The sequence below is a fragment of the Cnephaeus nilssonii genome (assembly GCF_951640355.1).
Source record: "Cnephaeus nilssonii genome assembly, chromosome: 11".
Classification (NCBI taxonomy): domain Eukaryota; kingdom Metazoa; phylum Chordata; class Mammalia; order Chiroptera; family Vespertilionidae; genus Cnephaeus; species Cnephaeus nilssonii.
The window spans coordinates 50,887,502-50,959,590 of NC_137082.1; positions in this window are offsets into that span (position 1 = coordinate 50,887,502).

Consider the following 72,089-nt stretch of genomic DNA (forward strand, 5'->3'; position numbering starts at 1 on the left):
CTTTCCAACCCCTCTAGTCCTGTATTCATATTGTTATTTATAATGTAATAACAATACTTACTACTGTGTCTGCCATGGTTCTAAGTACTTTATATGATTTAATGCTTACCAGAGCTATATTTGGAAAGTATTAATACTATCTCCCCTTACTGATTAGGAAAATGAATCATAAAATATTTCATTTAAATTGCCCACATAGCTAATAAATACAGAGTTGGGATCTGAACCCAGGCCACCTGGCTCCATCGCCCATATCCTTCATCACTGTTGACACCCAGACAAATAAACGTTCCCACTTTCTTTGTCATCATCACTGATCAACACATGGTTCAATCCATCCTGATAACACCCACTAGAGTGCCTTCAAATTTATGACCTGAATATCCTGTTAAATAAATGTGTGAAGGCAAAGTTATTTCAAACAATATTATTTAAAATTGTTAAAACTAACTTGTTAGTCAAGCACTACCTGTAAAGTATTTTATTAACCTTTATAGCAGTTTGTGCATCTGGAAGTGACAAGCATCACTAACACCATTTTGCATACTGTCAAACTAAAGAACAGGGAACTTGAGCTATTGTCTACATTTTCAGAGACCATGCGTTGAAGAGGATTAGGACACAAATCTTCTAAAAGACATTTCCATGATTAGCTTGAAAGCCCTGGCTGCCTTCTATGCTTACCAAACATATTTCTATTGCCTTAAGACTTTAGCATCTAGCATAGACTTTATTGATCTGTCTTTTCTCATTTTATTCTGCAATCATTTGCTCTTTCACTACATTTTTTTAGTTCTTTGGCTTCATTTCCTTCTTAGTTTCAGAGCTTTATAAAATTCCTGCTTTAGCAAAATCCTTCTTTCAACCTCTCCTAACTTCCCAACAAGACTTTACTTTCCCTATTATACTCTTGTTTATTTGAAGGATACCACCATTGAAGACCTTCTTCCACTGTTTTTGTCCCACTATACATTTTATTTCTCAAAAGTTTTAAAGATGTACAGACTTTATTTTCATTTTTGTTGTCACTATATTATGTAATTATCCTACTTTATCTCAAGTGGGAAAAATGCCAGCAATGCTGAACTTCCTGAGTAAGTAGTACTTGAAGTTTCATTTTTCACATTCCTCACTCCATTTTCTCCCCTCACACGTACTTTAGGTAGAAGTGGAGCAAACCATCAATTTTCCCAAAATTTTATCCCAAAACCCAAGAAATGTTTTCACTGAATGGTATGAAAACACACATCAGATTATAACTATTTGTGCCTGATGTCTAAATGTAACTAATGGTACCTTTACTAGTATTTTATATAGAAAATTATTTTCATAAATTTTTTCAAGTTTATCTGTATACTCTGAACTGTTTTTAACCTATAGATAAAATTATTCTTTGTGAGGATTTTTATGTCCAGCATTAATACAGACAAGATATCCTGAAGACATTTCTAGTAACAACTACTAGTAAATTGCTAAAGTGTGTGAGTGTATGTGTGTGTGTGTGTGTGTGTGTGTGTGTGTGTGTGTGCGCATGAGCACATGCATGTATATATCTGGCTGGGGGAAAAGTAAGATGATTCTAAGAATACACTGCCTTGCAAAAAGACTTTAAGCACAACTCCACAGACCTGCAAGAGCACAGAAGATTATGTCTGTTGTAAACACCTATGCTGATCTGTGGTCTTTTTTTTTTTTTTCAGTGAGGGGAAGAGCAAAGCCTAGGTGGGGAGTTGCAACAGAGACCTGGGCTTGAAGTTATGAAGGCTGTAAAAAGAGGATCCAAAACAACAACAAACAAGCAAGCAAACAGATAAGCCTCAAATGTCTCCAAGATAGATAGTACAACTGACTATCTCAAATGTGACTCTAGGTGTGTGGGGTGGAGGGGGTCCTCTCGTGAACCCCACCCTTGTTTTCAAGTACATTTTTCATGTGAGTTAACATTATCCACATATATAAAAGCAAGCAAGCAAACCAACCTTCAGTGTCATTGGGTAAGTCTGGGGAAATAGGCATGGTCCTGGTTAGGTAGTGACTTGGCAGGTGATGGTAAAGACCAATTAAATCTGGGAAGGTGTGTAAGCAGGAGTGTAACATAATTGATTTCAGTTTGGGAGAATTGTTCTGGCCACTGTATGAAGAATAGGTGAGAATGGGACACATGTGACAGCTTTGAAAACATCAATGAGGTTCTTTGTAACAAGATTTGGAATAGTTCAATAGCAGAGGAAGGGTGACAGTTCTAATTAGGGTGGTAAAAACAATAAGGGAGAGACACATAAGCAAAAATATTTAGAGGCAAAAGTAATATTAGTTGCTCACAAATGAAATTCACAGATACTAAAGCAGAAAAAAAAAACACAGCTTATGTCCGACATTTCCAGGGAGACCAGGTAGACGAAGATTAAAATCATCAAAATCACCCAAAAGTTTCTGAAATACATCTGTATATTCACTCCTTGCTAATCCCAACAATGAGACATAACTGAAAAATGATACCAACCCTGGAATTCAGAAGAATATGATCTTCATAAATCATGGGAAATTTCCAGTGACAGTAAAAATGCTGAACTGAAAGCTCATAACTTAGAATGTCTGCCAGTGAGGGGTGACTGATCAAACCGTGCAGCAGCATCCATGACCGATGGTGCACAAGCTGATTCAAGGTCGGGCTCTGCCAAGACCTTCACCCCACAAGAGCAGTGAGTGCGGGGCAGAGACACATGAGGTTGCAGTCACCGCTGTCACCAGTCCTCAGCAGTGGAGTGGGGCAGCCCCCTGGAAGGAAGCAACTAGTATAAGGCAGTATTTAAACTCTCTCCATTTGTTTCTTAGGAAAAACGATACACTGATAAAATAGAAAGGGCTCTCAGCATGTAGTAGAAAAGAAATTGACTGTAGAGTCATATGACTGGGGCTTAGATGAAATGTCTTTGTCTGACTAGTTACCCAGCCTCTTTGAACCTCAGTTTACTCCTCTGCCAGCTAGGTTAGTTGTTGTGAGGAATAGGCATTATAATTACAAAGATCATCAATAATTGTGTGCATTGGGGAAAAGCAAGCTAGAGCTGGAATAGTATTAGATTCTCTATTAATCTCACCATATGTTGTTGATCATTGCTCTGTTGAAACTCTCCCAGTCTCTGCCTGCCATGAATACACAGCTTTTAGAATCAATTCACCAATTCTTAGGAGTTTTCCATGCTCCATGGGTACAAACTTCTCTTCAGGAGGCATGCTGGGTCTTCACAAATGCTTTACATTAATATATAGACACTGGTGTTGGGGAGAAGGCATAAAAGTTACCTTAAGAAGTTTTAAATAACTAGATGCTTCCTTGAAGCTTCTGTAATAATATATTTCTGATCATTTAACATATGCGGAGTACATTTTAAGTATTTTATATAACTTATATTTTATCTTTTTAGATCCTAGCAGGAACCTTATGAGACAGTTGTTATACCATTCTCATTTTACAGATGACAAAGAGAAGCAAGCAATGGATCTGAGGTTATAGAATCAGGATGGAGTCTGGTTGCTATTTCCAACATTTGTTCTCATCACACACCTTGTGTTAAATGAATACAAAGTCCATAGGAGATGAGCAGAGGCCAAGTTCATGCTCCACAGAATACTTGTAGCACATGGATATAACATATGGCAAATCTGTGAAATTATATTTTTCATTGATAATTCCCCATTGCCACCCATTTATCTTGCTTTGAGCTCCTAAATCATTCTGTGCCCATTACCTTATGAGAGGACTGTGTTAAGAACGAAAGGGGGAAACATGTCTTTTGGATCATGTGCTGTGTCTGTGTGTGTGTGTGTGTGGGGGGGAATCTCAAATAGTATCACACACCACATCCTATGTTTTCTTGCCAAGGATTTCTGCAGAGCCTAGCATGGCAGAGGTACTGCTGCTATTAAAAAAAAGAAGAAGAAGAAATTTCTATTAACTGATATAGAACAATTTCTAAAATATATTAGGGAAAGAAACAAAATTCAAAATAGTACCTACATTATATTATCTTTTGTCTAAGAAAAAAGAGGGAGTAAAAAGATACAAATGTGCCTTGAGAGGAGGGGGGGTGGGTTCAGATTTTGCTAAACTCATTTTTTTAATATATCAGGGAATTGATATCTTAGGAGTCTGGTATAAAGAAAAATGAGTCTGCTCACCTCCCAGTCAGTGGTTTGAATTCAGCTCAGCTGACTATGAGCTCTAAGTATGAAATATGTGTTGTTTAGGTTGGCTCCAGAATAAAAATGGAACGGCTGCCCTGTTCACAGCTGAGAGTCATTCATATTCCCCAAATCAGCAGCCCTCTCTCCATGACAAGTGAGACTAAACACAGTAGGATGCAGTAAGGTCCCTCCATGGAGCACCTCACCCAAGAAATGTGTAATTACTTGTATACTTCAAATATCTCCAAGAGTACTTTTATTCAAAACTAGAGGCCCGGTGCATGAAATTTGTACACTGGCAGGGTCCCTAGGCCTGGCTGGTGATCAGGGCCAATCTGTGGGGCAACTGGCCAGGCAATCAGGGGGCCCCTGCTGGCAACCACCTTGGCTGGCCTGGGGCCTGTGGGCTGGGGACAGCTCCTGTATTGAGTGTCTGCCCCTGGTGGTCAGTTTGCATCATAGCGATCGGTCGTTCTGCCAGTCATTCCGCCGTTCGGTCGATTTGCATATTAGGCTTTATTATATAGGATAGGAATTTGGGCCATGTAGAAATAGTGGGATGTATGAGTCCATGTCTAAATAAGATGACAGAATTTGGGTCAAATGTTATTTAGGCTAAGTAGGAGGCTTTCTTTGGGAATGAAGAACATACTCTAAAATCCAATGTGCATTAAGTGAATATGTATATTTCACTTAATTCCTATAATTATATTCTTCTGTGGCACCATAATGCCTTCCATCAACATAGATGCTCCTAAATCTTTTCTACAGAATGGTTGAGTGACTAGATGAAGAGTTTATGAGCTAAAAAAAGAAATATAATCCATAGTATGTCCATGTCTAGTTGCCAAATGGATTAGTTTCCTATGGCTGCTGTAACAAATTACCACAATCCTAGGAACTTAAAACAATACAAATTCATTATCTTATATTTTTGGAGATCAGAAGTCCAACATGGGTATGGATGGACTAAAACAAAGATGTCAGCAGGACTGTGTTCTTTTTGCAGGCTCTAGGGGACAGCCAGTTCCTTTGCCCTTTCCAGCTTTCAGAGGCTACATTTATTCCTTTGTCTGTGCCCCCTTCATCCATTTGCAAAAGCAGGGACAATCAGCTTAATTCTGCTCACATTGCCTTCTCTCTGCTTCTCTCTCCCAATTCCTGTTGAGAACTCTTGTGTTACATGAGACCCCCTGGATAATCTCCCTAGATTAAGATCAGCTGATGATCAGTATTAGTCCCCCTTTACCTAAGGTAGACTATCACATTCACAGGTTCCCAGAATTAAGATGTGGACATCTGTGGGGGGCCATTATTTGGAAAGTCACAAAGTGGTACTATCAGGAAGCAGAATAGAATCAAGTAGTGGTTTTGCCCACATCATGAAGTGACAGCTGGAAGAAGCTTGGAATGTATATCCAGGTGAGTTATTATAATGTCTAATTGTGGAATTTCAGCAGAGTAAGGAGGATAATGGGTACATGACAATCTTGAGATACTCTGAAAGGAGGAGTCAAAGATATTGGAATTCAAGTTATAGAGGAATGAGCAGAGAAGATATGATGCCAGATGTGAGATGTTTGAAATTGAGATGAAGGAGGGGTGGGTTACAGGTAGTGGTTAGGACAAGACTCAGGTGTGAATATGGGACTGAGCAATGGGCAGGAGAGGAACAATCATTGCAGGAGAGCAGATTGGATAAATTAGAAATATCAGCTGTGTGGATAATGAAATAAAAGATATATAGCACCATTCAAATAGAATTCCCTAAGGAAGGAATGTGTCCAGCAAATAAAGGAAGCTTAATTTAAAAAGGAAATTGACAATTGGCATATTTTGGGCACATAAGAGGCTTTTAGTAAATGTCTGTGGAATAAATCTGGTGCCACTGATTTGTGTATGCAGAGCTACACTGAATGGAAGGGCTGCACACCACCTGACCTTTCTTACTTTATGAGACAAGGTCACATCATGTCCCATATCTGACTGGTATGAGTTTGTGTCTCACTGGCTGCCATTCCAAAATACCTACACATGCTGGAACCTTCTACACTAGCCCTAATGCACGCTGGCCATATATTTATCCTAAATATTTCTGAGAGGCAGGATCTGGTACTTCTAGCTCTCAGGCACCAATACTTCCCAATGCACTTGATTCTTAGGCAAATGAACACCTGTGATGATTCAGGTGGCATAGTGCAATGAAGGCATTAAGATTCCTCAAAGAGTATACAAATTACTGCTCAAAAAGGAACTAGGAAAATATTTTAAACCACGAATTTATGCAATTATCTCCATCCTATTTAAAATTCATTTGCTTAACTTTTTCAATTAAAAACAAAGTCTTAATTGAAAGACTATAGCAGAAGATCAATAAATCATTTTTGCTATTACATTGTATTTTGTAAAGAGTGTAATATTTAACATAGATTTACAACAGAACTTTCACAGATTTATTTTGATGATTAAAAACAATGAACTATTTAAAGAACTTAGAACAGTGCTTCACAGAGTAACTATTCAATAGGTACTAAGCAAGAAGTAAATTGTACAGGTAACCTTCTAAACACATGTAAGTTTTGAAATACACAAATGTTTGTCTTTTTTTTTCTTTAATGTATAATAAGTGGAATCTGCAAGCTGTTTCTTAATTCTTTTTATTTCATTCAGTTGCAAAAAACCTGAAGCATCAAAAGCAGTGGTCAATTTCAGAACCATGAGGCAATAAAAGAAATACTCTGTCTTCACATCTGAAGTAAAAAAAAAAAACAGGCCAAAACCAAAGATGTGGAGGAGAGCTGAATTATTGATGTTAAAATGAGAGCTTGAGAAAATTGTCATTTAAGTGGACTGGGTCCTCTGTCTAGTTTAAGAAACCTTCAATGAATGGAAAGTGATCTGCAAAAAATTCTCTCTAGTGAGATTATCCCAATCAGACACCTTAATGAGACAGTTGCAGGAGCTGCAGAAACTACCTTTTCTGCTGGCTGTGAAGCAGGGAGGTCAAGAAAGATGTCTGAAAGGAATTGTAAGTTGTAAATTAGGCTAAAACCCCTTATCGGGTTTTGGTTTGTTTGTTTGTTGTTGTTTTTTATGAATCCTTTGCTACCAGCTTTTAAGTGCTACTACATTTAGTCTCTGTTAAAAATACAAGTAAAAATAAAAAAATACAAGTCAAATTGGAGCTGCTGATTGCCACAGAAAACATTGGGAACAGACGCCCACCAATCATTGACTCCAGCCCTGTCATTCTGTGAAAAAGAGGTTTGACTGTGAAGTGGTGTGGTCACTCTATAATGAAAGGCCTGCTCCATTCCCCCAGTCACTGGCTAATACTGATACAGGCAGGACTGAAGGCCAGACTTCTCCAACCAAAGCACTGACTTCTATATGAGAGTTAAGGAGGGATCATGACTCCTTTTTTCCAAATTGAGTAAGTAGCAGGTGGAAGATTAAGATGGGAATACCAGAAGAAAAAAAGGAAGAGATCACAGAGATGGAAGCGGGTAGGGGAGAAGGTGACTTTTCTGATCAATAACACAGAGACACAGTGAAAGGATGGAGAAATTTATGTTGTTTGTAACACACACCTGAGAGCTTATCTAAGTACTATACTGGTTTCCAATTGGCGCTATAACAAATTACCACAAACTAACTGGCTTAAAACAACATAAATTGATCATCTTACAGTTTGGGAGGTCAGAAGTTTGCACTGGGTCTCACAGGGCTAACATCCAGGTGTCAGTCAGGCTGTGTTCCCTTTGGAGTCATGGGGAGGGGTTTTCTTGCCTTTCACAGCTCCCAGGGCTGCCTGCTTCACCTCACTGCTGTGACCAGTAACATCTTGGCCATTCTGTAACACTATGATTTAGCCCCACTTGGATGATACACCAGGATGATCTCCTTAAGGCCAGCTGAGTAGCAGCATCAATTCCCTTGGCGCTGGGTTCCCCATAGCCACGGGTTCTGGAGGTCGGTGCCTGGACAGTTTGGAGGCAACCAATTGATGTGTCTCTCTCACATTGATGATTTTCTCTTTCTCTCACCCTCCTTCCTTTCTTCCACTCTATCTAGAAACCAATGGAAAAAATATCCTTGGGTGCAGATTAAAAAAAAAAGAGTTTACTGCTATGAAATTAGTTTTAGATAAACATGTTAAGTAACATATAAAAATATTTTCAGTAATTTATACATATTTTATATTACATTGAACCTTTATTTACATTAAATGTATAGCTATTTTAAAAAGATGTATTACACTGCAAAAACCATTCATATGGAAATGAGAGTAAATGGATCCCATTTCTCACTTTCTGTGCCCATAGATCTATATCAAGTCACTTAATTATAGAGACATCAGTTTAATAAATCGTAAAATGAAGACATTGGACTAGAATTCAGAGATACATTCTAGCTATAATTCTATAGTGTTTAACAGAATATTTCAAATTATGAAATGGGATATTCATAGGTCCATTTTAGTGAAAATGGTAGGAAAAACTACATAGCTAACTCAGTGAATCAAAACAATCATTGGCATATTAAAGCTGATTTATAATATGGTAGTAAAATTTTAAATGATTATTTCTGAAATAATATATACTACACAGTTTAAACTAACACATTGTGATAAAAAATTGGATTCCTTGAGTATTAACTAAAGAACCAATGGACATTTTTCTACTCTATGTTCGATTTATTTCAAGAATATCTGGAATATATAAGCCAATTTTAAGAAGCAGAATATACTTACAAAACATTTATCTTAAAATCAGAAATGTCAGATTTTCTTATGGGAATACAGAGGGTAGAAATGTTTATGTGTCAAGTACAAGATAAGTGTTTTATACCATTTAGATTTGTGGGAAACAGCCTAAACAAGATTGGATCATAGTAACAATGGAAATACAAGTGACATGCGTGATGGGATTTTGAAAAAGTCTAATCTAGAGAATTTTGAGCCTAATCCCTCCAAATGTGAACATTTAAACTGCAAAAATAAAAGACTAAAACAAAATAAATTCCAGAGAAATATTTTAATACTAGAGGCCCGGTGCATGAAATTCATGCACTCGGGGGGGGGGGATCCCCCAGCCTGGCCTGTGCCCTCTCACAGTGCGGGAGTGCAGCAATCGATGGCCCCAAAGAGGTAGGCCCCGCCCACCCATCCAGGGCTCCTGGATGTATTGCCCCAAAGAGGTAGGCCGGAGCCGGGGGTCCCGCCTCTGCAGCAGGCACAGGGCCACAGGAACCCTGGCGGAAGCTGTGCGGAGTGGCTGCTAGGCCCTGCCTCCACTGTGTGCTTGGCAACCATCTTGTGACAGTGTGAGGGCATCAAGGCATGACGGCGTGAGGACCACCTAGGGCTAGGCTTTTATTAATAAGATGTAGAAAAATTCATAATTAGGTTAAGCTTACTAAGGAAGCAAACCAGGGATAAATATAGAGACAAATGATTAGAAAAGTAGAGGTGTACTCAATTCTAATAGTTACACAAGGCAGGAGATACTATATTCTAAGGCAGTGGTGTCAAAGTGTGGACCACACCATCAGCATCAGCCTCCTGGGAACTTGTTGGACAGCATGTTCTCAGGCCTCACATCTGACCTGAGAGGCAGAAGTTCTGTAAGAGGGAGAAGACACTGTGATCTTATTTCCTGAGCCCTTCTGTGACTCAGACTTAGGCTAGTTTGAGAACAATTGATCTGAGATATTTATGTGACATGTAAAAGGAAATACATGAGAAGAGAAATACATTTATTTCTGATCCATTACATGGTGTTCTTGCCACTTTGTGGGTCAACTGGTCTTAAAGTCCTTTTATTTTTTTCAATAAATATTCATTTTTTAAATATATTTTTATTGATTTCAGAAAGGAAGGGAGAGGGAGAGATAGAAACATCAATGATGAGAGAGAATCATATATCAGCTGCCTCCTAAATGCCCCCTACTGGGGATCGAGTCCACAACCCGGACATGTGTCCTGACCGGAAATCAAACCCATGAACTCCTGGTTCATGGATGGATGCTCAACCACTGAGCCACACTGGCAAGGCTAAAGCCCCTTTCAAAATGATGAAAAGAACCAACATTATCAATACTGTCATATTTGGAAACATTCCATCTCAACTCTAACTTTGGTGAAATATAAATGATTAAATTGTACAGTTACCCTGTATATTCTCAAAAGGCTTACTTTTCAATCATGATATATTTCTCCTTAGGGCAATCGAAGCTTCAATAAATAAATAAATAGCAAAGTATTAACATTGATTTTGGATCAAAGATTCCTATCCACATATATTACTATTTTGTAGATATATTGAGTAGCTGTAATGGACTAACACCAGTTGGTTTTCCTGTCTCATGTATATTTTTACATATCCAGTTGCTCAGAAACTATAAAAAATAAAATCAATGTTGTTGTTGTTTTTTCACTTATATTCCCAGCAGGTGATTCTGAATTTGACCTTTTAAATTGCTATAATTTTATAAGGTTGATTGTGTTATATTTATTGCAAACATTTAGCTTTCCCTCTTGTCTTTAGCAAATTAACTTTTCAGAAGTTAATCTCAAACACAGTTGCTAGCAAGAGTCTTTCCTTGGTTCAGTAGTTTGCTAGTACAAAATATTAACAACAAGCCTAGGGAATTCTTCTTAATCTAAAACAAAACAAACAAACAAAAAACGGTCTGAGAAAAACAGACTGTTATCCTATGATAGTTGCTATGGAGACTGAGCTCCTTCACAGACTGGAGCTGTGTGTGGGAGCAGAAAATATTATCCATTTGATTAAGATGTGATTTTATTCAGAATTGTGTAATTCACATGTTTTATATGTTCTACCATAGATAAATGTATTTTCATTCACAGATAAGACAAGATTGAGAAGAACACTCTGCCAGTTGATTTCTAATTTCTTTGGAAGAATGATTAGAAATACAGCAAGAATGTATGCACCTCTTTAGTTTTTGCTATCATTTCCACGTTTTTTATTATTTAGCCTTTTAGTATTCCACTCATTTTATATAATTTTAAGTAAAAACAGATTACCCTTATAACTTAGCAAATTATGATTTCTCTTGCTCATTTTTGTATTTAACAACTGCTAAAGAAATAACAATTTTTCTATTATTAACTTTTTCCTTTTAATAAATTATCCTTTACAAAATAGGTTTTAATGTTTAAAAAAGCAGAATCCTTACAGATAGGTCTCAGAATCTAGAATTAAGAAATAATTAACTTGGAAGAAAAATGAATTATTTAGACAACTAATATTTTTTACATTATAATTATAATAAATATTTTAAAATAAGCTCTTCTCTTATTTTCCACATATATTTCTTGACATATTGGAATATACACTGAGTGGACAGATTATTATGATCTCTGAATGCATAATAATCTGGCTACTCTATATATATATATATATATATATATAAAGACCCGGTGCATGAATTCGTGCATGGGTGGGGTCCGGCCAGGCTGGCCAGGGGGAGGGGACATGGGTGGTTGGCCAGCTTGCCTGCTGGTTGAACTCCTGCTTGAGGGGACAATTTGCATATTAGCCTTTTATTATATAGGATATATACTGAGTGGCCAGATTATTATGCGTTCAGAGATCATAATAATCTGGCCACTCAGTGTATAAGAAAGCAGTATGTTTGGTCTGATATAAAACTGAAATTTAAATATGATTTAGATACAAATCAACAACCTATAAAACTGTTAGTTACTGTGGGGCGAGGCTACAGTGTTTTGGACAGGTTCAAGCCTTGGACTGATGAGAGGGCACAGTCCTCTCATGGCCACGTGCAAGTCCCAGCTTGGAGGGCAGAGCCCTCCCAGCACAATTATAGTCAACAGCTGTAGTTGTAAGCTTGAACCTATGGTCAGAACACATGGCCCCACGTGCCTGAGTGATGTGGACTTGATAGAGTTCAGGTGCATGTAATTGAGTAGATTCGAAACTGACAAGAATGTTGTAAATATCTTGACCATGCCCTTACTGTGCCTCTTGGCATCTGCTATAAAATAAAGACACGGCTTGTGGGTGTTGGCGCTGTCTCTCAGAAAGCAGTGTCCCACCAAGACCCAGCTTTCATTCTCTTGTCTGTCTTTTCTAAGGCTTTCAGCCGCCCCCACTCAGGTTCACCCTTGGCTGTGTTGGTGCGGCACAGTTACATGATCATTATGCAAATACTAACTGTGTCTACATGTAATGGTCATGAATGTAAAATTGAGTGGAAGGTATTTTCTGGTTTGCTTATATTTAATTATACCTCATTAATAAAATCTTGACAAAGAAAATATGTACAGTGAACTTTTCAGTTAGTTTCTTATTGTTTTAATGGTGCAGGTGATTTCAAGTCCCAATGTCTGATTTTGACCTGTATTATGGAGTCTTTGTATTGTAAACAAGTCTCACTCAAAACCAGGTTATAATAAAAAATATGAAGCAACCGTAACATTTGACCAAAAAAATACATATAGTGTACAGGATCTCTCAGAGACTATTAAAAAAGTAAGAGCCAACAATTTTAAATTTCTGAGGTTCTTGGTCCAATTTCCACAAAACAAACAGAAGAAAATATGCTGAACACTAGATATATTTTCCAAAGGTGAATATAGAGTATAGAGGCTTTACCACTTCAACAGAGCAGATAATTACAATTGTATTAATTATAAGTTGAAGCACAAGTAAACCCGATAAATTATTACTGTCAGGTATAAATGTAGCAAAAAGAAATTTGGTAAAAGTTCTTTTTTAGGACAGTAATAATACCATGGAATTTCTTTCAAGTTTTAGGTAAATAGTAAATCTTACACTTAATGTAGCTCATAATATCCCACCGAAAGATGTAAAAAATTTCTTTTTAGGAAATTATAAATCTATGAAATGGGAAGTACTTTTCATATGACTAAACTACTAAGAAATAAAATTTCTGAGTCTTTTCTTAAAGTTGTTTCCATACAATTAATCATTCAGCCCACATATAGCTGACACACAGGAATTTAACTCGAAAGCAATGGGATATCATAAAGAATTCAGAAAGAGTGGCTGCATGAGTAAATGTGTACTGAACAAAAGTCACTTAAATGTTATTGGGTATGAATATACGATATTGAAGGCAGGGGTAACAGGTGGAATCACTTAACAGGAGAAGATCTGGTCTTGGCCAAGAGCAGAGAAGCTGGAGAGGAAGGCCTGTGCCTCAGCAATACGTGGAACACAGAAGTAGCAGAACTTCATAATGATCGATTCAAGCAAGGCAAGTGCCAAGGAAGAGTCTACAATGATCTCAAGGTTTTCAATGTAGACTAATGGCTGGGTGAAGGAGCCTCAATCCATCCTAAGAAAGACCACCGAGGAGAAGTATGGGTTGGCTGAGAAGGGATGGAGGCAGAGTGAGCTCCATTTTCAACAAGTTGGATATGAGGAGAGCTCAAGGTTCCCTGCAGTGGAAGGATGGATGCTGAAAAGGAAAGGATCCAAAGTGAGGCTAGCCTCTACACTGAACATCAGCATCTGTGGAGTGGACAGAAGATAAGGATGAGGTGAAATGGATGGAAGAGAGGGTCAGAAATGTACAAAGAGGGTCAGGGGAGCCTGCATCACAGAAATCAGGTGAAAAAGAGAACTGCAGGGGAATGTGAAAAGGTAACAATTGAACTAGCTGCTAGGGCCTGGCAAAGGGATGCAGAGAACTAGAAGCATCTGGCCATCACATCTGCTACAGATAGGCTTAAGATTGCTATTCTGTCTGTCTTCCTTGTTCAGAGCCAGTTGCTTTGAGAGTCTATTAACCCTTATTCCCTTTTACATCTTAAGATGTGCATTACCAGAAGGCTATGTGACATAGGTATATGGACTATATTCTGAATTTTTCATGTTTTATATCAATGAGGATAAACTAAACCTATCACAAAGTGTCTTTTCACTGAGGGTTGTCAACGAAATCTAGTATCAGTGCTATCTTAAGACCGAGGAGAGGATTTAGCCTCATTCTGGGAAAACTAAGAAATAAAATGGCTATGACCTATCTAGTAATGAATACACTCAGAAAAAAAAGCAAAGCACACTGTGTATTTTCTTAATTCCTCCATCAGATATCTTTTCTCCACCAGTCTTCTAATGTATTCATCAGGTAAAATCTCTTTCTACTTATTAGGAAAACTAAATTTAGAGCCACACTGGTTCCTATTGGATCATCTGTCATTGCAAAAATTTCATTTGCAAAGTGGACCATTATTTTTCAAAGCAGAACAAATTGCCCTCCCACAGAGTAACACTGAGATAAGGATGATGATGTTTTCTTTAGACCTTTCAATTTCCTCTGTGGTATCTCTAGTTATGTAAAATACTAGGGTAGGGGAAAAGTTTGACAACTCACTCATGTGACCCAAGTGACAAGTTGCTCTGTGGCTGGAAGACAAATTAAGACAGGTGCTAGAGGATAAGGCAGTGACCACCCTTGGAATACCGTTTCATGGGTATTTGGTGTACCAATGGTAGATCATTTTCCATTGACAGTTATCCAAGAGGACAGAGAGAGCACATAAGTGCTCCAAAATCACGAGGGGCTGCACCTGCCAAGTCCTGTGGTTCATGACCAGAAGCTGTGCCCTGTTCCTGCTGCTCATCGTGCTCCTACTTGATAAAGATGGAAAGCATTCAACTTTCCAGCATGATAAAAGCATATGATCAATGAGTTTTCCCCTCTAAACTGAAGGGACCATCTTTTACTTCTGCATTAGCAGATGGATCCAAATCCCATTTTAAGTAAAACCCTGTGACTGAACAGCTCTGAAGTGGCCATTCTGAGACACATGCACCTCCCTCAAACATAATACAGAAGGAAGGATGTGATGGAAGGGACTGAAAATTTTAATGTTTTACTTTATCATGGTGAGAGATATTCAGATTTTTATTCCTCTTTATTAAATAAAATAAAACAAGTGAGGAGAGAGGATTATGTGTGATAGGCAGGCATTTTAAATCCCCATCATGCTATTGTTTCCAGCTATGAACATCATTTATCCCATCAACCCAGGTCCTTGAAAAATAAATGAGTAAGACATTTGCTGGATATGCATGGCCACCCTGAGCTGAGGGCCCTTCATTACCTCTTCATGAAAGATTTTTGTTTTGTTTTTAATGTATTGTGATATCTAGGCCAAGATTTTTTTTCCTCTTATCTCATTGGGTTATTACATCACAATCGCCTAAACTTCCTTTTTACTTTGCTTTTATGTTTTAATTTTAAATTCACATAAAAGGCATCTAACTGGACCCAAGCAGGGTTTTGTTTTAGGAAAAGAGGTAGGAAAGATAATGGGACAGAAGGGTTAGAGCTTTGGCAATAGGATGGTTAATGTAAGGAGACCCCCAGACATGAAAGGGATGGTTTCAGCTAAAAGCAGAGGTACAAGGCACGGGAATTATCAGAGATCTTAAGCAGGTGTAGACAAGAGAAAGACTTGAAAGAGTAAAAATTTAGGGCCAGAATGGAAGCCCAAGCATCATTCTGGAGAGGATGGTGAGAGCAGGACTGTTACTAGAGACCTGCAGTGATGGTCAGCACACATCTTGAACACAAAAGATTTTATGATCTACTAGGGGCCAGTGCACAAAGATTCATGCATGGGGGGTGGGTCCCTCAGCCCAACCTGTACCCTCTCTAATCTGGGAGCCCTCAGGGGAGCCCTCTCCAATCCGGAGTTTCTGTCTGTCTTTCAAATCATATGAGCAAACTGTCTGAGACCCCATCCCAGTTTGGTTTGGTGCTCACAGAATAATAGAGGTCTTTTTTTTTCTTCTTTGCTCCATTGGTGGAGATTTCCTAGAAGTTGCAGGATATCTTCCCTTTAATTTTTCCTTGACACTCTGACTTTACTTATGTCTCTCACCTTTGCTTTCCCTCCATCCCCCACCTGCAACAGTAACTTGCTCCAGGCTCACTTTGCTCTAGTGTATAGGAGATCCTGCAACGTGTCTGCCGCCAGAACTATGATTCCCAGCATTCCTGGTGCTCCCTGCACTCTGGGCTTCCTTTTCGGGTCCAGGGGCTGCACAAAAGAAAAGGACTGTGAACTCCAGCTGCCCCCAGGCCAGGCTGACAGGACTGGCCACTCCAGTGGCGTCCCCGGGACCCTGGCCCCTCGGCACCAGCATGCACATGCGCTGGCCACAGGCTCGAAGTGGGTGGGGTCCCAGGGATGCCCACACCGCCTGGCCACTTGGTACATGCGCACATGCATGCTGCTCACAGGCCCGCCATCGTTGTCAGGTTAATTTGCATATTCACTCCTGATTGGCTGTGGGTGTCATGGAGTATGGTCAATTTACATATTTGTCTATTATTAGTATAGATGTGTGGCGTGAAGGACATAAAAACCACGCTAGGTGAGGATAGGAAAGTTCATACATAGTAAACTTGTAAAAATTTTCACTGAAAAAAAAAGTTAGCATTGCGTTGGGTATTTCTGTCACCTCTGGCCAAACATCATGTTAATCTTACCCTTTCGAATAGTAAAAAATTTTGTAAAACTTCTTTCATATTTATTTTTGCTCCTTTTCTTTCTTGTTTTCATTCTTAACATCTTTTTAAAAAATATTCAAGATACCAATAAATGCATGAGTAATTTTCAGTAAGATTATAATTCACATGTATTTAAAATTTTAAGTTAAACCTTGATCTAGTCAAGCAAATGTGTGCTGTCACATTGGGTCAGTAAATTATTTTAAATACATACTCTGGTTTCTCTTCAGACCATATAAATCTTTCACCTTTTAAATAAATGTAATGTCCTCCAAATTTTTAGAAGAAAATTGCATATGATAGTATATCTTAGTGGCTGGGTCATGGAATACTGTGCTATTAAAAGATGATTATGTAATATACGATATTCATTTTAAGGGAGAAGTGTTAGATTTAGATAAGAAAAGAATGTCTCTATGGATCATGTTTGGCTATTGGAGTCCATTTAGACATTTTACTAGCCCATAAAACAGGGCAAATGGCCAAATTTAGTCTTATAAAAATTGTTTAGGAAGATTTACTGTTCCTTAAATAAGAGATAGCTCAATTTTAGAAATATTCTTTTTATTCTTATTTTAATTCTTTATTTAAATTATTACATATGTCTCCTTCCCCCCCCCACAATGACCTCTCCCCATCCATTCCCACCCCCAGCACATGCCCTAAATATTCTTATTTTTATAACATTGAACTTTCTTGTTGATAGAGAAAAGGTACTTAATCAATTAGAGCTTGTAGTAAGCGAAGACACTATCATTCAAATCATACCTTTTAAAATGTCCTTTATTTTCAAGCTGAAACACAAATGACATTGTTTGCTTAAACTGTTAGCATCATATGTATCTTGGACAGGGAGTTTTGGGAAACAAATCATGTTGAGTATGTGTATCTAAATGAATGCTGCAGAACCAAGTCCAGGAGTGATAGGATTTTTATCACAATGCCATTTCTGCATGGCCTTATTAAGATGTTTCTCATAAAAAAGATTTAGAGTTAGAAACGTCTGTGCTCACATTACATCTTCATTTTCTCTTACTGTGAGTATACTCTGGTGCTCATCACAGTCCTCTATAACTGCTGCTGATCACAGACACTTCCCCAAAGTTTAAGGAATGAATCAAGTCATAGGTTACTGCTACCACACTTCTTACACATACTAGTATGTGTTTAGTCCCACCATAGCCTTTGATTTATTGCCTCTATAATGCAAAATATGATGTAAAAGCATGTAGCTGCCCGAGACAAGGTCAATGCCTGCCGCCTTTATATGCAAGGTCATAGCTCACTAACTCCGGGAAGCATCTTTTATTCTAGATTACCGTGAGTAAACACATTCCACATTTATTATACTAGAACTTAGAGCACAGATGTTCTTTGCAGACTGCCATTTTATAATTCAGAATGTAGCTCTAATTTTTTGAAGCCAGCTTAGACTTGGCAACAAAAGGAACAGAGATCTTCCATGCCAGGAGTACTGTGCAGTTGCATTATCACGCATGCCTTTGGCCAGGTGGAATTAGCCATGCACTTTTTCTTTTGACCCTGTGTGCTTTTTTCCCTTATTCAAGCTGTGTGGAAATTCTCTAGTCAACCTTTAATCTATATATCAAGGCCTTTTATAAATGGTCTAATGACTGATCATGGAGGAAAAACTTTATCATTCTAAATATATTTGCCAACATTTCAGAAAATTTCTACAGGAGTTTGTAATTGAATTTGTGTATATTTAAGTCATATTGTTCCATTATTGTTCCAATAAAATAAAATGTATTAAGCAAACATTAGTCATGCAGGACAATATACAGACTCTAGAGGAAATGTGTTATTTAATGAACAACCCAGGCCTTTGATGATATTCCAACCTACCTGGACAAACAGAACTAAACCATATGGACAATAATATTTCTAATGCAGTACATAGGCAAGTTCTGAACTATATAACTTTATTGGGGCTAGTCAATTTAGGAGAAACATGAGGATAATGACAGAGGAGATGTCAGGAAAAATGAATATAGGTGGAGAAATTATAACATAGAAATAAAACTCATGGACTTTAATCATACAGTCTGGGTTATAATCCAGGCTGCAAAATTTACAAGATATATGACCTTGGACAAACTTATTAAAATGGCTAAATCTCAGATTTTTACCTAAAAAAACCCCGCAAAAGTGAAATTACTAACTCTTACTAGGGTTTTGATAAAGTTAAAAGAGATAACAGTAGTTGGCAATTTTAAAACACTGTGGGCCAATCACTCTTCAAAATGTTTTACATTTATTAACTCATCGAACCCTCCCAACAACCCTATGCAATAGATATATCATTTTCCTCTTCTATAGTAGAGAAAATGGAATATAGTAAAGGTAAGTAACTAGATTAAGGTCACATCTATTAATGGGATTCTAACTCCAGAGTTCAGGCACTGGAACACTATATTCTATTGCTCAGTCCATTTGCTGATTATCACTATTGTAGCTAGAGCGAGTGAGCTATGCCCTAGACATTGAAACATTTTTAGTGTAAAGAGTCAGAAGAAATATATGCATAGCAATGCCTTGACATATCTGCATATTCAGTCTATGAGATCCAGCAGTGTAATCATCCCTAAAAATATATTTTTAAATGTTAGTCATTTTTTAGATTTTTGCCCACATAAATAATACTGTTGAGAAGATCTAGGTGAGACTCATCACAATTTTTCCACCCACAAATATATCAACCCTGTTAGTAAGTCATTACAAAGTCTATGACAATTTAATGGCCTTGCTTCTTCTGTTTGAGTTCATAGGTGTGTGGAAGATATCTGACCAAGAAAATTATTAGTGAAGCTTAAACCTCAGCAGTTGTTACTCTCAATAAAGTAATATTTTATTGAAACATTGCAAGAGTATGAAATGAATTGCAAAGTCGTGACTGATGAATTTCAAAGAGTGTGCCTGTATATGAATTGAGTTTTTTTCTTAGAAACACAGTAATTATTGATATTTCTCAGTACAATACATGATGAAGCTGATGAGGAGTTTTAATATTCTCTGCAATTTGCTATTCATATTATCCTGGACAAATTACATTTTGCTCCATTTCATAAGTAAGGTAAAAGGGGAAAATTTTCTACTGCCTTTGGGTTTGAAGTAGTTTGCTGCCAAACAGTTATTTTTATTTCAAGAGAGGGAAACAATGATTATCTCAATCACGTACATCTATTTAAATGAGAAATATGAAGTTGTCTCAGTCTTCATATTTACTCTGGGAATTGAGTAATGCTATATTGAGGAAGCACATATTTACATCTCATTTTCTGCATGACATCACTACTGAAGGGTCAATTTCTTTCTAACATAAATCTTAAAAGCTAAACTGCTCATAAATGTAGGTATCACACTTAAAAAGCCAGATTCCAGGCTCAATCCTAGTAAATGGCATTTTCTAGAGCAGGTAAAGAATCTGTAATTTTTGGAATGCAAGCTGGATATTACTAAAGCCTTGGAGTATCAGTAACACGATTATAATAGAATTGCTACCTCAGGAGATTTAAAATTAATAGCACACAGAAGCTTCTTTAACAATGTATTATTAATAGTGTGAGAAGTTCTGCGACAAAGGGCAGCAGGGGCATAAGAGCATTCAGGGAAGGTGCACCTAACAAGGAGGACCCAGGGAGTCAGGAAGGAGAGAACGATTCTGAACTGAATACTGTAGGAATCAGGGGTGAAGAGGAGGTGAACAAATGCAATAAATTGGTTCATTCCCTTTACCACCAGGATCAAGAGCAAATTCGCTAGACTTGTACAGTCATTCTAACTTTCATTGCAAATTTTCTGTTTCATCTCTGACTCCCTGACTGCATCATTAACTTTCTGCTCCTATCAAACTTGGATACATGGGTCTCTTAAAGTCTTGTGCTCTCTGGCCTCCTCTTTGGGGATGGTGAGCTTGTTATTTATTTATTTATTTATTTATTTATTTATTTATTTATTTATTTATTCTGCCTTTTTAAGCAGCAATGCAGCCTTTAACACCTACTCTGTCCTTGAAAATTCCCAAAGCCTTCTGGTTCATGTTTCCTACTTCCTTTGAATTCAAAACATTTTTTAAAACCATACTCTGAAATTTCAGCTATCCTATCTAATAATCTAGTAAAAGAGTAATATGCAAATTTACTGTACCTCCGCTACACCCACAAGCCACGCACACCAGCCAATCAGGAGCGACTATGCAAATAAACCCAACCAAGATGGCTGCAGCCACAGAGAGAGCAGGAGGGATGCTTGGGTTTCCCTGGTGATGGAGGAAGCCAAGCTTTCCACACACCCTGGCTAGCCCAGGCCTCTGCTTAAGGTTACAAAGTTTCAATTATAGAAGATAAATAAATCTCAACAGAAATGGCTGTGGCCACAGAGTGAGCAGGAGGCTTGGCTCCACTCCATGCTACAAAGTTTCAATTGTAGAAGATAAATAAACTCCAGATACCACAGCCTCCACTTGGGTTGCAGGGGGGCGTGGCCAGCCTGCAAACTACCACAGTCCCCTCACCCAGGCCGCCCAATGCCCCAAGGGAACGCCCACCCTGATCCGGGACACCCTTCAGGGCAAACCAGCTGGCCCCCACCCATGCACCAGGCCTCTATCCTATCTAATAAAAGAATAATATGCAGATTGGCCATCACTCCAACACAAAAGATGGCTGCCCCCATGTGTTCAAAGATCCTGCCACCATGTGGACACAAGATAGCCACCACAAGATGGCCAGCAGGGGAGGGAAGTTGGGAGGGACCAGGTCTGCAAGGGAAGGCAGTTGGGGGTGATCAAGCCTGCAGGGAAGGGCAGTTGGGTGGGACCCAGGCCTGCAGGGGAGAGCAGTTGGGGGGGACCAGGCCTGCAGGGGAGGGCAGTTAGGGGTGACCAGGCCTGCAGAGGAGAGCAGTTAGGGGCCAACAGGCTGCCAGGGGAGCAGTTAGGCATCAATCAGGCTGGCAGGGGAGTGGTTATGGGGTGATCAGGCTGGCAGGCAGAAGCGGTTAGGGGCAATCAGGAAGGCAGGCAGGGGAGCAGTTGGGAGCCAGCAGTCCTGGATTGTGAGAGGGATGTCCAACTGCCCATTTATCCAGCCTAAATGGGCAGTCAGACATCCCTCGAGGGGTCCCAAATTGGAGAGGGTGCAGGCTGAGCTGAGGGACACCCCCTCATGCACAAATTTTGTGCACCGGGCCTCTAGTAATATAGATAATTGTATGTCAAGAATTGGAGCTGGCTCTGGTGGTTTTTGCAGCCTACTGTGCAATAAAAATCACAGGGACAATAAAATAAATACTCTGATTCCAATGTAATTCTATTATATTTCTTAAAATATTGCACAATAACTGTGGAATTAATTACATTTTAATGACCTTATATATTTTTTCATCAGTTGTACCCCTCAATTCTCCAAATAATGGACTTATGTGAAAATCATTGTTTTAGAATTTTAAGGCTTCTGGGATGTCATCTATCTATTATTTGACAGAGGGAAAGAATAGGAACTCATCATATTGATTGTCAATGTATCAGGAACTCTGCAAGGTATGTGAAACATGTTAACTTTTCAAATATCCCCAAATACCTATAAGTATTACTTCCATTTTCTGTGAAATAAAACAATTGAGGGTCACTGTAGCTGTAAAACCTACCCAAATATCTAGCTGGCATCCTGAATGTGGAATTCAACCAGCAACAAAGTCCAGACTATTTCAGCTCTAGCATCCCACCTCCTCTGTGCAAGCAAGCGAGTCAAGACCCATGCAGGCAAATTACTTCTCAATGTCACACAGCTATTTAGTGTCAGGACTAGCCTGATTCTCACTTCTATGCAATGGCTACATGCGTTACTGGACATATGACCCAAAGCAATTTTCCACATCGTAGTTTCCTCACTTTTAAAATGGGGCTTAAAATAGCAGCTATACCATAAGGTTTTTGTGAAAAATGAATGAGATAACATAAAGAAAGCAACAAGCCCTGTTGCTATTATTGTTGCTGTAATTATACTGAGTCATCGGACTATTTCTTTTTTTCCTTTCTTACTCTTCTGTAGCATAGAAAACACCTAATATTTATTTTTATGATTTCTGGTTTTAATTTTATGGCAGTCTCTTATTTCCCAGGATATAAAAAAAGAAATGATATTTGACTTCAGTTCAAGAGCTTGACAGTTTAGTCACACATAAGTGCTTAAAGGGGAAAAAAAAAGGTATAGTTAACTGTCAGGAAAACACGGGGCTTGTCACACAGCCTTAGGCAGTAGTGACAGGGGCAAAGCTGGTCATGAAACCTTCTCTCTCCCTCCCAAACATCTAACTGTGCTAAGACAGGGAACTTTGACATTAAGAGCACGCCAAGAAGAGATACTATTTCAAATGAAGTGGAAAAATGTGTAATATCTATATATATAAAAGGCTAAGTGAATGACCATCCATGCGACTCACTGACCGGCTGGTACATATGATGTGCACTGGCAATTTAAAAATAAACATTGACTTACACATGCACGATACATATAAAGCTCTCACTGGTGCCAATCACATGCATGTTTTAATTTTATAATACTACTAGAAGCCCATTGCACGAAGTTTCGTGCAAAAGACCTTCCTTCACCTGGCTGCTGGCACCAGTTTTCCGCCAGCACCAGTTTTCTTCTGGCCACCCGCTGATCGGAGCACCTCCCGCCAGCGCGATCAGCCACCCCGAGTTCCTCCAGCGCCGTTTCCTCTGGCCACCCGCCGATCGGAGCGCCTCCCGCCAGCGTGATCGGCCACCCTGAGTTCCTCCAGCGCCGCCAGTGGAGGAACTCGGAGTGGCTGATAGCGCTGGCGGGAGGCACTCCGATCGGCGAGTGGCCAGAGGAAAACTGGTGCTGGCGGAAAACTGGTGCCGGCAGCCACGCAATCAGCCACCCCGAGTTCCGTCACCGGCGCCTTCTGCTGGCCCCATGGGTCCTCCCGCAGCGCTGGCCATTGGGGCCGGCAGGAGGAACGGGGGGCGGGGACTCGTAAGTCCCCGCCCCCCGCCAGCCCAATTGGCCACCCTGAGTCCCGCCCCCAGCCTCCCAACGGCCCAATTGTGGGCATAGCGGAGTGATGATAATTTGCATATTGCCATTTTATTAGGTAGGATATTATATTATTTTGACATGTGATTTTTTTTGCAGTAATGTAACTATCACACAAATTTTTCTTCTAATTAATTTCCTTTCAATGTGCATGAATCCGTGCATCATACCGCTAGTATGTTAAAAATTAGTTCTCATGTGTAATAGCTTCTCAAACATTGTGAATAAGTTAAGGGAGTTTTTAATGTTCTTCTGAATCATGAATCCATGCACAGCATTGCATTACATAATTAAAAATGTCTTTGATCTGAAGGTCTTAGATTTATCCTTGCAAATTAAGTGTGGAACTACTGACTTCTGGGTTTTATTCAGAAAGCAAACAAGTCAAAGCAGTCAGTGCCAACTTCAGGGTGATGCTCAATATGGAGGGGACACTGGACCTTCATTCATAGCAAATACCATTATGTGTGATGTGAGAAAAAAGGGGGATTGACATCATGACAGTTAATTCTGTTCATATTAGAACAGTAAACACATTTTGACTGTTGTGAGGCTGAAGGTAGACAACCAGATGCTCAAATAGACCCCAAATACAGAAAAGGAGTACTCAGCAAAGACATCACTTCACCTGGTATTCCATCAAAGAAACCTGAGTTCATGTCACTGTTTCCTCAGAAAAGCATGTAACATTCTTCAAAACAGGTCAATACTTAATAGCAGAGAGTAAAACATGAATTTGTGCATCTGTATGATGATTAGCAAGGTCGCCCATCACATGAAAAAATGCACTATCTTCAGTTCCTCATGACTAACCATGCCCAAGGTCAACATGTGTCACTGTGGATAAGCTGAAAGTCAGTGTGAGGTGGATGTGATTCAACTTGCTCTTCACCAAAGATTACAGGAGCTATTTAAAACTTCATTCTGTACATCCTTATAGATGGAGATCAAAACTGTACCACAAAGGTAACTTTAAAATGCTTGATCTTAAAAAACCCAGTTTAATCCATGGATTACTGAACCTTTACATCATGGAATTGTGTAGGATAATCAGCCACAGCACTAAGATGTGAGATGTATATGGACCTTCCTGGCTCCATTACCTTCCATAACTTTCCAGTGAATACTAAAAGCATATTATAGGTGAGAATAATTTAGAAATCAAGAGTGCTATAAATAATTTTGTTATATTGTTATTCCTTAAGTGGGCCATGCCCATGGCAGAGCAGGTAAGGTTTTTATCTGACCACTTATATGGTTTTATTTTAAAAAGTAGACTCTTGATGATAGCCATTCTGACAGGTGTGAGGTGACACCTCATTGTCATTTTGATTTGCATCTCTCAGATGATTAGTGACTTTGAGCATTTTTTCATATGTCTTTTGGCCTTCTGTATGTCAATTTTCTAGAAGTCCTTTGTCCATTTTTTGATTGGATTGCTTATCTTCCTTTTGTTAAGTTGTATGAGTTCCCTATACTATAAATTTTGGAGATTAAACCCTTATTGGATGTAATATTGCCAAATATGTTCTCCAATGCAGTGGGCTTTCTTGTTGTTTTGCTGATGGTTTCTTTTGTGGTTCAGAGCTTTTTATTTTGATGTAGTCCCATTTGTTTATTTTCTCCTTAGTTTCCATTGCCCTAGGAGCTGTATCGGTAAAGATATTGTTATGAGATATGTCTGATATTTTGTTGCCTATGGATTCTTCTAAGATTTTATGGTTTCCAGTCTTATGTTTAAGTCTTTTATCCATTTTGAGTTTATTTTTGTGTATGATGTAAGTTGGTGGTCTAGTTCCATTTTTTTGCATGTATCTGTCCAATTTTGCCAACACCATTTATTGAAGAGATTGTCTTGACTCCATTGTATGCTCTTGCTGCCTTTGTCAAATATTAATTGAGCATAATGGCTTGGGTCAATTTCTGGGAAATCAACAAACTACAAGTTCTGGTGAGGAAGTGGAGAAAAAGGAACCCTTGTATACTGCTAGTGGGAATGCAGACTGGTGCAGCCACTGTGGAAAACAGTATGGAGTTTACTCCAAAGATTAAAAATGAAACTCCCATTTGACCCAGTAATCCCATTTCTAGGATATATCCCAAGGAATCAGAAACACCAATCAGAAAGAATATATTCACCTCTATGTTCATAGCAGCACAATTCATAATAGCTAAGATTTGGAAACAGCCTAAGTGCCCATCTGCAGATGAATGGATTAAAAAACTGTGGTATATCTACACAATAGAATACTAGGCTGTTGTGAAAAAGAAAGAACTCTTACCTTTTGCAACAATATGGATGGACCTGGAGAGCATATGCTAAGCGAAATAAGCCAGAGAAAGATAAATATCAAGTGATCTCACTCATTTGTGGAATATAATGAACAACATAAACTGATGAACAAAAATAGATACAGAGACATAGAAACATCAAACAGACCAACAAACCTCAGAGGGAAAGCAGGGGAGGGTGGGGGTGGGGATAAGAGATTAACCAAAGGACTTGTATGCATGCATATAAGCATAACCAAAGGACACATACAGTAGGGGAGTGAGGGCATGTGCTGGGTGGCAGGAGTGGGTGGGGAGAAGTCAACGGGGGGGGGGGGGGGAGGGGGGCGGGAAAGGAGACACCTGTAATAAATTCAACAATAAAGAATTTAAATTTTAAAAAGAAGTAGACTATTAAGTGATGTAAATGAATTAAATTTGGAAAGGTCAGCTTTTTATTTTGGATTAATGGATAAAAAGTTATGAATAGTGAAAGAAAATACCATTATCACATCACTAGCTTTGCATATAGTTTATTTATTACAGTAATTTATATAATGTGTAGCACTGAATATATAGTCCCCCTAGGAAGAATAAATGAGCCTAAAGAAAAGGTCCATGCAGTCAGTGAAGGGACTTGGAGATGCCAGGGTTTGAACTCAGGGCCTCATTCATGCAAAACATAAGCTCTACCCCTAAACTACAACCCTAGCCACAAGAGTAGCTTCCTATGTTGATGAATCAACACAACTATTCCTGTTAATAAGATGAGCTAGACAATCTCTTTCTAGGGAATGAAAGGGCATTGGATTTCGATAGTTTCTATTGCCAATCACAGAGAATTCTTAACATTTCTCATGGGCTTATCCATTTTGTCCTATTACTTAGTGGTTCAACATCATGCTAGTTTCCTTATTTACAGAGACAAAGAAACACATCTTCTTTCAAAATTTGTCTTATTCATATGCTCTCCTACTCAACAGTCAAAAGAAAATACCTTAATTATATTCCTCAATTTCCCCGTTACATCAGTAGGGTGGAAATAAATATATATATATATATATATATATATATATATATATATATATATAATAATAAAAGCATAATATGCTAATTAGAACAGGTGTCCTTCCAGACGAAGCTGGGGCTATGAGGGAAGCCCGGGTCCCGGGTGCCAGAGGAAAGCTGGTACCAGCAGCTGAGGGAAGGAAGGCGTACTCTTGCATAAATTCATGCATCGGGCCTCTAGTAAGTAAGTAAGTAAGTAAGTAAATAAATAAATAAATAAATCTTTATCAACTGCTCTCTTAGGTTCTTCAGCTGGGGTCCTGAAAATTAAACTGACAATGGACAGATGATCAAGAGGAAGACAGAATTTATTATCATGTGCAGTGCCAATATGTATAGGAGAAACCCACTTATGAGTAACTCAAAGGGGTGGTTAAAACTTGGGACTTTCATGGCAGCTTAACAAGAACAATGAATTTGTAGATAAGTGACAAGAAAAGGGATGTAGGCTTTAGGGGTGGTAAACTGTGAGAAGATACATATATGGAAGAAACTAATAGAAGATAAGGAGGCCCTAGCAAGGTTTGCTGTAGACTTCTGAGGGCCTTGCAGCCTCAGGTGACAAGGTTGGTATCCCCTTCCTGGCACAGTGGGATGGTGACAACCTTCACAAGGGGATTTATAGTCTGCTTCCAGGCAGATGTGCGATGGCAGAAAGTTCATCTTGGGTCTGTTTTGTTTTGTGTGTTTTTTTCCTGTTGCCTCAGCTCCAAGTCATCCTTGTGACAGACTGGCATATTTGAGGGTGGCATATTCTGAACTCCTTTAATTCCATCCTGTGGCGAGGGTGAGCATAGAGGGTCTTGTTATTGAGAAAAAAATGAAAAAAAAGAGCTTACTTGTTCCAATAACAATACTTCCCTCAGACAGGGACATGACAATTCATTTATTGACAGATATTACAGTCTACCCAAGTTACATTGCATATGGTGGCCAGAGAATCACCATCGCTCTGAGGATTCTGTTTGAGACATGTCCAAAACATGGAGCATGGCCAGCACTTGATTTTTATTGGTTATGATGATAAAGGTGAAAGAACTATTGGATAACTAACATTTTCACAATGAAAGGACAAAAAATACTACAAGTAAATTAAAAAGGTATTTTTTATTTCATCTACTTTATTACCACAACCCATAAAGCTGAGTGCAGCACATCCCTTGATGTGATATTAGCATAGGACCCTCTAAATATTTTATGAGCTCTTTGGAGCCTTACAGAAAATCTCATTTCCGGGTTCTCACTAATAGCATATTCTGGCTCTGACACTGTTTCTCTTCCCTAAGAAGATGCAAACTTTAAAGCACATCTTTGCTCTACCTTAGCAATATTTGGACATTCTTGGCCAAGATAAGATACTAGGAATAACATCATTGTTTATGAACCAACCCAGTGATATAGGAAACACTTTTGTCAATGAAACTAATAGGGGCATGGTCCACAATGATGTAGAGTTACCAAGAAAGAAATAAAGCACCTCTTCTCCTTTAAGCTCTAGTTCCAATATCATGACAGCTTTAGAAAACCTTTACCCTAACATTATGTTCTGGTATACGATACCAGATATTTAATTTCATATATATGTGTGTCTGTACTGATATTCCTTTCGAAAAATTTGAAAGTATAGATTAATTTAAATTTTGATAAAAATAAGTTCAAATCATAGCTAATTCTCTTGAGCAAGTCGTGACTCAACTTTCTTTTCTGAAGAGGACACCAAATAAACAGAGCACTTGAGACTGCCTCAGAGAGAAGGAGCTATTTTATTAATTCTCTTACTCTTTCAAAAAAACACAATGGAGCTACATTTACTTCTATCACTAAAAATATATTGAAATTGTTCTTTCTCTTAGAAGCTGACAGTACAATAGAAAGAAAAACATATAGAAGCGCCAAGTGCATGTGCTGCAGTTCACTTGAATACTGGTTGGCATGGACACGCAGGAAAGACACATAAGAATAAGGGTGGTGGGAGGTCAGGGATAAATATCCAAAAAGGGAACATCTGAGCTAGGTTTTGAGGTTATTTTTCAGTGAAAGGAGTTCTCTAGAGAAGGTTGGCCTATGGTAAACAGAGCAAGTGGGTGGAACATTGGGGAACTTCAAAAATGCAGGATAGATGGACAGATTCTAGGAAATAAGGGAGAAAGAGATGAGAAGAGAGAGATGTGGTTTGAGATTGTCTTATATCAGGTAACAGAAGGCCACAAAATGTGAATGATTTTATTTTTTGAGAAAGGGATAATAAGTTAATTAAAGATTTTTGAAGTAGAAGGACATGATTGAATATACATTTAGAAGTACATTTTTAAGACAATATTGTTCTAGCAGACATAATTAGTTGTTAAAATGAGGTCATATTGGAGTATGCTGGATTCTCATTCTACTGTGACAGGTGTCCATACACAAAAAGGGGAAATTTGGACATATATACATAGGAAAACTCAATGTAAACATGAAGGTAGAGATTGGGGTGACATATCTACAAGCCAAGGAATGCCAAAGATGGGCAGCAAACCTCCAGAAGCGAGGAGAGAATCCTGGCAGATTCTTACAAACCCAGAAGGAATCAACCTTGTTGACACCTTGATTTTGGACTTCTGGCCTCCAGAACTGTAAGACAAACTTTTGTTACTCAAGCCAACTTGTTTGTGGCACTTTGCTTTCGCAGCACGAGCAAACGCATCCACCCTCCTACGCCATGACTCAGCCATCCTCCCCCAGTGCTTTCTTGTAGTTCATAGGTCCATTTTCAGAATCCATTAGACTGTTTCCTTTCACAGCCTCCCCAGGGCTGTGTTAATGGGGAGTCACCAGAGTTGTGTTTTCTTCTCATCTCAGCAGAAACTGCCAATTTACATTTTCAGCGAGTAACATCTAAATACACACTGAGAGACTAGATACACATTGGTTTCCTAGCTCTCAGTTGTTACCACAGCTCTTTTTTAGGAGTGGTTTCATTCATTATTGATGATGTTTTCCTCTTACATCCTTTTGTTTTGTTAATAATTCATCCCCATATTAGAAATGGTTATATCTGCTACAATTTGATCTCCCATAGTTTTTATTTGTCAATTATGTAAACCCAGCTAATTCTAGTGTCAAAGTGAGGGGATCCACTATAGTCAACATCACTGTCTACTTTGCCTATCTCCTATTGTAATATGTGATTATATAAGAACATCTGTACATAGGACAACTAAAATCTTTGCACCCCAGATATTTCTAGTCTTAAAAAAGGAAATTGGCAAAAGCAGCTAATATAACAAGAAATCAAAACATTCAAATGTGGCAAAGAATATTTTTGTATAGACAGATTGGATGGCATAAAATAATTTGTGCTTATTTTATTTTATGAATGAAAAATTTTATGACTATTAATAGACAAAAGAGCCTAAATAATTATTCCCAGACAGTTTATTTTAGTGGTAGCTATTATATCATTGCGAATTACATAAGTTTACTTTAGTTGGAATTAAACACAGTCAAAACCAAATTAATTTTCCTTTGCTTATATATGTAGAGATCTTTTATAACTATAATTTTACTTATAATATGCATGCTATCATATTTTATGATTTTTAAGTTATTAGGTGTTCTAAATAAATATTTGTCTCTAGTCATCACTTGTGGCTAATTTTTTTCAAAAGTTTATAAACTTTTATCCATATCTTATCACTTCTTCAAATTCCATATTAAGCACCAATCTATAATAATAAAGCATAATATGCTACTTAGACCAGACAGCCGAACGACCTTCTGGACATAATTCCGGATGTCCTTCTGGACAAAGCCGCGGCAGTGGGGGCCGAGGCAGAGGCAGTTAGGGGTGATCAGGCAGGCAGGTAAGTGGTAGAGGTGATGAGGCAGGCAGACAGAGTGGTTAGGGGTGATCAGGTAGGCAGACAAGTGGTTAGGGGTGATGAGGCAGGCAGATAGAGTTCTTAGGGGCAATCAGGCAGGCAGGTGGGGAGCCGTTAGGAACCAGTGGTCCCAGATTGTGAGAGGGTGCAGGCCAGGCTGAGGGATTCCTCCCCCTCCCCACCCCCCATGCACAAATTTTGTGCACCGGACCTCTAGTTCCTCCATAAGTACTTCTCAGACAACACTAACGGACCTTAAAAATAGTAATGGTATCTCTTTAGGTAGTTCAAAAATTAGTTCCTTACACATTTTATATTTAATCTGTTTTCTTTTAAAATATTATTATATTGTTTGAGTGCAAGATCATTGAATACAGAGATCAGGACCGCCATTTTGTTTCTGGTTTACAAAGCCCTGAATATGGGTAAGCTCATGGTAGAATATATAGATATTAAATTTCTAGTTAATTTACTATGTCAATTTTGTTTTACATATATTTTTAAAGATGCTACTTCACAAAATGGAGTTACTTTAAAAGAGTTATTTTATTTTTAGAAATGTAAAATCCCAAAGGAAACTTAAAATTCCATTTCAAATTTCATGCTCAGTTGCAGAGTATTCTAAAAGTTGATGAACATAAAATATTTTACCATACCATCAAGATTACAGAGATGTTTTTGTATCATTTTCATATATTTAGATTTCTTAGAATACAATTCTGAAAATGTACATGGGCATTAAAACTGACATCCATTACTCCATCAAGAAACATTTATTGGAGATATACAGCAGAGGCCAGAATGTTATAAATCATTTCAGTATTTTCCACAATAGTGTTCTTGACATGATGTGTTTTCCCATCAGAATGAATGGCATGCTTTCTCTGTAATTAGATATCTCTGATACCTGTGACCAGCATAATGCTTTTATTGAGGTATGAATGGTGTTTTGTTTTGTGTGGATTTTTTTGAGAACACCATTTTTCTCTCTTACTCTGAAATGATGTCTCAGAATATGATTGATAGGATGGCAGGAATGATCAAATGGTGACATTTTTTAGTGTCAAATTGAAATAGAAATTCTCTAAATTCACAGATAATGTGTAGAACTGTTTTTTATAAAACTATAATAATTTTCTACTTATATAAGTATATAAAGACAAAAATGAGTTGGAGATAAAAAGTTGTTATTAGCATCACATGATTCATACATATCATCAAAATGTCACTTAACAAAATAAATGCACAGGTACATCAGATGGGAGAGATTGACACATACCAATTACCAACAGCAATTGCAGAAGTAGGGGAAAAGCAGCGTCTTGGCAATAAGCTATTATTATCCCTAAAAAGGCATTTTTTACTTCAGAGTGACTACAATAGGGTTGATTGTGTTAATTTTATCACCGAACATAGTTGATGATGGGTGTACAGTGTTGTCAAAACATCAGCAAGCATAATAGTTCAACGTTTGTGACTGTTGACATCATGCAAAACATAGCGATGCAAAAATGGGGCCAAAAAAACAGGCTGCTACACTCGGCTTCCTTCAGACAAGATGACAGCAGATTGTGTATATTTCATATTTTATCAAACAAATTAACAAAATATGGCTACACACCTAATAATACATTTCTGACAAATTGCTGTCATCCCAACATCTAATGTTAGTGAATTTAGTTAAATTCAAGTTGCCTGAAAATTCAGTATATATATATATATATATGTATATATATATATATATATATATATATCCTATATACTAAAAGCCCAGCAACCAATACAGCGGAATGACCAGAACGACCAGAGACCAGAACGACCATGGCTCCTCACCCTGGCCGGCCGCCCCTCAGTGAACAGTTAGGGGCAATCAGGCAGGCAGGCAGAGGCAGTTAGGAGCAATCAGGAAGGCAGAGTGCTTAGGGGAGATCAGGCAGGCAGAGTGCTTAGGGGCAATTAGGCAGGCAGAATGCTTAGGGCAATCTGGCAGGCAGAGTGGTTAGGGGCGATCAGGCAGGCAGGGAGAGTGGTTAGGGGCAATCAGGCAGGCAGGCAGAGGGGTTAGGGGTGATCAGGCAGGCAGAGGTGGTTAGGGGCAATCAGGCAGGCAGGTGAGTGGTTAGGGTCAGTCAGGTAGGCAGGCAGAATGCTTAGGGGCAATCAGGTAGGCAGTGTGGTTAGAGTGATCAGGTAGGCAGGCAAAGTGGTTAGGGATGATCAGGCAGGCAGAGGCAGTTAGGGGCAATCAGACAGGCAGAGTGCTTAGGGGCGATCAGGCAGGCAGGTGAGTGGTTAGGGGTGATCAGTACTTAGAAGACTCCTTCTCGTTCTCTGTATGGAATGTCAGACCTTAATTGGGCTTTATCTTGAAGAACATGTTTGAAAAGAACTTCAAAGTGAGACACTGAAGAAAGTGCAACAGATGTTTACATATTCTAACCATTAAGCCTTGTTTTGGATAAAGAAATGGTGCCACCCAGCCAGCGTGGCTCAGTGATTGAACTTTGACCTATGAACCAGGAGGTCATGGTTCAATTCCTGTCAGGGCACAGGCCCCAGTTGCAGGCTCCATCTCCAGTGTGGGGCATGCAGGAGGCAGCTAGTGTGGGGCGTACTGGAGGCAGCCGATCAATAATCCTCTCTCATTATTGACTAGAGGCCAGGTGCACAAAATTCATGCATTGGGGGGAGGGTCCTCTCAGCCCAGCCTGCACCTGCTCCAATCCAGGACCCCTCGGGGGATGTCCGACTGCTGGTTTAGGGCCAATCCTGGGAATTGGGCCTAAACCGGCAGTTGGACATCTCTCACACAATCCTGGAATGCTGGCTCCTTACTGCTCACCTGCCTACCTGCCTGATTGCCCTAACTGCCCCCCACCAGCCTGATCACTCCTAACCACCTCTGCCTGCTGGCCTGATCGCCCCCAACTGCCCCTCTGCTGGCCTGGTTGCCCCCAACTGCACCCCCCTGCTGGCCGGGTTGCCCCACGCAGCCTGTCCAGTCATCCGTTTGGTTGCAATGGTCACTTAGGCTTTTATATAGATAGATGTTTCTCTCTCTCTCTCTATTCCTCTCTAAAGTCAATAAAAATATATAAAAAGAAAAAGAAAAAAAAACTGACATGGTGTCTTAGAGTACCATGAATGAAAATGAAGTTGTATAGTTAGAATAATATGACAAAATCAACTAAGCTAAAACAATTTTATTTCTCTTCTCTTTCTCTAGTTTATTTTGATAAGAACTTTAAAAAGGTAAGCATTATTATTCATATCCAATAACAAACATTCCTCCTCATAATTGCATATTTGCTAGAGTGGTTCTGAGGGTAAAACACAAACTATATAGGGTGTCCCAAAAATGTATACACTTTGAATGATTATAAAGTCAGTGTTTATTAAAATACAGTTCATTTTCAAAATTTAAAAGCATCTACAGAAATGAGTGTGAATACATTCTGGGTGGATACCCTATATTTACATGATTCAATAAACATTATACTCTACTAGAATACTATAAATTATCCTTTTGCATATTACAAAGAAAAGAGAAGATTTTTGAGCTTCATGCTGTAACTATGGAAACAGTATAGTCTTAAAAACAATAGCTAACATTATAGAATTTGAAGTGGACCTATTTTTATTTTTTTCATCCTCACTGAGGATATTTTTTCCATTGATTTTGTTTGTTTGTTTGTTTGTTTGTTTAGAGACAGTGAAAGGAGGGAGGAGGTGACAACGTGGAGAATGAGAGAGAAAGACATCCATATGAGACAAACACTGACTGGTTGCCTCACGCACATGCTCTGACTGGGGCGAGGGATCGAACCTGCAACCAAGGTAACTTGGTAGAGAATTGAATCCATGACCTTTCAGTCTGGTCTGCAGACCAACACTCTAACCACTGGGCAAAACTGGCCAGGACTAAAGTGAATCTGTCTTATACTAAATCTTTAAATATAATACCCACTTTACAACTCTGCACATTTGTCAAAATGCTACTATACAAATATTGATAACTAAATCTAATCATCTCTTTGGTTATGAAATTATATCACATGGCACATGAGACATGTCATATCAATTTCAGGTGTACAGCATAGTGGTTAGACAACCATATATTTTACAAAGTGTTTCCCTGGATATTTCCAGTACCCACCTGGTACTATACATAGTTATTGCAATATTATTGACTATACTAGAGGCCCGATGCACGAAGATTCGTGCAAGAATGGGCCTTCCTTCCCCCAGCTGCTGGCACCACCTTTGCTCTGGCTGGAGCCGCCTTTCCCCCTTCCCATGCTGCCCAGAGGCCTGGAACAGCTGGGGTGGTGCGGAACGCCTGCATCATCGCCATGGTGATGATACAAGGGTGCCGCCCCACTCCCAGCCACTCGGCACCCATGTATGCAAATTAACCCACCATCTTTGTTGGGTTAATTTGCATACTCACTCCTGTTTGGCTGGTGGGCGTCGCGAAGGTCGGTCAATTATCATGTTACTCTTTGATTAGGTAGATTCCTATGATGTACTTTATATCCCTGTGACTATTTCGTAAATACCAATCAATATTTCTTAACCCCTTCACCTTTTCACCTGTCTCCCAACCCCGCCCTTCCTCTGGTAACCACAAGTCCTCTCATGTGTCTATTTCAATTTTGTTTATTTTGTTTTTTAGATTCTACATGTAAGTGAAATCATATGGTATTTGACTTTTTCTGACTAACTTATTTCACTTAGCAAAATACCCTATAGGTCCATCCATGTTTTTGCAAATGGTAAGCCTTCGTTCTTTTTTATGGCTGGGTAATATTCCATTGTGTAAATGTACTGAAACTTTTTATCTACTCACCTATTGATGGGCACTTGGGTTGCTTCCACATCTTGGCCATCTTAACCCTATAACACCACAATGAACATACAGGTGCATGTGTTCTTTTCAAATTAATGTTTTGGGTATCTTCAGATCAATCCCCAGAAGTGGAATCACTGGGTCATAAGGCAGTTCCATTTTTTATTTTTTGAGGAAACTCCATATTGCTTTTTAACCCGCATTTCTACCAACAGTGCACTAGGGTTCCCTTTTCTCGGCATCCTCACCAACACTTGTTTGTTGATTTATTGAGTATAGCTATTCTGACAGGTGAGAGGTGATATCTCATTGTGGTTTTAATAAGCATCTCTCTTATGATTAGTGATATTCAGCAACTTTTTATATGTCTATTAGCCATCTGTTTGTCCTCTTTGGAGAAATGTCTGTTCAGGTCATCTGCCCATTTTTTTAATTGGCTTGTTTGTGATTTTTTATTTGGTGTTAAGTAGTATAAGTTGTTTATAAATTTTGATATTAACCCCTTGTCAGCAGTATCATTGGAAAATTCTGATGACTACTGCCTCTTCCCACTGTACTTCTCACAGGTGTCTGCCCTGATCCCCAACAAACCAACAAACTGCTGGCACTCCTAACTGATCTCAGCATCTGCTCCTGGAGAACATAAAGCAAAACCTCACATAGCATTGGGAAGATAATAAGAATTTAATGGCATTTGTGGCTGGAATAAATCAGAACCACTAAAACCACACTAAAAAAAAAAGGCAAAGAATGAAAAGAAAATTCACACATGAAAAAACGTGATCAGGAATAAAAATAACTTAAAAAACAAACAAACCATATAGCAAAATTGCAAAGAAATTCACTGTTGTTTTCTTGGTGTGGAGGAGGGAGCTAAACTCTTATACATTTAACTGTTATTTCAAAAAATACAGTTGTTCTTGTCAAACCACACAGCCTGATTTCACCAAGACCTGATGGCAGGTTCAGATAAGATGTGATTGCAGGCTCAGATATGGGGCTAATGAAAATCTCATCTGTCTCTTTCGGTGTCTTTGTGTCTTTCTCAGTGGGTGGGTGTCACTGTCCTCCCTCCCTCTGTCTCTCTGTGTCTCTGTGTCTGCCTCTCATTCAATTTTTTTAGGTGCTATGTATTTAGTCCTGGTTTAAAAACAAAACAATGAAGAGACAAAAAACTTTGATGAACTGAAAAGAAAAAAAAATATTTAACTGTACATTTCTTTTAATATTTACGACTAAGCCTTGAAATTCATTTAAACAACATCCTTAATTTTTTAAAATATATATTTTATTGATTTCAGAGAGGGAGAGGGAGAGAGAGATAGAAACATAAATGAAAAGAGGGAATAATTGATCAGCTCCTTTCTCCACCACCCACACTGAGGATAGAGCCCGCAACCCAGGCATGTGCCCTGACTGAGGATTGAACCCTGACCTCCTGGTTCATAGGTTGATGCTCAACCATTGAGCCATGCTGGCTGGGCAACATCCTTAATTTTTCAGAGTCCCATGTAGCCAAATTTTCTTGAAGAAAATGTGCCCATAGTGCTTCTCCCAAGTAGGGAACGCCCACTTCATTTTCCCCCAAGTTCAGTGACATTAACTTCATGAGTATTTCTGAGAATCTTAGTAGACTTAGTAGTTAAGAAATCTGATTTTAAAATAAAAAGGCTTTAATTTAGAACACTCAGATATATTATTTAAATAGTCATAAGACACTCTAAGCCTCATGTTTCCCCATTTTCAAATAAGCCTGGAAGAAGAATATTATGAGTTCAAGTGAGACAAATTTGTACAATGTAAAGCATGATAAACTATCAGTAAAAGATCATAGATTTGACATTTTCTACTCAATTTAAAAGTGGCTATTTTAAAGCAATATTGTAAGATTAATTTAGAATTTTCTTGCTTTATTAACTTTTAATTATTTATACTTAAGTAATTCAGTAACCACATCCTATATAATAAAAGGGTAATATGCAAATAGATCGAACAGAACAACCGAACAACCAATCAAAGCATAATATGCTAATGATATGCTCCGGCTGCTCAACTGCTCACTATGACATGCACTGACCACCAGGGACCAAACAGCCAACTGGTCGACCAGTTGTTATGATATGCACTGACCACCAGGAGGCAGATGCTCTGATCGGTAGGTTAGCTTGCTGCTGGGGTCCGGCCGATTGGGACTGAGCAAGATGGGCCGGACATGCCCTGGAGGCCTCCTGCAGTCCCTCCCTGGTCTGATCATGCACGGGTGGGGTCTTTAGCCTGGCCTGTTGCCCTTCAGGGATGTCAGAGAGCCGGTTTCAGCCTGATCCTGCAGGCCACTCCCCTTGGGAGGATGCCAGGCACAGGGCTCATGGCTGGTGAGCACTGCTGTGGCAGCGTGAGCCTCTCCCAATCGGGACTGATTGAGCATGAGCCCATGGCAGGCACAGTGGGGCTGGGATGAGCGGGAGCGGCAGGCAGGAGCTGCAGGTGGCGTTGGACTGCGGGTTTCGGCCCAATCCCTGCAGGCCACCCAGAGGGACCCCACCTGTGCACAAATTTGTTCACCGGACCTCTAGTAATAAAATAAGATGATGGATGCCTGCAAAGTACAGATAGAGAGGCTTGATTTTTCTCTCTTCTTTTTTAAAGAACTGTGAAGTTAGTGCTAAAGTTTAATAACAAAACAGAATAACAACAACAAAAAAACAATAAACCTTAATAATGGACTAAAAAGAAAAGAAATACTTAACTTTAAATTTATAAAATGTTTCTGGTATAAAAAGCTATTGCTATCTTTTAAAGAAAAAAAATTATTGCAATCTTTACTATTTTTAAAACTTTTAAACAAATCAATTTTGAGAGCAAATTTATGATTCCATTGATTGCTGTTATCTATATGTTGCCTACCACACTTATTACAAACTAGAGGCCTGGTGCATGAAAATTCATGCACTGGAGCGGGGGTCTCTCAGCCTGACCTGCCCCCTCTCACAGTCCGGGAGCCCTCAGGGGCAGGAGGCGACCTGGCGATCAGGGGAAGGAGACGCCCCCATCTCATCTCTGCTGCTGCCACTGCTGGCAGCACAAGCCTCGGTCGGCCCTGGTTACCTGAGCCTTGGGCAGCCCTGAGTGGCTGGGCAGCCACCATCCGAGGCTTGCCTGCGCCTCGGGCCAGCCCTGGGCAGCTGGGGGACTGAGGGGACTGGGGGACTCTGGAGGCAGGTGCACACCTGCTACCCAGCAGGGCTGAGGGTACTGTACACTGCCATCTTGTGGCTGTGGGCACCACCATCTTTGAGGGAGTGGCAGTCAATTACCATATTCCCTCTTTATTGGCTGTGGGTGCTGCCATCTTTGAGGGCATGGCAGTCAATTAGCATATTTCCTCCTCATTGGCTGTGGGTGCCTCCATCTTTGGGGCAGAGCAGTCAGTTAGCATATTCCCTCCTTATTGGTTATGAGCACTGCCATCTTTGAGGGCAGGGCAGTTAGCATATTCCCTCCTTATTGGCTGTAGGCACTGCCATTTTTGAGGGCAGGGCAGCCAGTTAGCATATTCCCTCCTTATTGGCTGTGGGCGCTGCCATCTTTGAGAGTGGGGCAGTCAACTAGCATATTCCCTCCTTATTGGCTGTGGGTGCCGCCATCTTTGAGGGTGGGGCAGTCAACTAGCATATTCCCTCCTTATTGGCTTTGGGCACCACCACCTTTGTGACAGTGTGAGGGTCAATTAGCATATTTCCTCTTTACTAGATAGGATGTGTGTGCTATGTATAAAAATTAATATACACAGTAGGTCATTTTAAATAATAAGGTAATTTATACCATTACTGTGTGATATTGCTGAATGGAAACTTAAAAATAAATTTGGGCCTTTATTCTTTTAATTAATTATAAAAGTCAATATGGATTTTAAATTAGCTTTTCTAAAATATTGTTGATCATGATTATAATTTAAATTAGATCAATTATTTGTCAGACATTAAAAACAGGATGATAGACCTAACAAATTAAAATTGAGCTAATTTAAAGTAGTATCAAATTTGAGATGCTTTCCACTCATGCATTGTTATGTGTGTGTGTGTCTGTGTAGGCAGTATAGGCGTGTGTTTTGGAAGAATATATTTGTCTTCACCAGCCCAGGCTGCTATAGCAAATACCATAAACCAAGTGTATACACATCACATGTACTTTTCACAGTTCTGAAGGCTGGAAAACCCATGGTCAAAGTACTAATAGATCAGATTCTGTGTCTGGCAAGAGCCCTCTTCCTAGCTTGTCCATGGCCACCTTGTTCCTGTGTCCCATACACAGAGGGAGTGACCATCTCTTTCTTGTCTCTTCTGACAAGAGCATTAATCCCATGATGAGGACTAATCCCATTCTAAGGTCTCCAGCCACATTACCTAAGTATCTCCCCAAAGGCTCTTCTATCTCTAAATACCATCACCTGGGAGGTGTTAAGGCGTCAATATATGAATTTTGGAGGACATGATTCAGCCCATAGTGATATATTCATTTATTAGTTGAACTCCCCCAGATAAGTGAATGCTCATCATTGATTCTGTCTATATGGATAGTTTACAATTCCAAATAAGGGTCACGCTGTATGAGTTATTACCATGAAACATATTCAAAATAAAAAAATAATTAAGAAGCTGCTAAGTGCCATATTAATAATGTTTACAAAAGGTTGAACATAGGAACTATGAATGTGTCTATTGCTTCAATATAAAATATGTTTTTGTGCTCATTATTTTTCAGAAGAGAAATAGGTGCCTACTTTTTTAGGAAACAATAGGTCCTCTGTCTGTTACTGATTCAAAGAAAGCATCTATATAAAATGTCTATAATCATACAAAAGAGTATTGTAAAGAATATTTCTTTATCAGGGTACTTGCTTGATTTTCTTAATAATATTCCCATTAAATCATTCTTATATTTAATATAAATTGTTAATCTCATAAATAAAATTTAGAATCTGTTTTTAATAATCCTATCTAATAAAAGAGAAACATGCAAATTGACCATACCTCTGCTACAACCACAAGCCACACCCACCAGTCAATCAGGAGTGAGTATGCAAATTAACCCAACCAAGATGGCGGCGGCCACGGAGCTGGAGCAAGCAGGAGGCTTGGGTTGCCCCTGGCAATGGAGGAAGCCAAGCTCCTGCCCACCCTGGCCTGCCCTGGCCTCCGCTCAAGGCTACAAAGTTTCAATTATAGAAGATAAATAAATCACAGACACCTACTTTTAGCCTACGCTTGGGTCGCCCAGGGGTGTGTGGCTGGCTTGCAAACCACCACAGGCCCCTTGCCCAGGTGGCCCCACACCCCAAGGGAACCCCCACCCTGATCCGGGACACCCTTCAGGGCAAACCAGCTAGTCCCCAACCATGCACCAGGCCTCTATCCTTATCTAATAAAAGAGTAATATGCAAATTGACTGTCACTCTGACACACAAGATGGCTGCCCCCATTGGTCAAAAATGGCTGCCACAAGATGGCCAGCAGGGAAGGGCAGTTGGGAGGGATGAGGCCTGCAAGGGAGGGCAGTTGGGAGTGATCAAGCCTGCAGGGAAGGGCAGTTGTGGGGGACCCAGGCCTGCAGGGGAGAGCAGTTGGGGAGGGGGTGACCAGACCAGCAGGGGAAAGCAGTTAGGGGCAATGAGGTTGGCAGGCGAGGGCAGTTAGGGGTGACCAGGTCGGCAGGGGAGGGCAGTTGGGGGTGACCAGGCCTGCAGGGGAGGGCAGTTGGGGGAGACCCAGGCCTGCAGGGGAGAGCAGTTGGGGAGGGGGTGACCAGACCAGCAGGAGAAAGCAGTTAGGGGCAATGAGGTTGGCAGGAGAGGGCAGTTAGGGGTGACCAGGTCGGCAGGGGAGGGCAGTTGGGGGTGACCAGGCCTGCAGGGGAGGGCAGTTAGGGGTCACCAGGCCTGCAGGGGAGGGCAGTTAGAGGCAATGGGGCTGGCAGGGGAGCAGTTAGGCATCAATCAGGCTGGTAGGGGAGTGGTTATGGGGTGATCAGGCTGGAAGGCAGAAGCGGTTAGGGGCAATCAGGAAGGCAGGCAGGTGAGTAGTTGGGAGCCAGCAGTCCTGGATTGTGAGAGCAGTCCCGGTAGGATCAGGCCTAAATGGGCAGTCGGACATCCTTCAAGGGGTCCCAGATTGGAGAGGGTGCAGGCTGGGCTGAGGGACACCCCCCTCCCATGCACGAATTTTGTACACTGGGCCTCTAGTAAGTTTATCATTAAAAACAGAAATTCTAAGATTATTTTCTTAAAAGAAATACTATTTTTGACATGGGACTCCCTTTGTTACTTAAACTAAAAAAAAAAAAAAGCTATTTTTTAATGTTGTTGGATCCATAAAATTCATATTTATCTTTTTATTTTCTCTTTGCATCTGAAAATTACAAAGCAAAGTATAAATGGCAAAATCAGCAACTTAACAATGTTCAATTCATTATTATATAAGATTTTTAAAGAATGCATTCTAAGTAAAAATTTCACCCTTGAAGTTGAAAAAGTAAGCCTATATTTAACCTCTAAATAGTTTAAGAACAAATTCTGCCAAATATTCAAAGAACAGATAATTCCAATCGTATACAAAGTACTGTAGAGCAAACAATGGAAAAATACCCACATCAGTTCCTGATACCTAAATAACCATGGACTTGTGCCAGAAATAATAGCAAAAGAAAAAAAGACTACAAATCAATATTAGTAATAAGCATAGATGCATAATCCAACATAAAATTTCACCAAAATGCATTCAAATACATTAAAATAGCACTCCATTATCAAATTAGTGCAAATTAGATAAACTGTTACTATAATTATCTACATTAATAACTTAAAAAACTTTAATCACTTAAGATGCAAAAACAAAATAAATAAAACATTCGATATTTAATATATATCACATCCAAGTAGAACTGTTTAAGGAACATGACAAAACAATAAATTTTAAAACTTAATGAAAAAATTAAAGTTTATGAAAATCTAGATAAAGAACAAAGGATGAGGTTATGTCTTTCCAGATACTAAAAAATACATATACTTAAATTTGTATGAGTTGAATATTAATTCAATTATTTTGATATAATATAGGAATAAATATGAATGGAACAGATAGGCTAAAAACAGGGTTAAATAATGCATTGGAATTTGGTTTATGTTTCTAATAGTTAAGATGTTTTCACCTTCAAACTCACATTCATATTCTTAGCAGGAAGAACATGGCAGAGCAAACGCCAAGAGGGCATGCCAGTTTGACTTTTTGTGGAAATCCCAACTAGTAATTTTTGCAAACATCGCCTTGGCTGACTGAATCACACAACTACCCTAGTGGCAAAGGAATGTAGGTCAGGGAATGTAGAAGCTTCCCATCATCTACAAAACAAAGCAAAGTGGGCAGGAAGTTGTAGTTGGCTTTTGTGTGGCCAACCCTCTGACAAACTTGGTAAAGTTTGGCATTCAGATCAATGTGGGGATACTAAAATGGATGGTATTTATACTAATGTCTATTTGATAAAACTACACAGTTAGAGTCACTCATCACTTCATTAAAACACACTCTAGATGTACTTAAAGGATCACAAAACAAAAATATAAAAATATGGCAAAAATAATGGCATTTTTATAAGCTTAGGCTAACCACATATTCTAAAACAAAGCACAAAACTAAAATCCATAAAGAAAAAGACTAATACAATATATTGCTTCAAATTTTAAAATCACTGTACAATACAATATATAATAAATATATTTTAAACTCAAGTGACAAATCAGGATAAATTATTTACACATAAATATCAAAGGATTCATACACAGAACACTTTTTAAAACCCTGTATATCTTTATGCAAAAATAATTCCATGAAAGAAATAGGCAAAGGAGATGAATAATTGATTCATTAACACATCACTAAGAAAACTAGATGCTCAACCTCAGTAATTATCAGTAAAATGCAAAGTAAAAATGCAATAAAATTTCTTTCAACTGCCACACTGGAAAATTAAGACACTTAAAGAAAATTTATTGTGAAGATGTGGTAAATGCTGATAAAATTTTAAAATGTTATGTATCTTATTGTGGGAAGTTTTGCCTAGACAATGAAAAGTATCCCAAAACAAATATCATTGACATATCACTCAAAGATCCAAAAATTGCAAAATTTTGCATCAGTTTGGAAAAAATACTTGCACAGATATAAAATATGTTTTTAATGATGTATATTGCATAATTGTTTGAAGCAGAACAATTGTGAATTACCTGAATTTCTACCAAGAGAGTGATAGACATATTAAAAATACTATATGAGATTCTATACATAGAAATGCAAAAGTTCTCTACGACGTGGTATTTGTTAGGGGACAATAAGCAGGACACGATATTATTTATATTTAAAAATTAAAACCTGACAAATTACATGAGTAATGATTAATAGATACAGAAATATCTGTTATGTTTATATTTGCATACATAAATGTAATACATGTCTTTTATATAGATGTATATTTGTATAGATGTATAGATGTACTTCAACATGGTAATAGTGAATCTTTTCAGCGAGAAGATTGACATTAGAGGATATAATTGAGAATATATCAATCACTGAATTTTTTTTCAATGAAAATATATCTACTTGTATAAAAGAACAATATTAAAAAAGTAAAAGAAGCTAGCAGGAACACCAAATAATTTTAAGATAGTGTTTTCTCTTGCACTTTAACAGTGATGGAGTGAAAGGTGAATACTGATTTATAATTTACATGCCAACACTTGGAGACCGTCATCACCTCAGAGCTATGGAATTAAAGTCCCTACACATGAGCAGAAAGATAAACATACCGTAGATATTAAACAAGATGACTTTGCTCTTAAAATCAGGCTACATTGAATACCACATTGGCAAGGATATTTCTATTCATGTAACAGGAAACAAGAACCATTTTTCACATTAGCAACATACATATGTTGTGATACTCAAACAAAAACAAAGGCAAACAGGTTGGATCATTGTAGAGGGCCGCCTGGGAGGCACCTGGGCATTTCCTTAATTATCGTCAGCTGAACTCAGGGCTTAGGCCGAGTCACGCCCTGGGAACATGCTTCCCCAATGAGGTTGGACATGTTAATCAGTTCTGACTTCATAGCAGCCCAGGTGTCAGCAGGGGCAGGTCTAGATATGTAAATCCAGTAATGCTGGGGCCTAGTTAAGAATGCAAATAAGCTCCTTTGATCCTAAGTTTTGGTGTTACTTCCTGGATTTTTGGGATGTAAGATAAACCTGCTGCGTGGCTCAGCGTCGTCTTCATGCAGCCTCTCCATCAGAGAGGAAAGATGACGTCCCACCCAGCCCCAGCTTCGTGAATCTATTTCTGCATCTTGTTTTCTTTATTTCTATTATTTCTCAATCCCTGGCCGCCTCCATTTAGGACTAGTTAGTTCATCTCTCTTTCCGCGCGGGCCGCGGAAAAGGGAGATCCCCACCATGTTTGGCCCCCGCCGCATCAGACCCCTGCATACTTGTATAAAAGAACAATATTTAAAAAGTAAAAGAAGCTAGCAGGAACACCAAATAATTTTAAGATAGTGTTTTCTCTTGCACTTTAACAGTGATGGAGTGAAAGGTGAATACTGATTTACAGTTTACATGCCAACACTTGGAGACAGTCATCACCTCAGAGCTATGGAATTAAAGTCCCTACACATGAGCAGAAAGATAAACATACCGTAGATATTAAACAAGGTGACTTTGCTCTTAAAATCAGGCTACATTGAATACCACATTGGCAAGGATATTTCTATTCATGTAACAGGAAACAAGAACCATTTTTCACATTAGCAACATTCATATGTTGTGAGACTCAAACAAAAACAAAGGCAAACAGGTTGGATCATAGACTAGTTGGATCTAGAATCAAGGCTTTTAAGGTCATAATACAAATCTGTTGAAACATATGTTTTACCAAACCAGTGTGAGTCCCTGAAATTGCAGCACTAACTCAGGGCAACTGCAATAGGTGCTTCCTGCTGCATCTAGGGGGGTAGGAAACAAGCAAAGAACGTGCTCAGTTTTCCTAGAATCATTAAAAGTGTGAAGATAAACTAAAGATCTGTTAAACTCCACCTGACACTGAATACAGTAATAGCAAGGAAAATGCATAACTGGCAGCACTGAATAAAATTTAAATATTGTTAGTGTCCATGTTAACTAAGAGGAATTTTGTAACATTTCCTTTATTGCTCTAAGTTGAGGATAGAATGGTTAGTTTTTCAACCCAGCTGACGTGGCTCAGTGGTTGAGTGTTTGTCTACCTATGAACCAGGAGGTCGCAGTTCAATTTCCAGTCAGGGCACATACCCAGGATGTCGGCTTGATCCCCAGTGTGGGGTGTGCAGGAGGCAGCCAATCAATGGTTCTCTCTCATCATTGATGTTTCTATCACTCTCCCCTCTCCCTTCCTCTCTGAAGTCAATAAAAATTATATTAGGAAAAAAAAGAATGGTTAGTTTTCCAAATGTTCCCATAGCTCAGGCAAAACTAGAGCATATATTCAATGGTTTGAAGCTGCTGAAAGCTTCAAAACAGGTCATAAAATTACAGAGAATTTGAAGAGATTTGGTATCAACAAATGTTTACAAGGTATGCACCTCAAGCCAAAGTTGGACAAGTCACCAAGCCCTTCTAGGGGTGTCTTGTCTCTGCAGTGTTCATTGTGCCCAGCTCGTGTTTGACATTGGATAGCATTTGGTTAATTTGCCTGGAGTCTAAAAAGTTGGCTTTATTTCTCTCCCATGTTAGCTGTAATTGGCCCAAATAAATGATTATTTAGAGAAAACAAAATCCACAAAGGTTGCAAACTTAGGAAAATATCACAATACATAGCCTCACAAGAATTTTCCAGTAGCTCTTCCACTTCTGAGTGGACATGAACCCACATTTCCAAGGACATTCAACAACATGAGGGCATCATTCTGAAAAGTTAACTTCCCCTCCTCCCACCATTCCCACTGGCCTCCAGATGAGTCACCTGTGTAACCTGCTCGGTCATTCTGAAGACAATGTTGCTTTTACAATATGTCTTGTTCAGACACTTCAGGTTGCCACAGCAATCCTCTACAGAACAGACAGGAGACTCAGAGGCCTTCCAAATGAGACATTATAGCTCGCTCATAGAGAGCTCCCAGAAGGTAAGTATTTACTTCTCAGGATTTTTAAATCCCTGTGCAGCTTAATCACCTGTAGATCCTCAAATAATCATCCAGCAACATGTCCATGATATAGCCTCAAGTGTGTCTAAAACATTTTCCCTAGAGCCAAATGTTTGCTTTCTGATGAGGAGTTGGTATTATAGATACATACAATGTAGTGGGAGTTTTTCCAACTTTGGCATGGATATAATCTCCTGCAATAGCAACCGCCACCACTTCCCCCACAGACCATTCCCTAGATCTCTACTGGTACACTAGAAGGCCAAAGCTTTCATCTCAGCATTTATTCATACTAAGTTCATACTTATTTTGTTTTTCCTCCTAGAATGTTTTAGCTGCCAAGGTTAAGATAATAGTAGTATACTAGGAAAAAGAGAGCCACTCTTTCGGAATAATAACTTATGAAGTCTATGCTGGTAAAAGAATAAACCCTTCCTCCCTCCCTCCCTCCCTCCCTCCTTTCCTCCCTCCCTCCCTCCCTCCTTTTCTCCCTCCGTCCCTTCCTTCCTTCCTTCCTTCCTTCCTTCCTTCCTTCCTTCCTTCCTTCCTTCCTTCCTTCCTTCACCTCTCCCTTGCTCCCCCACTTCTTCCTAATTGTTGTCGCATGCTCAAATGTCATTCCTAATGCAGCTCCTGAAAGATATGGGGGTCACTATCAATACACATGATATTGATCATCCTCAGTACTTCCCTTGCATAGCTCATCTCAAGCTTTTTGGATAAAGATGCATGCTAAAAAAATTGGATGGCTTAAGTAGCTTTTACAAGCTCATATGATTATCATTATGATTTTTTAAGTATGACAGATATAATTAGGACAAATCCATACATTAGGAAAAGCAACAAATGCTTAGTCAAAGTGAAAAAGATAAAAAAAAATTAGAACTAGAAACAGCTTTTTTTTTTTTTTTTTGTCTCAGAGTAATATTACAATAGTGGTAGTAATAAAATAGGATCTGTTGATATAAAAACTTGGCCATTAAAAATAATGAAATCTTACCATTTGCAACAGCAGGGATAACCCAGTGGATATTATGTTAAGTGAAATAACTCAGACAGAGAAAGACAAATATCATATGATTTCACTTATGTGTGGAATCTAAAGAGCAAAATAAATAGTCAAACAAAATAAAAATAGTCTGATCTCATAAATTGCCAGAGGGGAGGGGGCTGGGTGATTGGGAGAAAAGGTGAAGGAATTAAGAACTACAGATTGATAGTTACAAAATAGTCAAGGGGATGTAAAGTACAGCAAAGGGAATATAGCCATTAATATTGCAATAACTATATATGGTGCCAGGTGGGTACTGAAAATAACAGGGAGACCACTTTGTAAAGTATATGATTGTGTAACCACTATGCTGTACACCTGAAACTAATACAAAATAACATTACATGTAAAGTGTAATTGAAAAACAAAATTTAAAAAAATAAAATTATCACCATCTCACACCTGTCAGAATGGCTATTATCAACACACGACGACAAGTGCTGGCAAGGATGTGGAGAAAAAGGAACCCTCTTGCACTGCTGGTGGGAATGCAGACTGGTGCAGCCACTGTGGAAGACAGTATGGAGTTTCCTCAAAAAGTTAAAAATGGAACTCCTATTTGACCCAGTAATCCCACTCCTGGGAATATATCCGAAGAAACTGGAAACACCAATCAGAAAGGATATATGCACCCCTATGTTCATAGCAGCACAATTCACCATAGCTAAGATTTGGAAACAGCCTAGGTACCCGTCGGCAGATGAGTGGATTAAAAAACTGGTACATCTACACAATGGAATACTAAGCCACTATAAAAAAAAGAAGGAACTTTTAACATTGCAACAACATGGATGGAACTGGAGAACATTATGCTAAGTGTAATAAGCCAGTCGGAGAAAGATAAATATCACATGATGTCACCAATATGTGGGATATAATGATCAACGTAATTTGATGAACAAGAATAGATCAATCTAGAGACAAATGGGGGGGGGGGCGGTTAGAGAGCAACCAAAGGACTTGTATGCATGCATATTAGCATAACCAATGGACACAGACACTGGGGCAGTGGGGGCTTGCCCAGGGTGGGAATGACTGGGGCAGGGGCGGGGTCAATTGGGGAAAAAGGAGACATACGTAAAACTTTAGACAATAAAAAATAAAATTATCCAAAAACTGAACCTACTATTTTTCTTAAATGGAGTTTGGCAAAAATTTAATCAAAGTTATACAACACTGATATCATACTTGAAAGAAAATGTAGACACAGAATCAGAAAGTGGAATGGCGGTTGCCAGGGACTGGGAGGAGGAGGAATTAGGACTTGTTCAATGAGTACCATGTTTTAGTTTTGCCTGGAGATCTTGCATAACAATGTGAATATACTTAACACTATTGAACTGTATATTAAAAATAGTTAAGATAGTAAATTTTATGACATATGTTTTATGCCATAATTAGAAATACAAACAACACAAACAAAGAAGAAAACAGTGCAAAGTAGTACATATAATAAGATTTTTATTTCATAAAAGAGTGACCTAACACTTTGTGTGTGCATGCCTAAATGTGCACACATGGAGTGAGCTGGAAGAGATGGGAGACAGAGATGGATATAAAGAGACAAATACAAGGGAGAGAGGGAATCTGAGAGATGAGCCTGGAGGTAAGTTGGAATGTTGTATAGCCAGTTGTTAACACAAGGAAACATATACAAAGATATTCACTGAATTAATTTTAAAATAGAGAATGTACTGTATCTCAAGAATGTGTTGATTAGTGAAAAAGCAGATTATCAAATGAGGGCAATGAATATACCAGGATACCAATTTAGACAATCTGAATGACTACTCTCCATTTGAATTTTATCATATATTATTATTGTCCTTGATTCCATTTGTGCTTATGAATTACTTGGATCATCATGTGAGGAGAAGATTACAAGATTAATGTAAGCCAACCGAAAGTCAAATAAAGTCACGGCATGGTGGGCTGGCACCTGTTTCTCGGAAGTTTATGGAAACACAAGGGCCAGAATCCAGTCACCACACAGAGACGTGGCAGTATGCCCAGGTTACTGAACAGAAAAATTATTTCAGCAGCTCTTGAATTAAATACATCTTATTCACTTGATCTTTTTGTTTTACTTTTTGGGGGAATTTATACTGTGTTTCATACTTGTATAAGTTTATGAAGTTAATTTCTCTCTTCATATTAAGATTAGAATAAACATATGTCAGCACTGGATATCCCTGAGGCTATTGCCCTTAAAACTGGGACATAGATTATTTTGTAATAATACTAATAAGAAGAACTACATTTATTAAACATTTAACTCCAAGGCAGCCATTAAATTAAGTGCTTAACTATTTCATTTAAGCTTCCCCACATGCCTGTGTTTTACCAATGGGAGCCCTGAGGCTTAGACAGGCTGTGTTGGATAGTTCTATCATCAACTTGGTTAAGCTGGAATTATATTTCCAGATTCTTACTCCTATATGGGTCTTCTAATGCAGAATGTTATCAATGCTATAAATTTAAGAGAAAGTTACATAACACAGAATTATATATAGGAAAGAGTCAAGATGCACTGAGGGAATTAGAGACAGCGTTATGCAAGGAATTGTGATTGAAGTTGTCTTTAAGAATGGTGATTGCCAGGAACTAAGGGTTGAGAAAATGGAGAAATATTTTAAACAGAATTATATATGCAACCTTTCCAGTATTTCCTCTCACTTTTGACTCAGTACAAAACTATTGTGATCTTATCTTCCCTGTTTTATTTCTTATTACATAAGGAATGCTTCTGCCTAATCATAGCATCATCCGGTTGTCTCCACATAAATGCATTTTGGTACCAACTCTAAACTGGAAAATACCAGGTGCTCAGTAAATATTTGCAAAATATTAGAAACATATGTTTTCCATTCACAGGGAGGTCACTTGACTCTTGAAAAGACATCGGGTCAGTTGCATTTGATAAAAGTGGGATGTAGTTACTTTAGTGTCATGTTACAAATCTCCATAGACAAATAGAGTGCCCAGTGCCAAGCAAAGCACTCCTTATTCCTACTTATGAAAAACTAGAGGCCTGGTGCAAGAAATTAATGCACTTGAGGGAGGGGGGACCCTCAGCCCGGCCTGTGCCCTCTCACAGTCTGGGAGCCCTCGGAGGGATGTCCTTAGCGCTGCCAGGAGGCAGGAGAGGCTCCCACCACCACCGCTGCACTTGCCAGCCATGAGCCCAGCTTCTGGCTGAGCGACACTCCCCCTGGGAGCACACTGATCACGATGGGGCAGCTCCTGCATTGAGCGTCTGCCCCCTGGTGGTCAGTGCACATCATAGCAGCTGGTCATTCTGCCATTCAGTCTGTTTGCATATTAGCCTTTTATTATATAGGATACCCTCACTTGTCCTTTGTTACCTGCTTTCTGATGCCTTTATCAACTTCCTAGCAGAGCTGTACCTCTCACCTCTGACAAAGCAACATAATTTCATATTTTAAGAGAGGATTATGGTTTCGTGGCTTCTTGCTTCAGTGTGCTACTTACTTTCAGGTTAAACCCCTAACACTGCAGGCTTGGATCAGTGACATTTGTAGGACTGGTGAAATATTTACTTAAAAGAAATTGCTTCATCAATTTTTTTGACTTCATCAAAGTCCTTAAACTTTTAATGTCAACACTTGCCAGGATACTAAAGTATACTCTAATAGAAAGTCTTTATTTGGGCTTATCATTCTAACATAAGTCAGGGCTATAAAATTATATAACTGGGATTTTAGGAAACAAATCAGCTTACATGTAGAATTGAGTCTGCTTACCTCAAAGAGGTCACATAGATAAGATACATACTTATTTAATCATGATGCCTCTACAGAAAACCTTTTTCTAAAACCTTTTGCTTTGGAACTACTCAGCTGAGCCCTCAATGATACTCACCAATCTCTTTAATTATCCTGAGTTGCCTCTCTCTCTAATTCTCCACAGCAGCTGTTCCAAAGCCTTTCCACTTTCTTCTGCCTCCCTAATGCATTTCCATTTGTTCACTTTCAAACAACCTTGCTTCTAATTTAAAAAAAAAATCTCTTTACATGCAATTTCTTCCACCTTCTCTTGGCTCCAACGTGACATGCTCTAGTAATTCTTACCCTCTTAAGTCATGGACCAAGCTGAGACTGTAATGAAAACCTCTTCAGAAAAAATTTTGCATATACTGTCAGCTCATAATGTTAAAGCCAGCAGCTCTAGGATCCCCTATATCCTGCCCTCCTTCTGTGCTATCTGAAAAAATTAAACACTGCTCAAAAGTTCAAAGCCAAACTTCTCTGTGCCATTGTACCTAGTCCTTCACACTTGGAAATCAAGATGCCCAAACTAAATTCATGATCTTCACTCTGAAACGTGCCCTCTTCTGCTCCTGCCTTTATCTTGACTACTGAGTTTTTTATGCCCCTTGAAATGGAGTGGCCCATTCGTCTCACCCTACTTCCCACCCTGTTTCCTACATCTCATCACTCAACTAGAGCACATTTCACCAGCTTACCCAAGCAGACAACTTGGCAATCCAAATGCCAACCTTTCCTCCATTTTATTTTATTTTAGTTCCTTTTTATTGAATTTATTGGGGTGACACTGGTCAATAAAATTACACAGGTTTCAGGTACACAATTTCACAACACATCATCTGTATACTGTATTGTATGTTCACCACCCCAAGTCAAGTCTCCTTCTGTCACCATTTATGCAATCAATCATTAAGCCCCTCAATCATCATATGAATATTTTCCCCTGGCAACCCACATACCACTCCTTCCCTGTGTCCTCACCATTTCTCCTGAGGCCTTTGCTTAGAACTGGATCACTGCTCTCCACGTTCCCTTCCTGAAATGCATCATTTACTGGAGCATGACTCAGCTTCAAACACTCCAGTGTGTCTCCATCACCACAAGGATAAAATCTAAACAGCCTGCTTTATTCATCCATTTATTAAGCCATCCAAGGTCTAACCCTTGTCAATCATTCAGACCACTTTTATGTAAGCCTTTATCACTTTTAATTGTGATATAATTCACTAATAAAATCCATAGATTTTACAGGCATTTCTGCAAGTCCTGACAAATGATGCATCCATATAACCACCATCCCAGTGAAGAGATAGAGCATTCCATCATTCCAGAAAGTTCCTTTATGTCTCTTTCCAAACAATGCATATCTCAGCAGCCAGCATCACCACTCCCCCACCTGGACAACTATGTTATGATTTCTATTACTGGAGATTATATTTATTATTTCTAGAGCTCCATATGCATGTGCCTGGCTTTTCTCCACACAAAGTTCCAGAAATGGAACAGAATAGCAGAGACCTGATGGGAGGTCCACATCTGATCCACACTTGGCCACAGTAGGTCCACCAACCACAGCAGCAGTTAGTAGGTGTCTTCCCCACCCAGGGCAGTGGTGGTGGGATCGGTCAGCAGTGTCAATATCAGCAGAACCTGGACTGGCACCACCACCCAACCAGCCCCACATTTGGTGACATGGGTACCCCATCTACTAGTGTCTGCAGCACCATCTAGCTGGACGTCCCCAGGCCTTCCTCCCAATAGCAGAAAGTGCAGCAGGGCCAGCATCTCCTTGACCTGCATGTAGCACCAGTAAGCAAACCAGGATCAGCATTTCTGGAACCTTACACTCATATGCACCTGCAAACATAGAAATGGGAGACCCCGGGGCACTGGAGCAATGAAACAGAGCAAAGAGTGTTGCAAGCACTCTGAGAACTAAATTGACATTGGACATGAAGGCCTTAAAAGTACACCAAGACCTACAAGCTAAACCTAATTGAAGTGCCTGGCTGCTAAAATAGAAGGTTTAAGTAGACAGTCTCCTGGCGTCACATCTACAATATCCAGAACACAACTGAAAAGGGAACCTCATGCCCAGAACCAGGAACAGCCCAACATGAATGAGAAAAGACACCCATCTAATGCCAACATCAGAATGAATTCAATGTTTGAGGCATGTGACAAGGATTCTAAAGCAGTCATCATTAAAATCCTTCAACAAACAGTTAAGAATTCTCTTGCAGCAAATAAGGAAATGGAAAATCTCCACGAAGAAATTAAAGCTACCGAAAGGCTCAAAGGTCTGATCCAATAGTCTGTGTGTGCCAAGGTGTCTTCTTGTCAATCTGAGGATGAAGCTCTGTGACAGGGAGGCCAAGGCCATGGGCCTTCAGAATCAGGTCCTTATTAGGACATGTGGCTGCAGTGTGAGGTAAGCCACCTGGGCCAGTCTGTCTCACCAGTGAGTGAGGCTTTCCTGCCAGGTAACGGATTGAAGGACATCCTTTCCCTTTCCAGGTAACACATTGGGAAATCCCAGACCTATTTGTATTGACAGTGAACTATTCATGAAGGTGGCTGAAGACTTGAGGAGGAAAGGCTTGGCTTCAAGTCTTGTGTTGTTCCCTCTTCACATTGGAAATTTCTTGGCCTTTGCCCACATTATGACCCATGGCAAGATGAGATCATTGGGTCTGAGGGTCTCAATTTACCCCTTGGTGAGACAAAGTGTTTGCACCTGGTAAGTAGCATATGAAAATTGCACTCAAAACTGAAAAAGCCTTCAGGAGTGGGGAAGTCCGGAAGTCCAAATGCCTAAGAGTTGGTGGAAGAGCAGATGAATGTCATTGCTAAAGCTCTAATCAAATTTCACATTGATCACAGCCACTTACAGCTCCACATGAAACCCTAAAAGTTTGTTTGTGAAGTTACATGTGGCTTCATTTGTACATCTAAGCTTTGTGATATTTCTTTTCTAATTTTTAAAATCCTCTGAAAATACAATTGAGAATACACTATATTTATACAAAGTATTTCAAGAAGATATTTTAACTCTATATGACTATTGTCAGTCTTTATCTTAATAATTTCATAAATAAGACATAATACATGCAAATTTATTTCCTTAGATATCTGCCAACATAACTATGAGGTATTGATTAAGATTTTTAAATATATGTATTTTATTGATTTCAGAGATGAAGGGAGAGGAAGAGAGAGATAGAAACATCAATGATGAGAGAGAATCATTGGTTGGTTGCCTCCTGCACACCCCCACTGAAAACTGGGCATGTGCCCTGACCAGGAATTGATCCTTGATTTCCTGGTTCATAGGTCAATGCTCAACCACTGAGCCATGCCAGCCAGGCTGATTAGATTATTAATTGTCATTAATGGTAGTTAATGAATGCATTTAATTTGAAATTAACTTTATTAAAACACTGGACTTGCTTTCTTCACCAGGTTCCTAATTATTAAAGACTAGAGGCCCGATGCACGAAATTCATGCAAGAGTAGGCCTTCCTGAGTTCTTACCATTTGCAACAGCATGGATGGAACTGGAGAGCATTATGCTAAGTGAAATAAGCCAGTCATAGAAAGATAAATATCACATGATCTCACTCATTTATGGAATATAATGAACAACATAAACTGATGAACAAAAACAGATCCAGAGACAGAGAAACATTGATCAGACCGTCAAACCTTAGAGGGAAGGTAGGGAAGGGTGGGGGTAAAGGGGAGAGATCAACCAAAGGACTTGTATGCATGCATATAAGCCTAACCAATGGACATAGACAACAGGGGGGTGAGGGCATGAATGGGGGGGATGGGGGGTAATGGGGGGATAAGGACACATATGTAATACCTTAATCAATAAAGAAATTAAAAAAAAAAAAAGAGTAGGCCTTCCTTCCCCTGGCTGCTGGCACCGGCTTCCCTCTGGCACCTGGGACCCAGGCTTCCCTCACAGCCCTGGGTCGTCCAGTCTAATTAGCATATTGCTCTTTTATTATTATAGATGAAGTTATTTCACTTCTAATGAGGACGGCAGTAATCACGAGCAGCCCCATTTTTACTGATCGCTGTCGGCTCTGGCATTTTGTTCAGAAAATATTCTCTCCTGTTTTCAGCAATTCCCAGTAAGTTCTAACCAAGACAAAGGTTTGGGGAAAAATAGCTTTTCTGATTTTATTGCACCTCACTTGGTTCTGGGCATGATCAAAGTCAGAAATATGAGTCTAACAAAACTTAATTGAAATTTTTAAATATCCAACAATAAAAAGTTTTACTTTTTTCCCCAACTCATTTCCTTATGTAAAAGTCTGCTTGGAAAATTGGTTTTTAAAAGCATTTTGGGATAATTTTTTCTTAAATTAGAAAGACATTTTATTTTTATTATTTTAATGAGCTTCCTCACCATTGAATTTCCCTACTTTAAATAAATTATTTTTCAAAAATTTAGTTTTACTGAGCATTCTAAAATTTACTTAGAGTTGATTTTTCTTTTGGACTATCTTCACTTGGTGCCATGTTTAAAAACCTAATTAAACATTTAAGTAATTCTTTTGGTTACTTAAAACTGCCAGCCCAGAACTATGACCTTGATTGAAATTTATGAGATCATATTAGGGTTTAAAATAAAATGTATACTGTCCTTATTGTGCAATTAAAGGTCAGCATCATGAGCATTTCTGATATCTCAGATACCTGGAAATAAAATACAAGCAGGTGAAGTGGTTTCAAAAGCTCTAACAGCAAAATGAAGCTGTTTCTTGGAGTTTACTGGGGTTGCATATACCATGGTGTAATTAAGAGCTATTCCAGAGAGACTGAAGGGAATGATAGAGATAACATAAAAATTTTTCAATAAAAGATTAAGGCCTTTGGCATTGACATCTATTTGCCATGAACCAAAGTTTCTCAGAATTAGAGTAGAAATTAATGATCTTTTAATTGAGTACTTCTCAAGGTTCCTTATGTGTATCTGAATTACCTGGATTATGACAACACATAGAATTTTGGCCTTATTCTCTGATTTTTTAATCTGAAGGCTAGATTCCAACCCAGGATTTTTATTTCTAACAAGTTTCCATGTGATGCTGATACTGCTGGTTGGGATGGAGAACACACTTTGATAACTATCATTCTAGTTTAAATGTGATTATACATACGAGTTCTAAGGTAACTACCAGGCTCATGATGAGCCCTTAATAAATGCCAGCTAGCTAGTAACAGTAGTCAAGGCAGAACAGAAGCATACCTAGAAGCAGTGGGGCTGGGAGAAGTGAGTATGCAGTCTTGGCCATGTTCCCACAGAAAGAGTAGACCCTCTCTTTTGCATATCCCGTCTCTGAGCAGATTGGTTTTGTCAGGCACTGCTATTTCCTACAGAAATGGAAATTTCTTCTCCATTTCCACATTTAGGGCTTCATATTCTCCCTAACTGCCCATAATAAGAAAGGGACTACGAGAAAGGGGAGGATTTCAGTTTCTAATATGGCAATGAATTTAGAAAGAAAGAACTAAAAGTCAGCAAGAGGATGAGAAAAATGAGGTTGTAGTTCGAGATCCTATATTTCAGCTCAATATTTGACTAGCAGAGTGTGTGGTAAGGAGATCCAGGAAACAGGCAGAGCTTGAATTCCAGGAAGGCACAGACTATATTTTTTTAACCCGTTGCTATAGATCAGCATTAATTTATAGAATGAATAAATTAAATCAACCAAAGTTGATTTAAATCTATAAACATTGAATTCTAGAAGGCTCGATGGAGGGACATCTGTGTGCTGATTGCAAACACTAAAGTGAGCCCTAGCCAATTTGGCTCAGTAGCTAGAGCACCAGCCTGTGGACTGAAGAGTCCCAGGTTTGATGATTCCGGTCAAGGGTACATACCCGGGTTGCGGGCTCTTTCTCATTGTTGACGATTCTGTCTCTCTTTCCCTCTCACTTCCTCTCTGAAATCAATAAAAATATATTTTAAACAATTAAAACACTGAAGCGAGCCAGGTACAGCGTTGTTGCTACATGAAGAGAAGTGGTGGGGAATGGTATGGCTAACCCTAAAAAGGACACCTAAATAGAAGGGCAACCAGATAGTCAGATCAGTGTACTGGAGGACTGGATGAGCCAGAGTCTAAGAGAGGAAACATATAATTAAATTGATAAGTATATCTGTAAAGTTTTGTATGAGGTGTATGAACAAAGTTTTATGAGAAGAAGTGATTTATGTAACACCCACTGAATTAGGAAATAATTTAAAGGGGGCAAACATTTGAGTGAGATCTCTCAACATGAGTAGGAATTTTGTAGGTGGAGAAAGATATAAGATTATGAACATTGGTGGCAATAGTGCTTGAAAATACATGGAAGCATAAAATAATAATGGTTGACCCAGAGGGAAAATAGAATCATTCATCACAATAAAAGCAACAAAAAAAATGTGTGCGTGTGCTTCCCTGGAATAAATTATGATTTTGCTATGGTGAAGAGTCTTCCCTATTTTGAACTACTTAACACACCATTATTTAAGAATCCGGCTTGTTCATTCCTTTGCCTACCCAGAGCCCATAACATAAGACTGAGTGCAGTTAGGAAAAAACACAAACTCATGCTAACGTGTCCCATTTTAAAATTATAGGCACACCGTTCATGTGATTCCATGGCTTGTCCTAGTAGTCATAGGACAATTTACAGTCAACTAATATTTCTACTCATTGAGATGTTAATCTTACAGCTTCACATCTCTCCTCCTCTCAGTGGAGGTCCTTACTTATTCCACAGAGAACATAGATGAAATAAGAAGATTGCCTTGGTTTTCCAGCACTAAACCCAGCATTGCTACAGACTGAATGTGTTCCCCCCAAATTCCTATGTCAAACCCTAACGCCCAATGGGATGGTATTAGAAGGTGGGGCCTTTGGAAGGTGATTAGGTAAAAAAAGCAGAGCCTTTATGAATGGGATCAGTGCCCTTACAAAAGAGATCTTAGAGAGCTCCCTCACCTCTTCTAACATGTAAGGTCACAGTGGGAAGAAAGCTGTCTATGAAACAAGAAGTGGGCCCTCACCAGACACCAGATCTGCTGGCTCCTTGATCTTAGACTTCCAGCCTCCAGAACTCTGAGAAATAAATTTCTGTTGTTTATATGCCACCCAGGCTATGGACTAAGACAAGCATACTCTGAGAAATAAAATTCTTTAGCAGTTACCATGTTAAATGTGTCACCCTTAAACATAAAGTGCTGACAGGGTAGTGTTGTGATTCAAGCCCCATCAATATTTATTGAGTAAATGCTTCACAGAACTTGTCCCTCATTGAGCTTCTCAAGCATTAAAATATATTGCATCATAAAAATTAAATAAATTGATCTAATCTGAACTCTAGCTCTTAAATTTTCTTACCAGCCATTTGAAAAGCTAAACTCTCTGCTTTAGAGAAGGATGATGCCAGAATTTTAAGTGTCATCTAATGAAATCAACTTGTCTTTGTAAAGAAATTTTTAAATCTTAAAAAAAAAAATGTATTCCATTGACTGCTACTTACAAAACAATAAAATATCACTGCTTTTCTTTGCTGATGTATTTCATTTTGATGCCGGGAGGTCCTCCATTAGAAATATCTTAATCTCTTCTTGAGGTAGTTGATCAAAGAGATAATTAGTATCAAATTTAGATGTGCTTTGAGTGATAAATAATAAAAATGATATGAGAAATTAGTCTAAAATTAACTCAAAGAAAACAAAAAATACAAATTGTTTAAGATCCTTTTTATGTTAATGATATGTTTTAGAAATGATTCAACTCATATAAATTCAGGCAAGACCAGTAGAAAAACCTGACATATTAAGAATCATATTTAAATTAAATTAAAATTCATCAAACTCTAAATGTTAAATAAAGCAATGACAGGAATTACTGGATGATGATGATGATCCATGCCCCAATTATTTGAAACTGCCTCACAACCAGTATGTATTTTGATATTCATAAGTGTCATGGAACAGAAGTAAGATACAGAAAAGGTAAAAGACAGATAACAGCCTCCAGTTTTTAAAGATCAAAATATGTGACTTGGATTGTTCCATTACTTTCAAGCATTGACAATGCTATGTACCACCAGAGGGAGGACTAATATTCTTCTCATCACAGAGTAGCCCTAGGATTTGTTTATCTTTGTGACAGTGAGCTGTAACATTGATCACTTAAATTATGGGCTCAAACTCTGCTTTCCAGGCAGCACACATCCAATTTTGTGTTGATTTCTATTCTGAGTGTTCATCCACCTGGCTTTACACAAGACCCTGAGGAAGTCAAAATAAGAAAAAAGGAGATCTTATTTCATTGGAATTGTATTCTACTAAAGTGATAGGCAACAAACAAGTCATTATTCCAATATGTGTTTAATCTACTTAGTATTTCTGTATATTCATAAATTTTCATATATAATTCTAGTTCTATCTTTCACTAGCAGTTTGCCTGGGACAACTCTCAAAATCTCTCTGTGCCTTAATGTGCTCACCTGCACAATGGGATCAATAACAGTGTCCCCAGCTGTTGCAAATATTAAGTGGAAGAGTTTGTGTGTACTGTTATACACTGGCCTGGACACCTAGCCATTTTCCAGCAAATATTGTTACCATTTATTTATAGTGATTACTATCACTCTACTTATACAAATAAAATACTCCTCTTACATAAATAAGTAGGATTTAAAGTAATGTATGTACAACTGTTATAGAATTAAATACATATTTATTCAAATGCAGAATATAGTTTATAGTTTTTTTAATCCTCACCAGAGAATATGTTTATTGATTTGAGAGAGAGGAACATTTATTGGTTGACCAGGAATAGAATTTGCAATCCTTTTGGTGTATGGGATAATACTGCAACCAATGGAGCCACACAGCTGGGCCAGAATATAGTTTTATTGTGTGATTTTTTAAAAAAAAAATGTATTTATTGCTTTCAGAGAGGAAGGGAGTGGGAGAGCAAAATAGAAACATCAATGATGAGAGAAAATTATTGATTGGCTGCCTCCTGCAGGCCCCATACTGGGGATCGAGTCTTCAACCCAGGCATGTGCCCAGACCAGGAATCAAACCATAACCTCCTGGTGCATAGGTCAATGCTCAACCACTGAGCCATGCCAGCTGGGCAAGAATATAGTTTAATATAAATGTTTCAGTGGACTGTTTTTTTTTTTTTAATTGTAAAGAGTCTTTAAGAATCACCAATAAGCCATTCAATTATATTTAGGTTAATTTAAGATGTGAGATAAATTTCTATATTATACATGGTCAATTCTCATTTCAGTCACTGGTGATCATTGGATTAGAGGACACTAAATTGTTGCTCCTAAGAGGAAAACGGAGTTAGTGCCCTGCAAGCTTCTGCTCTCATTTTCATCAGCAGATCAATACATTAACTTGTTTAACATGTGTTCTGCTTGAAGACCCCTTATTTAATAGACAGTGTTCATTTATTCACATTGAACTCCCTGCCAACAACACTGTAACCAGTGCACTATACCACGTATATCTCTACATGCATTTCCTCTGGCACATCCCAGCCTTTTGAGCTTAGGACCAACAAACAGCCCTCCATTGGATGCCATTGTAAATGCAAAATCATGAACATACAAAGAGCCTAGAGATGAGAAAAACATGGAGCTACCTAGACCAAGAATAGGACACAAATTTACAGGGCAAGAGCTGAAACAAACCAGGTAAGCCTTGGGAACCCACGGCAGTGAAGGTGTGAGTGCACATGCCCAAGAAAGGCCATGAAAGCTCTGACTGTGAGTATTGATTTGGGGCTATGAATAAACTTTCTCAAGGAGACGATTTGTCAAATACAGAATCTGGGAAAGGGGGACTGACTACACTTATGTGTTGCTGATTTTCCTTTAAGCAAAGCTTGAAGAAATTTGGAAAGGTTTGGATAACACGAAGTTACATTGAGCGGCTAGAGGATTCTTGTTCCCAGAGGGACTTACGAAACTGCAATGCTAACTGAAAAACAGTGTGTGCATAAAAACTAGTTTTTCTGCATTTTGGCTGTGATTCTTTAAACTGGGGTTGATGGCCATGGTCATCTTTTTAAAAATATCTACAAATCTCACTCCCACAGTGCTGAAGTATATCTTTAAGAACAATGGGAAAATAGAATTTTAGTTTGAAAAACAAAGGCAGATTTGGGGATTACTTTGGTCAATGATTACAAAAGCATCTGAATATCTAATAAAATATTGCCGCCATCAAGTACATCAAATGTAATGATGCTGGACCAAAAACTGTCTCCTTGATTACTGTGTTGTCCCAGAACAGAATTAGTTGTTCAATACTTAGTAACAGATTTCAGCCTGTCCTTTCAATTGGGCGTCATGGCCCAGTTTTCCTATTTCACAGTTATTTAGAGTTGAAAGAATAGAATCCTAAAGCAGTTCATTCATCTCTAACAGGAAGCTAAACCTTTTTAATGCACAGCAAAAACAGTGCTGTTTCTTGAGACGGAATTTTGATGCTTTCATTTGATCAAGTTATGCATTATTAGATATCTGTAAATTTCAGAATTTATCTCTTTCTCTCTCTCTCTCCCATTCTTGAATTATTTGCTCATTTTACTCCTTAGGCCAGTGGTCCTCAACCTTCCTAATGCTGCGACCCTTTAATACAGTCCCTCATGTTGTGGTGACCCCCAACCATAAAATTAGGCTCTACAGCAGCGGTTCTCAACCTGTGGGTCACGATCCACAGGTTGAGAACTGCTAGCAGGGTCACCTAAGACTATCGGAAAACATAGATATTTACATTACGATTCATAACAGTAGCAAAATTGCAGTTATGAAGTAGCAACAAAAATAATTTTATGGTTGGGGGTCACCACAATATGAGGAACTTTATTAAAGGGTCTTGGCATTAGAAAGGTTGAGAACCACTGCCTTAGGCAATTATTTTTCTTTCCTTCAGTTTTAACTTTCTTTTTCTATTTATTAGATACATTTCTTTGAAATAAAATGAATCTTTCCAGGATAACATAAAAAATTAAAATGTATGTGTGATGTGTGCAGGAAGGAAGGAAGGAAGGAAGGAAGGAAGGAAGGAAGGAAGGAAGGAAGGAAGGAAGGACCGGAATAGATTTAACTCAAAATGGAAACTACCAGCATTTCTTAGAATGAAAAAAACATGATAACTCCTAAAGAAAAAAAAAAAATTCTTTGAGGAGGAAAATAATTCAAACTCTTAGAAATTCCCTAGAGGAAATCTCAAAGGACATTTAAAAAGTATTCTTCAAGGAAAAAAGGCTTTTGCCTTTTATTCTTATACTAGAAGCCCGATGCACGAAGATTCCTGCTAGAATGGGCTTTCCTTTCCCTGGCTGCTGTCAACACCTTTCCACTCTGGCCCAGCCCCTTTCAGCTCAGACCCTGGAGCCGCCTCTTTCTGCTCCAGACCCTCCTTCCCACGCTGCTAGAGGCCCTGAGAGACCAGAGGTGGGGCAGAACGCCTGCATTGTCACCATGGCGATGATGCAAGCTTCCTGCCCCCGTCACTCAGTGGGAGAGTATGCAAATTAACCGCCATTTTTGTTGGGTTAATTTGCATATCACTCCTGATTGGCTGGTGGCATAGTAGAGGTATGGTCAATTTACATGTTTGTCTATTATTAGGTAAGTCTAGAGGCCCGGTGCATAAAATTTGTGCATGGGGGGGGCTGTCCCTCAGCCCAGCCTGCACCCTCTCCAATCTGGGACCCCTCTAGGGATGTCTGACTGCCCGTTTAGGCACGATCCCATTAGGATCGGGCCTAAACGGGCAGTCGGACATCGCTCTCACAATCCAGGACTGCTGGCTCCCAACTGCTCGCCTGCCTGCCTTCCTGATTGTCCCTAACTGCTTCTGCCTGCCAGCCTAATAAACCCCAACCACTCCCCTGCCAGCCTGATTGATGCCTAACTGCTCCACTACCGGCCTGATTGCCCCTAACTGCCCTCCCCTGCAGGCCTGCAGTGTACGGCTAATTTGCCTACAAACGTCAGGTGGTCATAATAATCTGGCCACTCAGTGTATATCTCCATTATTTATGTACTGTATACAGTCCTTGATTTCAGGAGTAATCATATGATCATTTCCAGCAACATTTTGCCTAAGTGTGTTTTAGATACAGTTCATACTGACTGAAGAATATACTTGATCGATTAAGTGGATGAAGGTATAATCACATCCAACTCCCCCAACAAATGAGTTGATATTAAACTACCCATTTCTGACATTATCACCACCAAAGCTTAACAGGGCAAATACTTGTTCTTTGTCTCCTCTATTACCTGGGATGCGAGCTTGTGATGGTTAGCCGATGCCATGCTGCCTTTCAGGACTTTATGTAGGATTGCTATTTATAAATATTTCATGGATGTTAGAAAACTATGCCCATTCTGCAGTTGTGGTGGTTTTCTATCTGTTCAGTAGGCCAGGTTTGCTCATTTTACTGTTTAAAACATCTCTGTTCCCAGTGAATGCTTCTCTCCACTGGTTTTCTGTTGGAAAAGGGGTGTTCACTATGATTCTGTGCCTACTGTGATTGTGAAGTGGTCTTTTTTTTGTAATTCTACCAATTTGTGCTTTATATATTTTGAGACAATCTGATTAGGAGAATATAATATTCAATTTGTTTTATATTCCTGGTAAAGTTGGATCTTTTCTCATTATGTAGTAACTAGTAGCCCAGTGTACAAAATTTGTGCATGGAGGAGAGGGGTCCCTCAACCAAGCCTGCACCCTCTCCAATCGGGGACCCCTTGGAGGATGTCCAAAACCAGCAGTCAGACATCCCTCTTGCAATCTGGGACCACTGGCTCCTAACCCTCACCTGCCTGCCTGCCTGATCGCCCCCCCACTGCCCTCCCCTGCCAGCCTGGTTGTCCCCAACTTCCCTCCCCTGCTGGTCTGATCTTGTCCCCAACTGCCCTCCTCTGCTGGCCAATTTAGTTCTGATTGGTCAGTTTCTATGCCAGTCAGCGTCAAAAGCTCTACCTCTTAGGCAGCCATTGGCTCCTCACACTTCACCTAGATTTAGTTCTGATTGGTTGGTTTCTATGCCAGTCAACATCTCTGGGCCTTTCAATGGGGCCTGATCAGAAAGGCAGGGCTGATTAGCAGCCCTGGTGGAGGCCTGGAGAGAAATGGAGGCGCGGCGGCTGCTGGCCCAGCCTGGAGAGAGAGAGGCAAGTACTGATCAACAACTGTCATACAGGCTATGGATCAGATCCTGCTTCTCTCTTCATACCTCTTTCCAGGCCTGATTTGCAGCCCCCTCAGCAGTCAGTGCTGGGTCACTGCACCTGCAGCTGCAGCAGTCAGTGCTAGGTCGCCACGGTAACCCAGCACTGATTGCAGGACTGACTTCCAGTTGGTCGAGCCTCTGGTCATCATGGACCCAGGGTTTTTATATATTAGGATGCTTTTATGTCTAGCAATTCTTTCGCCTTAAAGCCTATTTTGTCAGGTAGTAATAGGTCTACCCTAACTTTCTTACTAAGTATTTTTTTTTTTTTTTGGTGTACCTTGTTTAGTTGTTTTACTTTAAGTTCTTTGTATCTGTATGTTTCATATAGGTCTCATAAATAATTTATACTTGGACTTTTTAACACAGTCTATACGACTTATCCTGTGTATCTTTTCTCTGTCCTCCCTTGCCTTCCTTTAGATAATTTTTAAAATTATTATACTTATTCACTCTCTTATTTGAATTTATCTACTCTTGTTTCTATTATATAAATCACAGACATCTTTTTTATTAATCAAAATGTAATATTAATCAATACCTACACACTCCCCCAGGACAGGACAGACTGAGAACACTATCTCTTCCTATCTTGCATTCTATTGGTGGTGTGTATTTTAATTAGATATTTGGTAAATATTGTCGAGTGTGCTTTTATGTGGTTAAAGTAATTTAGAGCTATCCACATATTTGCCACTTTCTTTTTTTAACTTTATTTTCAGCTCAGAGCTATCAAGTCGAATTTCATCAGTCTGAAGTAGATCTCTCAGTATTCAGTATTCTTCAGTACTCAGAGTAAGTTTTCCCCATCCTCTCTCTTTTATTCACCCCCAGACTTTCATGAAAGTAATATGAGACCTTCTTTAACATGTATGCCCCTCACTCTATTTGATATAATTTTCATTATTATGTCTCCTTCTGTTCCTCCCTGGACAATTTCTCTTGATCTGGCTATGTTTCACTAATTCTCTTTTCATCCATGTCTACTATATTTTTAAACCCCTATATCAAGTTTTCAGTTAGAGTCTTGCATTATTTCTTAAAGTTTTATTTGACATTACTTTAATCTTCATTGTCTCTTTTCATAATTTTAACTTTACATTTATATTGAAACTCACTTTTAATTTATTTTAGCACACTCATTGTGAGTCTAATTTCTTTTTGTTGTTTTTGTTGTTGTTGTTATTTTTCATTCAAAGATGATAGATTGCTTATGTGCCTAGTTATTTTTGACTCTGTGTTAGACAAAATCATGGAAAGGAAATGTAGAAATAATGTGAGGTTCACAATAATGTATGTTGTTATGGGGATGAGTTGAATTTGCTGCCATTGGTTACCTGATGTTATTTCAGTAAAGTCCTAAACCATTTCAGGATTTGAGCTTTTCCAGACTTTCCAAGGAACACAAAACAATGCAAAAACAAACAAACAAACAAAAACAAAAACACCAACAAAAAACCCCCACTAAACTTTAAAAGTGGGTAGTTTAATTCCAGTTTGCTCTTACCCGAAATGTATGCCTCTTTGAAGTATCAGATGAAAGTAGGAGTGGTAGTTATCAGCTTTCCCTTTGGGTCACTCAGCACCTTCAGCCCCACCACTCTGCCAAATTCCACTCATAGGCAAATGCCATGAGGCAACCTGGCTTTGCATTTCATTTTACCTCTATGGATTCTCATTTTCCTTACCATTTTTGGCCTCCTTACCTGAGAATATCCTCCCTATATTCTCAGGTAATAGAAACTTCTGAGAAGGTTAATATATTTCACCTATATTTATAGTTGTTCTTAATGAAAACATTTTTCTTAGTATCCTAGCTCACTACAAGTTTGAAGTAGATGCTCACCATATTTTAAACACAGTATAGATATGTTTCATGTTTCTTTACAACATTACCAAATAATATTAAAGAGAAATATGATCCTTGGCTCTTTCTGAAAATAAACATGCTCAGACTCACCTCCAGGTATTCTGACTGCAAAGGTCTGTAGTTAAGGCTGGACATTCGTAATTTTTAAAGAAATTTCCAGGTGATTCTGATATAAGCTCCCTAACCTCCCCTCCCCCCATCAACATCATGAGCAATTTAAGAACCCTAATTCAAGCCATAAATTCTTCACAAAGGATGTCAATGTTCTCAAAAATAAATACTTGACATACAAATCATACCCCTCATATATAGCAGTGGCTGTCAGCTACAGGGAGTTTTCTCACAGATAGAAGAATCTTAGGGACGGACGATTTGAAAAGGCACAGGGAGGATTGCAGTGTCCTCCTCATCTGCTCTTGTTTTGAATGAAAGTGTCACCCACACCTTTCTATGGCAGCATACTGCTTTTTGCAGGTAGACTGCATTTAGAGAAACCAATAAATCAAATATGGCTTCTATTTTCTGTCTGTAAAGACGACGGGCTGCCTTTCCCCTTTAGTATTCTTTGATTATCATACGTATCACTCTGTACTTTTTTATTTCAAATGGTGACCTGTGTATACAGAAGACAGAAAAGAGATCTTCAAAAGCACTTGTTTTCCCACAGCCTAGCTGATGTTCCACTTGAAAACAACTTCACAAAATAAAATGGAAAAGCAGTTTCTATTACTTTCTCCTCTTGGCAATTAAACAGTTACAGATATCAAATAGTGATTTCACAAATGAGGCACTGTGTACACTGTCATACTGCTTCACTGTCTTTGGTTCTATTTGCTGTAATTTTTCACTATTGACAAATGTTAGTAGATCTGTTATAAACACCTGTGCACAGGTAACTAGGCACAGGTGTTTATAACAGATCTACTAACATTTGTCAATAGTGAAAAATTACAGCAAATAGAAACAAAGACAGTGAAGCAGTATGATCTCCAGAACACAGTGTTTGCTGGCACCTGGTCCTTACTCATACAAGCACTTCAAGAGAACACTACAGCATACTGGGTGAGCCTCACACAAAAGATATTGAAGCTTATTCCAGCTTTCCTGTAGGACAATAGCATGTGTCAATCAGAAGAGGGAGAAACCATGGTGTATCCCAAAGAAGCACTGGACAAGTGGTGAGTTGAAATTTATATTTTGTCCTCTTCTACCACTTCTCATCACTTCATATTTTGCAATCTCACCTCTGACAAAGTGTCCTAGCTCTGAGGGACAGATTCACAAATGTTCTTTTCAGCCATCAGCACTACAAAATAGGACACTGATTTGGCTGCAGGATGACACCCCAACAGTCATCATTTTCACCCATTTTGCTAGGAATGATATATTACTACTTATATCCATACTAGAGGCCCGGTGCACGAAATTCGTGCATGGGGGTGAGGGGAGGGGGTGTCCCTCAGGCCAGCCTGCACCCTCTCCAATCTGGGACCCCTCGAGGGATGTCCGACTGCCCGTTTAGGCCCGATCCTGGTGGGATCGGGCCTAAACGGGCAGTCGGACATCCCTCTCACAATCCAGGACTGCTGGCTCCCAACTGCTTGCCTGCCTGCCTGCCTTCCTGATTGCCCCTAACCGCTTCTGCCTGCCAGCCTGATCACCCCCTAACCACTCCCCTGCCAGCCTGATTGATGCCTAACTGCTCCCCTGCCAGCCTGTTTGTCCCTAACTGCCCTCCCCTTTAGGCTTGGTTACCCCTAACTGCCCTCTCCTGCAGGCCTGGTCCCCCCAACTGCTCTCCCCTGCAGGCCTGGGTCCCACCCAAATGCCCTTCCCTGCAGGCCCAGTCACCCCCAACTTCCCTCCTCTGCTGGTCTGGTCACCCCTAACAGCCCTCCCCTGCAGGCTTGATTGCCCCCAACTTCCCTCCCCTGCTGGCCATCTTGTGCTGGCCATCTTGTGTCCACATGGGGGCAGGATCTTTGACCACATGGGGCAGCCATCTTGTGTGTTGGAGTGATGGTCAATCTGTATATTACTCTTTTATTAGATAGGATAGAGGCCTGGTGCATGGGGGGGGGGGGGCAGCTGGTTTGCCCTGAAGGGTATCCCAGATCAGGGTGGGGGTTCCCTTGGGGTGTGGGGTGGCCTGGGTGAAGAACCTGTGGTGGTTTGCAGGCCAGCCTCACCCCCTGGCAACCCAAGCAGAGGCCCTGGTATCTGGAATTTATGTATCTTCTACAATTGAAACTTTGTAGCCTGGAGCGGAGCCAAGCCTCCTGCTTGTTCTGTGGCAGCAGCCATTTCTTTTGGGGTTTGTGTATCTTCTATAATTGAAACTTTGTAGCCTGGAGCAGAGGCCTAGGCCAGCCAGGGCTGCAGAAGCTTTGCTTCCTCCATTGCCGGGGGCAACCCTTGCCTCCTATTCTTTCCAGCTCCGTAGCTGCCACCATTTCTATTTGGATTTGTTTACCTTCTGTAATTGAAACTTTGTAGCCTTGAGTGGAGGCTTAGGCCGGCAAGGGCAGGCGGAAAGCTTGGCTTCCTTTGTTACCGGGGAAACCCAAGCCTCCCTCCTGCTCTCTGTGGCTGTAGCCATCTTGGTTGGGTTTATTTGCATATTTGCTCCTGATTGGCTGGTGGGCATGGCTTATGGGTGTAGTGGAGTTAGGGTCCATTTGCATATTACTCTTTTATTAGGTAGGATAATGGTTCTAAATGTACCTCACTCTTCAGACATGTGGCAAGAGTAAGAGGTTTATACCATTTTCTTTTCAAGAAGAAGTCAATGTGATAAAATGAACTTAATGTGATATAATTCTCAAAGTTTTGAAATGCATTCTTTAAACTCAGTGAGATGATCTTTAAGAATACTTGCAGACACATCTCAAGTCTATGTATTCCTGATACAAACAAAAACAGATGTACTCAAGGTAATGCAGCAGGAGATTTCAGAAGGGCTTCACCAAAACTTCACTGTAGAATTCATTCAAACAACAAGTTTTCTTAGTGTAATTATCATTGAATAGGAAGTCCCAAAGTCTCAGGTTCAGCCCATTATAACACTGGTCCTGATTTTTTTCTGAATGGGCAAGAAGCCACACTTACACTGAGCATAAAATGAGGGATATTCACGATTGCTATGGGCAGACGTGAGATGAAACATTAGAACTGGACTGGTTTCACTGGAGTATGACAGATAGGGGGGCATAATACCTTCCAAGGAAGAATAACAATATACCCATGCCATTTTACAGTCTATATCAAATCCTAATTTGGTGGTATTAAGAAATGGAACCTTTGGGAACTGATTAAGTCACAAGGGAAGGGCCTGCGTGAATGGAATCAGTGCTGTTATAAAAGTGACCTGAGCCAGGCCAGTGTGGCTCAATGGTTGAGCATTGACCTATGAACATAGAGGTCACAGTTCAATTCCCAGTCAGGGCACATGTCTAAGTTGTGGGCTTGATCCCTAGTGGCCGGGGGGTGGGGGGGGGGCGCGCGTACAGGAGGCAGTCAATCAGTGAATCTCTCTCATTATTAATGTTTCTATCTCTCTCTCTCCCTTCCTCTCTGAAATTAATAAAAATATTTTTTAAAGTGACCCGAGAGCTCCCTTGCTGCTTCTGCCATACAAGGTCACATAAAGAAGACAACTCTCTATTAACCAGTAAAGGCAATGTCAAGAGAAAAAGAAGACAAGCCACAGACTGGGAGAACATACTTGCCAAGGACAGATCTGATAAAGAACTATTATCCCAAATATACAAAATAACTAAAACAACAATGAAATAAAAACAATCCAATTAAAAACGGTCCAAACCTTAAGAAACACTTCACGGATAGAGATATGCATATGAAAAGAGGATATCATATGTCCTGAGGAAAATGCAAAATAAATCAACAATGAGATACCACTACACACTTATTAGAATGGCCAAAATCTACAACATTGACAACAAATGCTGGCAAGGATGTGGAGCAACAAAAATTCATATTCATTGCTGGTAGGAACGAAAAAGGTGCAGCCACTTTGGAAGACAGTTTGGTGGTTGCTTACAAAGCTAAAAACACTCTTACCATACGGTCCAGTAATCATGTGCCTTTCTAATTGCCTACATGATTTGAAAACTCATGTTCACATAAAAACCTGCACATAAATGTTCACAGTAGCTTTATTCATGATCAAAATATGGAAGCAAACAAGATGTCCCTTAGTAGATGATGGATAAATAAACTATGGTCCATCCAGACAATGGAATATTAGCACTAAATAGTATGGGTTACCAATACATGAAAAGACATGGATAAAACTAAAATGCGTATTTCCAAGTGACTGAAGCCCATCTGCAAAGAATACATACTATCTGATTCCAATTCTATGACATTCTGAAAATGGCAAAACTATGGAGACAGGAAAAAAATCAGTGGTTGACAGAGGCCATGGTGCAGCAGTAGGTAAAGAGGCAGATGTCAAAGGATTTTTAGGTTGTCAAAAATGCTCTATATGATACTATAAGAATAGACACATATCATTATACATTTGTCCAAATCCAAGGAATACACATCATTAAGAGTTAACCTTAATGTAAACTATGGACTTTGGGTGAATATGATGTGTCAATGTAGCTTTAATTGTAATAAGTCAATCATAACAAATGTACCACTGTGGTGACTGATCATGTATTGGGGCAGGGTTACGGGGGAAATCTCTGCACCTTTCTTTCAATTTTTCTGTAAACTCTAAAATAACTCTAAAAAATGAGTCTTGAAAGAATTCAATCTTTACATAATGCTGCCCCATTACTATCTAACATTTTGCAACTAATCTCACAAGGGCTCATGTGAGGATAAGAAACACTGTTAGTATCATTCCAATATACTAACCCCGTGGTCGGCAAACTGCAGCTCGCAAGCCACATGCGGCTCTTTGGCCCCTTGAGTGTGGCTCTTCCACAAAATACCACGGCCTGGGGGAGTCTATTTTGAAGAAGTGGTGTTAG